This window comes from Diospyros lotus, chromosome 9 (assembly GCF_014633365.1).
Source record: "Diospyros lotus cultivar Yz01 chromosome 9, ASM1463336v1, whole genome shotgun sequence".
Taxonomy (NCBI): Eukaryota; Viridiplantae; Streptophyta; class Magnoliopsida; order Ericales; family Ebenaceae; genus Diospyros; species Diospyros lotus.
Window position 1 is genome coordinate 15,740,251 of NC_068346.1, and position 72,089 is coordinate 15,812,339.

The window sequence follows — 72,089 nt, forward strand, 5'->3', positions numbered from 1 at the left end:
AAAGTGTTTAAGTCGTTTTTGGACGTAAAACCAGAGGAAGATGTGAGCCACAATCAAAACTATTTGTACATACGCATAATTTTTGTTTGTGTTTATTTCTTGTCGAATTTTTGTAAACCTACTTTTGATCACCAAATCTCTTTTCAGGGCATACATAAAGAACAAATATAAATGGAAGGTCAGTTAGTTCGTCGAATCAATACCATATGCGTACTATGTGGCTCTCAACTAGGGAGCGACAGTAGTTACGCACTTGCAGCAAGCGAACTAGGCCTAAAATTGGGAGAAAGAAAAATTAATTTGATATACGGAGGGGGAAGTCGTGGATTGAATGGTTGTGTTTCACAAGCTACACATCTTGGAAAAACATATGTGGTAGGTGTAATGCCAATCCCTTTGGCTGAACCACGTATTTTCGGGATTACACGCGGTCAACTTATAGAAACGACTTCTATGTTCGAGCGCATGGCTTGTAAGATTTATCAATCAAATGCCTTCATCGCTTTACCATGAGGTTTTGGTACACTTGAAGAAATCTTTTGTATAATCTCTTGGGCTAAGAGCAATCTCCATACCAAACCCATTGGACTTTTAAATGTTAACCATTTTTTTGATGGGTTACTCTCTTTTCTTGATCAGGCTGTGGAACAAAAGTTCATTTCTCTTTCAGCAAGAAAGATTCTCATTTCTGCATCTACCATTGAGGAGCTGCTAGAAAAATTACACGCTTATGTTCCACAGCACGATCCTTATGAGTCTCGGATAGATTGGTCTAAGGTAATCAGAAACAAGCGCCAAAAAGGTTTGATTAATTTAGATTTATCTCTGTAAGGCAAGTCTATGATAAGATGGCTGAGTAAGGAATATTTTTTGTACTCTTGAGACGCATTTTGTCTATCTTATGACTTGCATGAAATTTTTATTTTGGTGTGAAAATATAAAAAATATATATATGGTATACTCATTTGTTTGTTTAAGTTTTAGCAGTTCATAGTAAATCTATGGACTTGTGAAGTTACAGGTATTCCTAACAACCCTATTTTATTACTGCAATTCAAGTTGGGGGGTGTAAGGTCTAATTATGAATTATTTTGTTCATGCTTAGCTGTGAGTTTGCTATTATTTGCCTGTAGTCTTGTGTGAATTGATTATCTTTATTTGCTCTTATTAAAAAAAAATTATTTGTGTTTTAAATAATGCTATTCCTAAAACTTTGGAGTTATGCACTGATAGCTGGTTAAGTCTGCAATACAAAACATGAATGGATTGATTTCTTATTTGAAAACGTATATGCATTGGAACAAGTAATTTGCATTCATCGGGTATTCAAAATTTAAAAAATTGGTTATTGGTCATAAAATCAAATGTGATAGTAATTAGCTGATTAGTACACTGTATGATCCCTCAACAGAAGTAGAGACTATTACTCAAGTGAGTGTTTGAGCCTAATAACCGTTAATTCTGAGTGAAATAACACTTATTCTAATTATGCTTTATTGTTTATCTCATCTTTTCAATGGCTTCAAAACATCAATTCGCCTTGAATGTCTAGTATGATAGCGGATGAATTTGACTAGTTTCAAATTCCGAATTAGATGACTGAGTAACATTGTTTTGTAGAAGCATGATAGGGGGATCAATTTATTTTATTTTGGGCCTATTAACCTTTTTATTTCTTTACATTAACCTCCCTTGCTAGCCCATGTGAGTCAATTGTAGTACAATTTCGTTCGTTACACTCGTTTAACACATAACCATATGAATTTTGTCCAACCTGGTGTGATTTTGGGAATTAGTATGTCTAGCTATTTTCATGTTTAAAAAAAAAAAAAATTCTCTTAGCTATTCAGCATAATTGTTTCAAAACAAATGTTGAAAAAAAAAAATCCCAGCACACCGTTTGCATACTCTATCCTTTTCTTTGACAACCTATATTAACCTCATAACCCCATTATAACCCGATCTGATCCATTTTAATGCTATAAATCATGTGATTTCAGAATTCGAGTTCGGAGTAGGAAATTATGTTTAAATTCAGAAGTTATTTATCTAGGGCATTATTCCAGTCAAGATGCTATGTCAATTTTCTCGTTCTTTCATGAAAATACGTTTCTTGTATTTGGGATGACACCGAATTTTGAACTTGTTTTACATTTACTCTTATAACGGTGCACCCCTTGTGTGTACACCTGAGGACTCATTTTATTGGAGGGAAAATCCACAGTAAGGTTTAAAGTCAAAACTTCGAGGGAGTAAGTCTGTGTATTGGTCATCCTGATTGCTATTCCTAAGATTATATGACCTTTAACCAGAAATCTAATTTTGAATGTTCGACTTATTTTAAATGTTCTATTTTGCGCATTTTGGTTTCGAATTTGAAATTTCTATATTCATGTAAGTATTGGGATTAAATCATGGCTGGTGTATAATCTGATTGCTAAGGGACTAGCAATATTCAAGTTTGGGGTGTGATGAGAGGTCAATATTTCCTAAATCTTAATGAATTATATCCCCATTTTGGCTTTATATTTATACTTAAAATAAATAATTATTTGTATTACATATTATTACAAGATGAAGTAAGGAAGTTGACTTCTACAATTAATTAGGGGCATAAATCGAAGATGTTGGATTACCCATTATTGTTGCTCAAATTTATGGGCAAACTATGGAGTCTAGAGGATGTTTCAAGTGCACTTGGCCCAACTATCAAATAGAATCCAACATAAGAAAGGCCCAAGACCAACCAAAGGCCCAAGACCAACAAAAGACCCAAGACCAATCAAAGGCCCAACAAAGCCCAATTTGTAGAAGACTTTTCTTTGTTTTGTATTTTTTTATAAGTGATTTACCACCTAAAGTCTTTTGTATTCTTATGAGTAGTCCACCACCTAAAGTCTTTGGTATTTTTTGTCTTTTACCTAATTTTCTTTCATTAGTTAGGTGAATATTTTGTTAGTGCCCATTAGATATAATTATGTTTAGTTAAATAATTGTGTGGTTTGTATTACATCTTGTGGGTTATAAATAGCTCACTTGGGTGCATTTGTGAGGAGGTTGTTATTTACTTGAATCAAAGTTTAGTTTTGTTCTTAGAGTTTCTCTTAGAGAATTGCTCTTATTCTCTCTCTTGTTTTCTCTTGTAATCTTACTTCCTTTCTTTCTTCTTTTAAATTCTTATGTCATTTATTGTTACTTTATTATCCGCCGTCTAAATGACCCGTTAATTTCTGCCTTTAAATTTCTGCAATTTTAATTCTTGACTTTTAATTATCCACAGCCTAAATGGCCGGTTAGTTTCTACTATTTAATTATTGTCATTTAAATTCTGTTATTTAAATTACGCCATTTAAATTCTTGTCAAATAACTTTTAAATGGAAATGAGTAGCTAAATCTAATCTTGGGTTAAGGCAAGGACAGTGTCCAACACCAATGATTCCCAAAGAAAGCTGTGCTTTAAATGAGTAACATTAATTTAAATTTCAGTATGAGTGAGTTTTAATTATTGAGAAATCACTAGGTTTGGATTGGAGTGTAAACCTAATTTAGAGCTTTCATGTCACGCATGGGAGTTACTAGAACTGGAAACGCTATCATACCCAAACTCGGATGATTAATTTAGTTGTTTTGTATATTAATTGTAATTGAATTTATGATAGTTGCTTAAATTAGAATCTCACATATCATGTATGGGGATTGCTTAAATTAGAACTATCATCATCTCTAATTGCATTTAGTAACAAACCCTCATATTTGAAATTAAATTAATGTTACTAACCTTGTGTGCTAAAATTTGAGAATCAACGAGTTGGTGCTGAAATTGTCTTAACTCAAGTACTATCCAATTTTATATCTTCACATTAAGCATTTATTTCAACTTTTACCTTGTTTTATTTTCTAGTATCTGTTATTAAAAAAAATCATAAAAAAATCTTGTTATCAATCCATCTAAATGCGTGTGTGTGTGTGTGTGACATTTGTTTTCTTTTGCCAGAAATAAATCTCTCAGTGGACGACCTGGACTCATCCAGAAAGTATAAATTTAAATTTGGACTACAACTGCACTCGTACACTGACGAGTATAAACCTCTCACCTAAATAAAGAAAAAAATATATAAAATTTTTATTGTGTTTTGTTTTGTATTTTAATTGCAGGGTGAGAGTGCAGTCAAATTTTGGCGACGTTGTCGGGGAGATTAAGGCAAAAAGAAAAAAAAATTATAAATTAAAAAAAAGTAAAAAAATGTATTTAGATAACTATTAATTACTAAACGGTGCAAGAGACTACGGCCAGGTATGATTATTGAAATATTAATTGATTCATTAGATCATTAACTGTCGTTGAATTGTCATTTTCATATTTTTCATGTCTCAATATTTTAGCATTGATGTGTCTTCTAATGCATTTAGCCATCCCGAGCCTAGTGAGGGGAGGTTTTCTTTTAACCAGAGTCAGGGGGAGAATTCTTATCTGTCGGATTACGACCTGGATCTTTACACTGATTACCCTAGTTCATATGACCATTGGAATTATGCTTGGAACGATGACTTTTTGTTCCAATCTCATGAACCTTTATGTCCAGTATCTCACCAATTCGAGTTAGAACAAGGGGTTAGATCTGATACTTATCAAGCTCAAGATGAAAATTTTTTAGAGGACACCCTTCAGGAGTTTATGCGAGGTCAAATGAGTTTTAATGCACAAGTGGTCGAATATCAAGAACAAACTACTAGGGCCATAGGTGACATTTTAGAACAATTGATTGAACTTACACAAACCTCGAGCATGAGTGAGCCTGGCGAGTTTCTGAACCAATCTAATCAAAATTTTGAAGAGGGGAAATTGTCATTCAATTGACCCATAGGTCAAGAATTGGTCTAATTTACATCCATCCCTAGGAATGATGAGCCAATTGAGAGACTTGATGAACCTATGATGGTACAAGCAATCATAGAAGAAAAATTGGACCAAAATGATGTGAGAAAAGAAGAAACCTGGGAGGAAGAAGATGATAAAATCCGAGAAACAAAAATGTGAAGATGTCATAAGTTTATTCACATTTAAGCCTAAATTTCTATCTTTTAGGCTAGTCGATATTATTGGGGATCAAATTAAACTAAACATGTGTGAGGTGTTTGTGCAAGTTAATGTGCCGTACTTTGATGTAATAAAACCAACACCTCTGGATGATATATTTTCAAAATATGTATGTGCATTCATGAGAAAAATCAAGTTACATAATTTTGAAAATAAGTTTAAAATTGGTGTAATGAATGGGAGTTATTGTAACACCCCCTTTCCTATAACTGCCCGAGAAGAGGTGTTACTGGGGATAATAAAATAAACCAACTGATAACTGAATTCTGATACCAATACTATATATATCAATTAACTGTAATAAGACTCTGAGTCAACAAAAACTAAAATCATAATTGCATCTAAGGGAAATTCCCTAAACTGGAAATTAAAATGAATCTAAACTGATCAAGCACTAACTAACAACTAATAACTCCCAGACATCTTTGGTCTTGAGCGGCTCCACGTACACACACTACTGGACACTGCTGCTAGGCCCCACGTCTGGTACTCCCCCACTAGGACCTGGAATGGTGAAGAGTACAAGGTGAGCTACAAAGCTCAGCAAGTAATAAACTGGAAAGAATAACTGAAGCTGAATCGAAGAATATCGATACTGATAAAAATACTTACTGAACTTGTACTGAGAGATATAATAATCACTGGATGGAATTTATAAGATGTAATGCACATAAGCTGTAAACTAAATGCAGGTATGCAACTTTGGCCCATAGGCCCACGTAACTGTAACACATACCTGACTGATCTGAGTCCTGCAAACATAAAAACTGTAAGCACATACTTTGGGCAATATGCCCCTAGCTCCCTGGTCGACATCAGGCGAGCAACTCATAACTGAGATATAATTGTACTGATACGAGTGGGATCCCCGCGGACAAGCCGCCTGGCGCGCATAATGCAATGCTCATATAAATGCTAGCACACGATATGTAGTGCTCCACATAAGTCATGCTCAATGCTCATACAATGTGTATGCACATAATCTCACAAAATAATGCTGACCATGTCATGATGAACTGCTAAACATGGTATATGATTTTTACTAGAAATATTGAGATTCAAATATTCTGAAATTTCTAAGTATAGGCATGGCATATTGGATTTTATGATATCTTGGCATAAAAATTCAATATTTGAATAATTGAATATTCATATTAAATTTAAAACTTGAATCAAGAATTTATTGGAAGCTATTTGGATGCCATTTGATACTATTTGGATGATTGAGAAAGTCTAAGGAAGCAATTTGAATGAAAAGGCAGCCATTTGAATGAAAGAAAAGGATTTCAGCAAGCTCATTCGAATGGCAGAAAACTCATTCGAATGACAGGGACTCATTCGAATGACAGAAGGCTCATTCGAATGATAGATGATATTCAAAGGCTATTCGGATCTGATCTGGGACTCATTCGAATGACTCTCAAATTCATTCGAATGAATTTTGAAAATTTCCAACTTTTGAACTGGCAAAAAGCGACTCATTCGAATGTAACAGTAACCTTATTCGAATCAATTTGAAGATCATTCGAATGACAAGAAGGCTCATTCGAATGCTAAGCTATACAAAGCAACAACTTACTCACATCTTCAAGGGCTCATTCGAATGACAACAAGGCTCATTCGAATGACAGTCTAAAAACCTCAAAAATTCATACGAATGATATGATATCTCAGGACTCATTCGAATGACAAGGCACTCATTCGAATGACTGATACATTATAAGGCAAAAACATTACGATAACACTGAAACTTATTCGGATACCACTAAACTCATTCGAATGACAAAGAGGCTCATTCGAATGACTGGAAACTTGTACCAAACGAAGCTTACGATAACAGAGACCAAATCTTGAATTCAAAACTTAGCATTACTACACCATTCCAAAGGAAATCTTGGGAGAACAATCCCAATTGATATATAAACAACTTGAGGGATGATTTACTGATCATAACTAATGAGAAACGTTGCAAGGAACATGCATGAACTGGCTGGTACTCACTGTACGCATGTAATTACATATATAAACATGCACTGAACTGATATAACTCACTGTAACGCACATATATGAATATACATGCACTGGAACTGATTCAATTATGGAAATCTGATATCCAACTCAATCAAGACTTGTAAGAAAGGATTACAGGGGAAGGATACTTGCCTTATGATCTTCTTGATCGACTTAATGATCTCACGAGAGCCTCCTATGCAAGACTTGAATTCACTGCTCGTGCCTATATATATATATGCACTAACTGTAACATAAATCTGAAACTTAAACGAAGAATTGCTGGAACTAATGATCGAATGCTAATATATGATCTTGTAAGAAAAGTTTACAAGGAGAATAACTTGCCTTACGACCTCCTTAATCGGCTCAATGATCTCCCGAGAGCCTTCTATGCAAATCCTTGAACTCACTGATTGCTTCTTGGCTCTCTGTTCTTGCGGCGTGAAGAACATATGGCTTATGGAAGTTTATATATGTATAAAGAGAAAACAACCCTAAAAAGCCTTCACAATCTCCTTATACAATTAGGAGTCTTCCAATCCGAATCCTCCTCACGTATGGATTCATTAATCCTTTAATTACACTAATTCTGTTTAACAATTAAACTCTAATATCAAATCCTTAAATGACCAACACGTCCTTGCATTTAATCTTCTCAATAATTAAATATAATTAAATGCTATTTTCTCAATTAAATCTCTAAATTGCCACATTAACAATTAATTGGCAAAAATTCTCCAAACAAAACTAATTAAGAAATTCAATAATTTCTAAATAAAAATCTAAACCCTCTAATGGGTCGTTACAGTTATTATATGAGTAGGTGTGCAACCACTCATTTGATCCTTAACTGGAAGAAAAGAAAAAAAAAATCTCTAAAAAAAATAAAATAAAAATATACAATAAAATAATTTTTTTAAAAAAATAAATAAATAAATATATATACAAAAAAAAGAAGTATATATATATATACATATAAGTTGTTCCTTTTCTGCATTACTTAAATAGTGTTTCTTTGTGTGCAGTCTAAATAAAATTTTTGCATATGACTTCATGCACTGAAGGCTGCCAGTTATGCCTATCTTCTATCATTTTATTGTCGATTGAGGACAATGCGCAATTTAAGTTGGGGAGTAAGGTGTACTTAAGAATTGATTTATTGGTGTTTGAAATTGATCCATTATGCAAATAATTTTGTTTGATTCGATAATATTGTCTTGTATGGTATATATATAATTTTATTAGGCCACTAAAAAAAAAACCTAAAAAAATAATTAAAAAAATAAATAATAATAATAAATTTAAAAAATATATAATAAAAAAACAAAAAAATTAAATTGAGAGAGATAGAATTGGCGCTGGTGGTAGCCATTTTTCTCGAGCAGTGCAATCACACTGTCCTATAAAGGAAGAGGCACACTGTCAAATGTTGAAAAATGAGACACCGAGCGTTGAAAAAAAAGACGAGCCTGACCCTACAATTATGGCGTGCCTCGAGTCGAGTGTAGAATAGTGATACACATTGCTCTATAAGAGACTCCATATCTGTATGAGGTAAGCCACACTTCTACAAGCAAGCTCAATCTCCTTTCATTTGTGTTGTTCTCCGATTAGGTACTCTCGTTCATTTTGCAAGATTCATAGTTTTTAGTTTTATTTTATTATAGTTGTGTTTTAATCCAAAAAAAAAAAAAATGGATCTTCAACTCTCAAAAATTCTCAAGTACTATCTATCTCTCCCAATGAATGATTTGAAAAAAAATTATGCCGCTAGGTGTGAAAGACTTAGAATGTTGATGTATAATAACATCCCTGAAGATATTCGCTGGTTGATCGAAGCAAAAGTTCGATTACTAGGCGAAACTTCACTTAGTTTTAAGCACTTTCCAGGTTTGGGGAAGAGTAGTTTTGCGAAGAAACGAAGAGCGAAAAGAGTGAATGGTTGTCACAAATGTGCTCGTTGGACCTGTAACACACGATGCGAATCTGTGGGGTTACGTCCCTAAATCGAGAAGACAAAATTAGTTTCATAAAGGATGGGCTGAGTAAAGAGTCTTTGGATGATATCCGATTGACTCTTGAGACACATCCGTGTGGAATAGTGCAAAAAGAACTTCTTGCTTTATGGACCCAGTTCATAACTGACCACCAACGCTATAGTCTTGGGAATCTGACTAAAAACGACCTTGTTTGCCAATCTTTAAGAAAATTGGATGGGAAGCTTATCTCCACTTCATAGAAGGTGTTTAAGCCATTTTTGGACGTAAAACCAGAGGAAGATGTGAGCCACAATCAAAACTATTTGTACATACGCATAATTTTTATTTGTGTTTATTTCTTGTCGAATTTTTGTATACCTACTTTTGATCACCAAATCTCTTTTCAGGGCATACATAAAGAACAAATATAAATGGAAGGTCAGTTAGTTCGTCGAATTAATACCATATGCGTACTATGTGGCTCTCAACTAGGGAGCGACAGTAGTTATGCACTTGCAGCAAGCGAACTAGGTCTAAAATTGAGAGAAAGAAAAATTAATTTGATATACGGAGGGAGAAGTCGTGGATTGAATGGTTGTGTTTCACAAGTTGCACATCTTGGAAAAGCATATGTGGTAGGTGTAATGCCAATCCCTTTGGCTGAACCACGTATTTTTGGGATTACACGCGGTCAACTTATAGAAACGACTTCTATGTCCGAGCGCATGGCTTGTAAGATTTATCAGTCAGACGCCTTCATCGCTTTACCAGGAGGTTTTGGTACACTTGAAAAAATCTTCTGTATAATCTCCTGGGCTAAGAGCAATCTCCATACCAAACCCATTGGACTTTTAAATGTTAACCATTTTTTTGATGGGTTACTCTCTTTTCTTGATCAGGTTGTGGAACAAAAGTTCATTTCTCTTTCAGTAAGAAAGATTCTCATTTCTGCATCTACCATTGAGGAGCTGCTAGAAAAATTACACGCTTATGTTCCACAGCACGATCCTTATGAGCCTCGGATAGATTGGTCTAAGGTAATCAGAAAGAAGCGCCAAAAAGGTTCGATTAATTTAGATTTATCTTTGTAAGGCAAGTCTATGATAAGATGGCTGAGTAAGGAATACTTTTTGTACTCTTGAGATGCATTTTGTTTATCTTATGACTTGCATGAAATTTTTATTTTGGTGTGAAAATATAAAAAATATATATATGGTATACTCATTTGTTTGTTTAAGTTTTAGCAGTTCATAGTAAATCTATGGACTTGTGAAGTTATAGGTATTCCTAACAACCCTATTTTATTACTGCAATTCAAGTTGGGGGGTGTAAGGTCTAATTATGAATTATTTTGTTCATGCTTAGCTGTGAGTTTTCTATTATTTGCCTGTAGTCTTGTGTGAATTGATTATCTTTATTTGCTCTTATTAAAAAAAAAATTATTTGTGTTTTAAATAACGCTATTCCTAAAGTTTTGGAGTTATGCACTGATAGCTGGTTAAGTCTGCAATACGAAACATGAATGGATTGATTTCTTATTTGAAAACGTATATGCATTGGAACAAGTAATTTGCATTCATCGGGTATTCAAAATTTAAAAAATTGGTTATTGGTCATAAAATCAAATGTGATAGTAATTAGCTGATTAGTACACTGTATGATCCCTCAACAGAAGTAGAGACTATTACCTAAGTGAGTGTTTGAGCCTAATAACCGTTAATTCTGAGTGAAATAACACTTATTCTAAATATGCTTTATTGTTTATCTCATCTTTTCAATGGCTTCAAAACATCAAATTCTCTTAGCTATTCAGCATAATTGTTTCAAAACAAATGTTGAAAAAAAAAAATCCCAGCACACCGTTTGCATACTCTATCCTTTTCTTTGACAACCTATATTAACCTCATAACCCCATTATAACTCGATCTGATCCATTTTAATGCTATAAATCATGTGATTTCAGAATTCGAGTTCGAAGTAGGAAATTATGTTTAAATTCAGAAGTTATTTATCTAGGGCATTATTCCAGTCAAGATGCTATGTTAATTTTCTCGTTCTTTCATGAAAATATGTTTCTTGTATTTGGGATGACACCGAATTTTGAACTTGTTTTACATTTACTCTTATAACGGTGCACCCCTTGTGTGTACACCTGAGGACTCGTTTTATTGGAGGGAAAATCCACAGTAAGGTTTAAAGTCAAAACTTCGAGGGAGTAAGTCTGTGTATTGGTCATCCTGATTGCTATTCCTAAGATTGTATGACCTTTAACCAGAAATCTAATTTTGAATGTTCGACTTATTTTGAATGTTCTATTTTGCGTATTTTGGTTTCGAATTTGAAATTTCTATATTCATCTAAGTATTGAGATTAGATCATGGCTGGTGTATAATCTGATTGCTAAGGGACTAGCAATATTCAAGTTTGGGGGTGTGATGAGAGGTCAATATTTCCTAAATCTTAATGAATTATATCCCCATTTTGGCTTTATATTTATACTTAAAATAAATAATTATTTGCATTACATATTATTACAGGATGAAGCAAGGAAGTTGACTTCTACAATTAATTAGGGGCATAAATCGAAGACGTTGGATTACCCATTATTGTTGCTCAAATTCATGGGCAAACTATGGAGTCTAGAGGATGTTTCAAGTGCACTTGGCCCAACTATCAAATAGAATCCAACATAAGAAAGGCCCAAGACCAATCAAAGGCCCAACAAAGCCCAATTTGTAGAAGACTTTTCTTTGTTTTGTATTTTTTATAAGTGATTTACCACCTAAAGTCTTTTATATTTTTATGAGTAGTCCACCACCTAAAGTCTTTGGTATTTTTTGTCTTTTACCTAATTTTCTTCCATTAGTTAGGTGAATATTTTGTGAGTACCCATTAGATATAATTATGTTTAGTTGAATAATTGTGTGGTTTGTTTTACATCTTGTGGGCTATAAATAGCTCACTTGGGTGCATTTGTGAGGAGGTTGTTATTTACTTGAATCAAAGTTTAGTTTTGTTCTTAGAGTTTCTCTTAGAGAATTGCTCTTATTCTCTCTCTTGTTTTCTCTTGTAATCTTACTTCCTTTTTTTCTTCTTTTAAATTCTTATGTCATTTATTTTTACTTTATTATCCACCGCCTAAATGGCCGGTTAATTTCTGCCTTTAAATTTTTATAATTTTAATTCTTGTCTTTTAATTATCCACCGCCTAAATGGCTGGTTAGTTTCTACTATTTAATTCTTGTCATTTAAATTCTGTTATTTAAATTACGCCATTTAAATTCTTGTCAATTAACTTTTAAATGAAAATGAGTAGCTAAATCTAATCTTGGGTTAAGACAAGGACAGTATCCAACGCCAATGATTCCCAAAGAAAGCTGCGCTTTAAATGAATAACATTAATTTAAATTTCATTATAAGTGAGTTTTAATTATTGGGAAATCACTAGGTTTGGATTGGAGCGTAAACCTAATTTAGAGCTTTCATGTCACGCATGGAAGTTACTAGAACTGGAAACGCTATCATACCTAAACCCGGATGATTAATTTAGTTCTTTTGTATATTAATTGTAATTGGATTTATGGTAGTTGCTTAAATTAGAATCCCACATATCATGTATGAGGATTGCTTAAACTTGAACTATCATCATCTCTAATTGCATTTAATAACAAACCCTCATATCTAAAATTAAATTAATGTTACTAACCTTGTCTGCTAAAATTTGGGAATCAACGGGTTGGTGCTGAAATTGTCTTAACTCAAGTACTATCCAATTTTATATCCTCACATTAAGCATTTATTTCAACTTTTATCTTGTTTTATTTTCTAGAATCTGTTATTAAAAAAAATCATAAAAAAATCTTGTTATCAATCCATCTAAATGCGTGTGCGTGTGTGTAACATTCTTTTTCTTTTACCATAAATAAATCTCTCAGTGGACGACCTAGACTCATCCAGAAAGTATAAATTTAAATTTGGACTACAACTGCACTCATACACTGACGAGTATAACCCTCACACCTAAATAAAGAAAAAAATATATAAATTTTTTATTGTGTTTTGTTTTGTATTTTAATTGTAGGGTGAGAGTGCAGTCACTTTGATCATGGGTTCACATTTTATCCCTTTTAGAAGTTCAGTTCCCATGTAAACAAGCTTTTCTAGATCATCTTCTTTAGCTAGATAACCTCTTAACTTTTTCACAAGTTGAGGCTTATGTATAGCCTATTTTGGTGATGGTTAACGTTTCTTCCTTCTTCCCCTTAGTAGAGGAAATGTAACAATTTCTTACCTTTTTCCAATCCCCTTGAGCTTGCTTTACTCCATATGGTGTGGGGAACTTTATCAGAAGATAACATGAAGAAATTATCGCCCTCATGTCATTCAAGAATGGTCGGCCTATTATGACTTTATGGGTGGTTAAAGAAGTCTTTACCACCATGAAGTTGGCATGGTGAGTCATACTTTGGGCATCTATCCCTAGAGTAATAGAAGTTGTATCGCTCTAGACATAATATTGCCTCCCCAGTGAAACTGTATAATGAAGAAACAACTCTCTTCAATCTTTTGTGGGAGATACTCATTTGTTGAAAGCATTTCTAGCATATAAGGTTGGTTGAATTGCCACTATCCATCAAAATTCTTCATATTGGATGTTTAGTGATTACTATCGAGACTATCATGGGGTCATCGTGAGGAATGATGACATCACCCCTATCTTATGAATATAGATGATAGGTTTTTCATTTTTCTAAACCTCCATCACCGAATTTACCTGATAAGCTTGCTAGGCATATACCTTATGGCTAGATGATGTTCCCCTACCAAAGTCTCACGACCAAAAATAACATAAATGGCCTGGTAGGTTGGCTCGTTATCCACAAAATGAGTCATTCTTTCTTCCCCCCTCATTTCATACTATCCTTAATTTGGCCCATCTTGTCTACAGAGTCTTTCATTTCTTTCCTATCCATCTTTCTCTTTTCTTCCTTCTATTCGTACGTACCTCCTCAATCTCTCTTCTTTGATATGCATCTCAATTTGGTTTTTTAATTCACGACACTAGTTTGTAGTGTGGTTGTATATCCCATGGTATTTGCAATATGCTTCCTTATTTTTACCCAAAGGCCGATCATATTTCTTTGGGAGGGTGATTAAGCCTAATAACCCATTAATGGCCCCTAGAATGGTGGATTGGGGTTCAGTGAGATAAGTATAGTGATTGAATTGTGACCTAGGGGGACCTTTAAGTTTTTTGGCCTTCTCATTTCTCTTACTAGTTCCTTTATCGACCTCACTTTCTGTCCTCTTCTTATCTCTTCTTATGTCATTGGTTTATGGCTAGTAACTCTTGCAAAGGGATTGACTAAGTTCCATGGAGCATGGCAGTGACAACCACCACAACTTGCTATATCGAATTTCCAAGGTGGTATTTTGAAATCTATCCACATGTTGTTAAGGGCTTCTTTACTGCTTTGTCGGATGCTAAGGGGGTAAGTGACATCATTTTTCCTTTAGCTATTGATAATAAAAGCCTTGATAAATTCATCCCTTAATTGCTTAAAAGAATAGATGGATCCCTGAGCTAAGTCGTTAATGTTAGAGGGAAGGCTCTGCACATAATTTCAACTTCCCAATCATTTAGCAACATTAGGGACTCATAGTTTTGGATGTGATCATGAGAATCTTTTTTATTCAAATATGTAGCAAGTTGTCCATTTCTTGTGTCCTCCTAGGCAGTCTTCTAAAGGGGGGCTAATTTCCCCAACAATTGTACTTTCCACAATCTTTGAAGATTTTTCCTTTTGAAGATTTTCTCTGTTAGTCTATAATTGGTTGTGCTTTTTTTCCCTCTCTTATTATCTTTGGGAGAGTCTTTCATGGAGAAGTAGGTTGTGGGAGAGTCTCTTGTTGTTCCTCCGAGTGAGTCACCTTTGAGAGAAGGTTATCCTCCCTTATTTTATAGAGAGTGATTGAAGCCAACAAAAGGTTCCACAAAGTCTATTGTAAGGAGGCGTAGGGAACAATACTCTATAGTAGTCTTACCATTTCCCGAAAGGCTTGCATGCTTTTCTTATCTTATTTGTGTAGGGCCTTCTAGTCAATGAGAGGCACAGTCAAAGGAGTTGCTCGGAGATCCTTGGGAAAGCAATTGTGAGGGTTTTTTGTGGCCTTTGAGAGGGTCTAAGAGATTATATCCCTAAGAGACCAATTGTGAGGGTCTCCCGGGGTCTTAGAGGACCAGTTGTCAGGGTTTCCCAGGGTCTTGGTTGGTTTACGGAAGATTGAAATTCTGGTCCTCCTTGACTCTATCGACTAATGATATCCCTTGTTCAAGCCATTAATTCTATTTTAACTTTTCGATATTTTTCCACAAACAATGCTGATTGTTGTTGCCTAAATACAATAATATATTTGTAATTGCGAAAAGTAATAGAAGTATAGTTTGATTAGAGTTCTGAGTATACCTCAATTAGAGGAATTACTCCCTATTTATAAAAGGTGAAATTGACAAGTGGAAGAGCACCCATATTTCTCGAAATCATCTATATTATGAATTTCTAAGCAAAGATATCAGAGATAAGTTTGATATATTCTTGTAGCTTCGTGACTTGGAGGGTCTTTCGGAGACCATGTCTAGAGAGTTTGAGAAGGCTCTCAAAAGGGTTTCTAGCTACCAAGGAAGGCTTTTGGGATTCAGTGACCTGAGAAAAGTTCTTGAAAATGTTGCCTAACGGTATCAAGAGAGAGTTCCAAGAAGGGTCACTTGGCCTTTTCAAGGAATTTCTTTGAGTTGAGTTAGATAAGACTTTCAGAAGAACTACTCATGGAGGCACCCAGAAAAGACCCCAAGAGTGTCACTCGGAGCCACCCAAGAGACCCACTCACCAGGAGAAGGGTCTCCTGGAGACCACCTTCTTAGAAAGGTCTCCTTATGACCTATGGGCTTCTTCCTTAGGGTTGGACCCATTTTATTGGATACAATAACTATAAAATTGAGAGAATTTGTTTGAGGAATTAATTCTAAAATAAGTCATTGTATGTTAACCCACAAACTAAATTGGCACTCTACTTCACAAATAACCAAATTGATATATAGTTTTTTTTGGTAAATTATATCATCTCGTATATATATATACACACACATACATGTAAACGAATATTATTTTAGGCTCCAATTTGTTTGTTCATTGAAAAATGTGTGTAAAAAACTTGTGATAATGCATGGCTGGGCATGAGAAAGAGACCCCGGGGGGGGGGGCGGCGGCGCTTGTGGGAAGCAGCTTTTGGAGGATTGATTCAGATGTCAATATTGTTATTGTTCCCTGGCCAACTATATAAGGCCATATATATTTGGCTCTTTCTCTGTCTTATTGCGAATTAGATGAGACTTGAGAGTCTACCATTTTATGATTCATAGGTATAGGACATCGAAAGCTACACCTTATATATATATATAGTAGCTGCATTGCTTTGGTGCGCCTTTTTCATATTCTCTGAGATCCAATAAAGCCCAGCATTCGCATCTTCTTGAGGCTGACCTTGTCGCCTCCTTTTCTAAGCTCCAAGGAAGATGTTTTGCAATTAGTTTGGATGAATAATCTCACATTAATATGATACAAAATAATTAGTAATTGTAGATAACTTATCAAGATAGTCTCTCATGGAATATTAGAGATAGGTATATAAGACTTAATCTCAATAGAGTTATTACTAATAAATAAATTTTCCTAATTCAGTTGCTAATAGGTTTGTCAGCTTAGAGCGAGTGCATGGCTCAATAATCAAAATTCTTGTAACGCCGGTGACCAATTAGAGTTGTGAGGATTTGGATAGTTATCAGTTTTGTCAAAGCAAAAAGTACTTTATATATATAGTGGGAGAGTTTTGTAGTTTATCCGCACAAAAGCACAAATTGAGTGGATTTATCATTTATGCAATTGTTGAATTCATACATATATGCATTGAGATCAAGTAACATTAAAGTTTTAAAATTTATTTTCTCTTAATTTTTGTGTCATATGCCTGATTCAATCATGACAACTGGGTGATCTGTAGCAATAAGTAAAGGGTTTTGACCCCTTCCTCACAAGAACCTCTTTTTCTTAAAAAAATTATATAGCCATATTCATCCATGTTAACCTAAAATAGATAATATCTCATGCGACAGTAAGAGCCAAAGCTTAACTATTTGTGGGCTTTTAAGTTATGTTAGGAAAATCGAACTATTTTTTTTAAATTCAATTTTATCGTGAATAGTACTTGTATAGATGAATAGTACCCGCATAAATTAATAGTACGTGAACAATTGTACCAAAAATTATATCAAGAAAAATTTCAAGAAAAATTAAAGGAGTCACAAGTAGTTCCACTTAAAACACAGACTCGTTAGATAGATTAACAATTTTTTCTTAAATATGTATTTAATAGCATAATATATCACTAATACTAGTTCAAATATACACGATAAAAATTATTGAATATAATAACAAATAAAACACTAAAATATAACGAGGTTTAGTCAAGTTTGTCTCCGTCTTCGGACGCCACTAAAATATTTTAATAACTTTTAAAATATATACAATTTGTAAAGTGATTTTACAAAGAGGAGGATTTCTTTTATAATAAAAGGAAACCTCCCATCCCACTCAAACAACGACGTGGGAATGGGAGTGCAGGCATCAAATTAACAGCTACATAAAAGAGCATGCAAGACCCACATGTACGCGCTTGGCCTTGCTTTGGAGATTCGAATCAAAACTATGACAAATTCACAACACAATGAATGGGTGGCTGCATGCATGGAGGTCCAATCTCCAATGTTGTGTCAAGAAGCCATTGGCATGCAAGCTGACATGATTGCACGTGACAATCTCATCAGTCATCAGGGTAACGTTGTCTTTGTACACGCACGTGTGGCTGCCAACCATGGACAATCCCTCTGGTTGAGTGGTTAAATCATTGTTCCCTTACCAACTGGCGTTCTGGCTCTTTACTTCTTCAAAGCCTTGTATTATTATGTGGACAGAATTGGATAGCCGTGCCCATTATCACGCCATGCACCATTCGGCTTATTAGTTGAGGGGTTTATATTCGTCTCCTAGTCTTGTCCATGTTCACCCACTGGCCAGCCAGCCGTATCTCTGTAGGGCTACCTGTGTTTCCTTTTCTTCTTCTTTTTTTTTTTTTTTTTTTCTCTACACAGTCACAATAATGCAGTACAATTGTTTCACTCATTTATATTTTTAGTGTGTTGAGCAGTTATCTCTGTTCTTAAGATTTTGTCGGTTGTCTCCGGACTGAAATTCATGATTCTTAATAATGTTTTTGAGAATAAAAAATTTTCAAGATTTATATAATTTTATATTTAATTAAATTTAAACATTCTCAAGAATGTTGGGTATTTTTTTAAAAAAATCTTAAGTAGTGTTCTCTTTGTGTTTCAGTTTTGTATTTTGAGTTTTGAATTCATTTTGAATTTTGTGTTTTGAGTGTTTGTTTTGAGATTTTTGAAAATGTATTTTTTTTTGTCTTTTTGAAAAATTATTTTTTAAAACAAAAAACTAAAAAACGTGTTTACTTTGAAATTTTGAGAAATTTTATTTTAGAATATTTTAGTTAATAAATTTGATTTAAAATAAATTATAAACAATTATTAATAAATTATAAATCATTAAAAAATTAATACAAAAAATCATATTACATATTTCAGTATTCAAATGAAACAAAACAAAACAAAAGAAAATCAAATCAAAAAAGAATTCAAAACATAACAGAAATTAGGAAGAGGAGGCCACGAGCAGTGGCTAGGGTTGTCCGTCAACGGTGGTGGGCGGTAGTTGGGGTTGTCGGTCGACAGCAGTCATCAGACCATCATCTCCTACTTGCTCTGCCATGGCCATCGTTTACTCGACATCATCAAGTTATCATCACTAGCTTCATGTAGTCGTCGATGATGGAGGATGAATGAGAAAATATGAGGAATCAGCGATAGTAGTGGTGGGCGAGGAGGAGTCGGTGACAGTGGTGGAGGATGAAGGAGAAGAGAGGAGAAATGAGAGAGAGGAAGGTTCTATGAGTGCTAGAATGGGTTCGGCAATCGAGAAGGGTGGGAAGGGTTGGTGTTTTCCGTGTTTTGTGATTGTTTTGTATTTTCAGTGAGTTTCACTGAAAACACCCAAAATAACATTTTGTTGTTTTGGATTTTCTTTACAAAATTTTCAGTTATTTTTTAAAATACATTTTTGAAAATAGTAAAAAGAATACGTTTTGTGTGTTTCGAAAAATTGAAAACAGAAAATGGCCCGAAAACAATAAAGAGAACATGCCCTTACATTCTTATATTTGGTTTAAATGTAATATTTTTTGAAATTCATTTTTTTTTTCAAAATTACCCTTATTTGATTTTTTTTCCTTAAAAATGATAATTAATTCTTTGTAGCATATAAAATATTGGAATCCACAACCTTTTAAGAAATTAAAAAATGTTATTTTTTTTACATATTATTATGTATATATGTGTATATATATAATATATATTTGTAAGAAATAAGTTATAACAAAAATAATCATGAAAGAACTACCGGGTTATAAGAGGATAATAGGTGTTTTAAACTTTTTATTTGTTAAATTTTTTTTCAAATACATGGGAATCCAAGATTCCCAATCCTTCATGAAATTTTTTTTGTGAAAAAATTGATTAATAATAAATCTTGAGAATGTTATTTTTTCCATATTCTTTTTTAAAAAGTTATTCCAAACATGAAAATATAGATTTTTAACTTAATATTTTTAAAAATTTAAAAACTTCTCATGTACCAAACACACTCCAATGGAAAAATGAGTTAACGATATTGTCATTCAAAAAGTAAAAGATATTGCCAATTTTATGGATATTACAAGTTTAATATATCGGTGTTGTAGTCTTTAAGTGTCATGAGTTGAAATCCCCCACGAGTAGTTTTTCTCTGTCCTTTCGGGTTGGTCGTCAGTCACCTTCATAAGATTATTTAGACTAGATTTAAGGATATAAAAAGACTGATGATGTTGTCATTTAGAAGTCCAATGATATTGTAAGTTTGGGAAACAACTTAATAGTGAAGTGGCCTCGTTGAGCTGCTTAATTGATTATATAGATTTATTTCTTTCATTAGAAAAAGAAAAAGAAAATAACTGAGCTTAATTGATCATCGATCTGATTCGGAATTGCCAATTTGAATGCATATTCTCAAGGGTTAATGAGAATGTAAGAGAGAATGCATTTTGTTGTGTCAGGGTTTTCATCTGTTTGATGATGTGTTCTTTAATCCTCTTAACTCCCACAAAAAGCATATACCTTCTCAGTCAACAGACAGCTTAATTTTATCAAGGGCCCAACATTAATTAATGATTCAGCAGCACTGGTTTTATTCTTTTCTTTGATTATATATCCCCATATATGATCATGTCCAGACGTTCCTTCTTCATGCCATGATCAAAACGACGACAACTTTTAGTCCAATATACATATATTAATTGCAGAGAACAATTAAGTCAAAGAGGATTAAGATTTTGCAAAGATATTTGATGTGTGGTTTGGATATCAAGAAATCTACTTCTCTAATTTCATAATAATAATAATAATAATGTACATACAATATTCTCACTCCGTACGTCAACAATAAATTAAATATTATATATATCTAATTTTTCTATATATAATCAATTATTTAGGAGCCGCCAGGTGACATCAATTATCAAGTGATGACCCTTTGTAATAAGTAATAGCCGACTAATTAATTAATCTAATAAAATGAACTATCTAGCTCTCCTAGCTATCCCTTTAATTTTAGATTCAAAATATAATTAGATGTGTGTAATACGCTCCATTTTTATGAGATCGAATTTGATGAATTATTAAACAAAGAGAACTAAAAGCCTCAAGAATTGAATTTGGACGTGGGTGGTGAGGGTGAGATGACACACACACACACACACACACACAAAAAGGCACTCTATAATGCATCAGCTGCCAAGGCCGGTGGGGGCGTGGTCCATTGCCATTCCTAATTTCAGCAACAAAATCCTAAATTGTGGAACTGAATCAACCTTCCGCAGATGCCATGTTTGGAGCCATCATGTCTGCTGGGGAAAGAAAAAAAAGAAGGAAGAATGGAAGAAAGTTCATTTTCCTTGTGATTGATTTTTATTCCAGTGTAACTTCAAACAAAATTCTTGTGTGTACACGCCTTTGTGTATTAGAATTTTATGTTATATTCGAGAAATTATTTATTACGAATAAATATTAATTCAAATCGACGTATAGATATAGAGGTTGTTTGGCTTATCCTTTTTTTCAGCAGTTTTTAAGCTGTTGAGTTTTTAAGTTATGTAAATCTTAAAAGTTGAGTAGTGTTTAAGCTGATAATGTATTTAAATAAATGTATTTTTAAATTATCAGTTAATAACTATGTGTTCGGTTTAAAAGAGCTAATAAACTATTAAAATTTGATAAAAAGATAAAAATAGACATGTTGTTGAATAATATAAATAAAATTTATAAAAATATCAATTTTAAATAAAATTATTAAATATATTAATTCAATATACATTAATATGTATATATATTTTAACATATATACATATATATATTTAATTATATATAATATATGTTATATATTTATACTAGCATATACCTGTGCCTAAAGGCACAGAATAAATAATATTAAAATTAAAATATAATTATAATTTATATGTATTATGTTAAAATTTGTGAAGAACTTGTAATAATTTTGATTGTATTAAACACTCTACAAAACTCAAATAAGAAAAAAACATATAAGATTTATAGTGTTCACTAATATTAAAAATCAAAATATAAAAACAAGTAAAAATAATTATAAACACTGAATAAAAAATAGAAATTCAAATTATTGTATATTTGTTAATATTTTATAATAAAAAGAAAAAAAGTACCAACCTATATTCTGCATACCAGTCTGTATTATAATAATTTTCAATATAATAAAGCAGCATGTATTCTATATACCTTTCCGTATTCTATAATTACAGCTTGTATTCAACAATAAAATACCAGCCCGTATTATACAATTCTAAACAAATCAAATATAAAAAAAATTAAATATAAAATTATGTACAACAATACTCTAAAATTTAAAAGAAATTAAAATTAAAATGCACATCAGTTAGTATTATTGACATCAAATTATAATTACATAAGAAAAAGAAACTTTTCAAAAAATATATGATTTACAAAAAATGTGTCAATAACATGTTTTCAAACATGTGTTTATCCAAACTTTCTTTTCATTACTTTTTAAAAAGTCTTTGTATCAACTTGTATGTATCCCCAATGAGAAACATGTACAACAATATGGTAATTTGTGAAAACAAACCCACATGGTTGCTGCCATGGCGGCTGCGACTATATATCAACGGGGGAACCCCGGTTCAGGATCGGAGAACCTTGGGTTCTTGATCGTGAGTGGTCGGGAACCCTTGTGTTCCCCAACCCCCATGAGTCGGGGAATCGACGTGGGGAATTCTTTGATTTTTATATTATTTTAATTAAAAATAATAATAAAAATAAACTAATTTTACATTTCTTTAAGTATCAAATATCCAACACCTAAAGATAAAAATATTAAATTTCGAATATCATTTCCTACTTTGATATCATTATTTGAATAAATATTTTACAGTAAAAACTTCATTTGATCATTATCAAAGAAAGATGTTTTTATATTTTTTGAAATTGAATCATCCATGATTTAAAAAAAATAATTCTAAATATCAAATTCTTAAATTATACATATTTAAAAAATTAAAACTTACACTGCTGGTGTTTTTTATTTAAAAAAGTTCAAATGTTGTAGTTGAATAAGTTTTTAAAAAAATTAAATTTTAAAAAATTAAAAATTTTAAAAAAAAATCAGAGCCCCAACCGATGCTGGTCGAAGGCTCCAAGGGTCCCCGACCATGCTTTCTCAAAGTTATAAATAATGTCTTTTTTTATTTCAAACCCCATTGATACCCAAATTATTAAGCGATTGATCTGACCAGCGATAGATTGTTTGACTACCAGTGTAGTTACACGCAAAACCCAAAGCACACACAACTATCCATAGTGAGTACGACATCATTTTCAAGAAAATAGGGATAATACGAAGCTCCGTGGTGGTTAAAAAGAAATATCACTAGTGGTCACATATTTAGTTTAAGCCCAAGCCCACCATCCACATACTCAAGAACAACTCACATATTATAAAATGATTACCATGCGTATTTATATAATTAATTTGTAGAACCAAATCATGATAAGGGAAAAATTAAAATATGTAAAGCAAAAGAGACTTGCATAGAGATTGAAAAACACGATAAGAGGGTTAGGAACTTGCTTTGAAATGACCAATTCTCGACTTGCACGCACTCCCGCTAGCTCGAAGCCTTCTTAGCTACCACCATGTGCCCAGCTTCCACCTCTGGCATGCTCCTTGAGTCCCAAATTAATTTTTAAATTTTTTTTTGATTTTTTTCTATTATATTTTGACTATTTTTCCCCCCTTTTTTTTTTTTTTTCCTTTTTTTAGATTTTTCTTTTTTTTATTTCTTTTCTTTATTTCTTTTTTCTTTTTTTATCTTTTTCTTTTTATTTTTTCTTCCTTCCTCTCATTCTTCACGCACACAACTTGTGCACAAAGTCGTTGCCGATTAGTGCCGCTTAGGCCTCTGTTGGCCACTACTGCAGCCACCCTCGCCAACATTGGCCGCCTCCGACTGCGACCCACCGTAGCTAGTCCCCTACGCCTTCAGCCATAGACCGCCACTAGTGCTTCAGCCATCACCGGCCACTGACGCTCCTGGTCGCTTCGCTGCAGCTGCTTTCCACTGCCGCTGAGACCCCGACCAACCTTCATAACTAGCCACCATTACTGCACGGCCACCCCTGCCACTGGCCTCTACTTTGCCGCACAGCCATGGCCAATCGGCGCCTGCCATTTTAGGTCAGCCAGTCAGTGTGTATAGATATATATGTGTTTACGTATATGTGTGTTTGTGTGTGTATATATGTATGTGTGTGTTTGTGGGCGGAAAAATTATTAATCTCAGTCATCCAAATGTATTAGAAATTCATCTTAGCCATTGAGATGTCCCTTTTATATATTTGAGACATTTTCAAAAATCCTTTTGCCTTATTATATAGATAGTGAACGGAATCGCAGATGGGGGCGACTGCGACAGCGAGAAGAGGTGAAGATGGAGGCAACGAAGGCGACAAACGACAGGCTGGGGCGACTGTCGAGATGATGGGATGGGGTGATGGCGACGAACGACGACGACAGTGGCGGCTGGAGATGGGTTTGGTGGCGATGGGATCAGATAAGATAGAAGGATGAAGAAGGATATAGGTTGGAAATGTATGTTTTGTTTGACGATAAATAAGTAATTTAGTTGATCAACACAAAAAACTCCTAGTATCGTTTTTAGAAAAGTTGAGAGGGGAGCTTTTGCCAAATGCTGGTGTATTAACTTTTAACCTTAAAAGCGTTTAAGCTGTTGAATGTTGTCAAATACTTCAAAAAATAAGTTATACAATTTATAAACTAAATCAATAACTTATAGGCGGTCAAACGGGTAACCCAAACACCCTTGTAGTCGGATGGTTGGCAGTTGAATTCATCTTTCTACTATTACTACCTGTTGTTGGCCTTCAAGCATATAGGAAGATTGCCTGGGGTATGTTCTGAAAAGGACCTCAAATGGTTTTGAGTCAAATTGGAGCTCTAATGGTTAATAGTACCTAAGTATACAATAGGAACAAAAAGACTTTATCTTAGACATCTAGTATTTTTTTGGCTGATGGGTTATTGCTAAAACAGGACAAAACTTCATTCTCATTACAAGTTTTTTGTACCATTGTTCCCATAGAATTTTGATGCCAAAATGTTGGGGACCAAGATAGTCCCCCTTTACATTTGGATTCATAGTGTACTACTAGAATAGTGATTATTCACACTCTAGAGTAGTCGTGTACGTACTTACTAAAAGATATTTAATTACCTCTTGATCTTATCTTAATTAATCGTCCTTACCTCATATTTTGTGATCACTCAACATGTCCTTAAGATTGATTTTTATATGTGACATTCAAAGATATTTTAACATAAGTGGTTTAAAAATATATTTTAATGAACATGCTGACACATTATTAAAACATATAATTATTGCTCATTTTTGTAGTTGCAGTTATTATTACAACAACTTAAAAGATGATTGATTGCATAATACAGTGGATCAATATCATCATATGATTTAGAAACTGCATTGATTTAATTAAGTGGCTGAACCAAATTAAACAACGATAGCATGAATATGAAGACTGCCCAGATGGATGGATATTCTTTATACCTACATCATCATCCATCTGCTTTCTGCCATGGGAATTGGATGGAGAATCTTGCTCATGAGTGCCCAACTTTAAGACTTGATTCATTGACACTGCCATACCAATGATCCCTACTGCCTTCAAAATTCTCTCAACAAAAAAGGTGGTCTTTAATTAAACAGCCAGCTATAGCCCCTAGTTTTTGACCCTAAAGCTATATTCTTTACATTACGTGCCCGTTTGTTATTATTGTAATTTTTTTATTATTATTCTAAAATTTTTTTTTGTAAGAATATTTTTATAAGAATTATTTGATTAGTGATTAAAAAAAATATTTTTTAACAACAAAATCACTTAATTATTTAGAAATTAAATGTAATTTGGGAAATGATCAACAATGATATATATATATATATATATGATTAAAGGTGGAGGTTCCAACTCAAAAAGTGGGTTATTGTGGTCAAGGTGAATGGGTTTATCTCGAACTGTTAGGTAATCAATTTGTGTTTTGGCTTTACGATTAATCTATCTTCCCAACAACTTTAATAAAGATGATATGATATTTCACCACAATAATCAAAAGATTGGTCAAGACCATATATGTATATATATATATAAACACTAACTAGCAGACAATTTCCATTTTAATTATCTTGTACATGTCTCGGATGATCCGAAAGCATAAGAAATGATTCATAATTTGTTGGAAACAGATATGATCATATGAAACGATCCAAAAACAAAGCAGCATGAAAAGAAGTTAATCTTGGAGTACTAAATGTCTGGTTTTGTGAATTTTAATGTCTAACATTTCGGCTGCAATAACAACAGTGAAAAGTGGATTAAGACCGCTAGATTTGCACTAATAAATCCAAGCACTTTACACACACAGCACAGGAATATCCTTGCTTGTCTTTCTCATCCTGATCAAAAGAGAGGATGATCAACTTTATTCACGGTAGTGAAGAACCAAAACTCAAAGCTAATGAATTTGGGGCCCACCCGTCCCACTCATTTGCAGCCACTCCATATGCTTTTGCACGCCAATCTTTGTGCTGGTGGGTCACTCGGACCGATAATACATTTTGCTTAATTATTTGTTATAGCAGCATATATCGTTAATTAGTCTATTTATCTTTGAACTTTTGAATCATTTTATGACAATTTTATTACGACGGACCATCAATCAAGTAATTCAAGCCTTTAAAGACAGAAAAAGATCAGTTTCTTATAGCACTTCAACTATACATATATCGTATCACTTGGACTTGTGATTAATTTAATTACTAGCTTGTAAGAGCTAATTAATTATAGTAGGACTAATAGTACCTTTGTTAGGTAATTAAAGATAATCTCATGAGCAATGACTATCAAAAATCCTAAAGATAAAAGAGAGACTATTCAACTAAAACACGAATCATTTCTTGAAACCTAATTCTTAAAGCATTTCTTCAAAAACTACCACAAAATTCAAAGTTCCCCTCATCATTTATAGCAGCGGCTTGAAGAGGCAACTAAGTGTCAATGCCGAGTGAGGAGAGAGATGGGATTTGCCAAAAATGGGGATTTATGAGGTGGGGGGGAGGGGGGGTCCATCGTTGGGGAAGATGAGCTGTGAGAGGGACTGCTGAATGGTTGTTTAGACAGTTGATTGGGGCTGGCCATGGCTGTGGCTGTGACTGTCCCCACGAGCTAATACTTACAAAAAGTTTATGCCCCAAAGAGTTACAAACCGCTTGGGACAGTGACAGTGATCTCACACAAGCATTGGCAATGGTGTTTTGCTCCAACTGCACCTAACAAACAATCTCTCCGTTCATAACTAAATCAACAACTCACCCCATTAAATAGAAGAATTTATAATAAGTTATAGTTGGTTTATAAGTTTTGTTTTTCCAAAAATATCATGAGTTTAAATAAATATATAACCGCAGTGAACAGTAAATCAAAGAAATATATAAATACAGTGGCATGCCCTAAATTGACTTTTACAATAAATATATCAAATCGCTGTTATCAAACTCAGAATCAACTTATACGAGTTTATGAGTTACAACTCATCAAACTAGTTAACACGTATAAAAAATTAAAAATTTATGGAATTGTAATAAAGTTGTGAGTCCATATGTAGAATCATTAAGCTCGGGTTAATTTCAACTCGTGAATTTAATGCTTTCTGGTCAATGGCGTTTTTGGGTTTCATTACTTCAAACAGGACTTCTCCATCAACACTTGTGCGGAAAATACGCCCTGCTCCTAATCTCCTAACCCTAACCCTAACCCTCTGCCGAAAAATACGAATATAACCCTGAATCAAACAAATATATAACTAGTAAATATATAGCTAATCAATCCTTCACTCAGCATGCATTGTTTTGCTGTTTTAAAATAAGATAAATTCAAAATAATTTACTAGCTAGCAGGGTGAAGCCGATTCTAGTTTTCTAGAAATTTGTATCGCCTTACCAGCCCGAGATTGTTAACATTTGCATGCATTGTTCTTTCTCTCTCTCTCTCTCTCTCTCTCTCAAGCTGTTGGTTTACTTTGGTGCGACACTTGTTAACTAGGAGAGCAATGCAAATTTATGAGGGGATTGGACAGTTTGAGTTGACAAAATTTAGATACCTGAAATTTCTGGACACCATCTGTTCACTACTAATTTAATGGTCCTACAACCTTCAATGCAAGTTTTTGGGTACATGGATTTTCTGTGGATAAGCATTTACTGACTTTATTTCTGTTCCTTTCCTTTCCCACTTCCCAGATATCTTATATCAAATTTTTACAAAAAATAATATGCAGAATCATCAATATTTTTTCTTAATTCTTCTCTTAATTTGTTGGACAAGAGAGAAAAAAAAGTAAAAGGAACCCACCAAGAAATAAACTAGACGAGAATAAAGCAGCCCCACATGTCGACTGGCCTTCTTGCTGGGCTGCACAGACCGGAGAAAGGGCCCTCTCTCGCCGGCAGTCCAATGGCCACACTGGAAGGGCATCTTTTATGACCCGATGTATTAATTATTAAATTGATTTTTGACATAGTATTCGAGAATATTTGATGTTACATGTAATATGAGGTCTAATCTTCAAATCTTATTAATTGGGCATGGGTTCGTAGCTAAGATTTGGGGTACAAATTTTTAACTTGATCAAGACGTTGGAAATTAAGGATTACGTTTATCATAACCTAATCTAACATCAACAACAAGGGTGAGCATTATTTTGTAAAATACAGAAGAGAGATATATTTTGGTTTAGTTTGATTTTAAATTTTCAAAAATTTTGATTTTTAGTTTCGATTAGAGTTTGGCTTTTAATTGAATAGATTCAATAACAGAAATTACGCTTAAAATGTGAGAATTTAGTATTAAAATATGAATTCTTAATCTAAGAAACAAGGTCAAAAATTAGAAGAAAAGAAATTTGTGACACGTGACCTTGCACACTTCTGGGTCCCCGGTGGCATTGATGGAGCCAACTCAGACAACTTGGCTTCATATTCCCTATCTCTCTCTCTCTCTCTCTCACACACACACACACACACACACACCCTGCTCCGCTCTCTTCCACTCATCACTCCAAGAATTGGCATCCGAACAGAAAATTTCCCATCTTTATTAAGTCTATTGAAAGTATTTGTATTTCGTACCCTCAAAATTCCATATCTTTTCACAGATATTCTTTCTTACATTTTTAATTTGTACCAAAAAGCCGACAATGAAATTGCAATGATAATGGGAATGGCGAAAAGCAAGAAAAGCTCAACCCAGTTTTTCACTTTCCTCTCCGTATGAACAAAACTTGGCAGTTTCGCTTCTTTTATCTCTAATCTTCCGGCGAATGGCTGCCAGTTTTTGATGGCTCCATCAGATAATATTAGGCTTCAGGTTGTCGTAATCTCAAATTCTCAATATATTCTGAGGTCAAGTTTTTTTTCCCTTCTTTTTTCTGTTCTTTTATCTTTCTCGGTTCCCTTATTTTTTTACTCTTTGCTTGATTGACCTACGTTGATTTGATCTTTTGTTCACATGTCCGGATCAAATGGGGTCTTGAATTTGACTGAGATGACATGCTTTGATCTTCTGGGCATCTGTCAAATTTTATATATTCCTTTCTTCTGGGATTTTCTCTTTCTCTCTCCTCCAAGAAAATTACGCTCGCCCTCCTCTCTCTCTCCCTCTCTCTTCCGATTGCTCAGCTTCCTCTTCCCCCTGTCGGGTGGATGTCTGTTTTGGGTTGATTTTCTTTCCCTCTGGATTGCTAAAAGTCAAGGAAATTAATACGGGAACTCGTTGTTCTTGATTGCGGTCCAGCTTGAACACCGTGTGTCTGATAAAAGTTATGGGTATGACCTTTCTGTGGCTTCTGGTCTCCTGAGAATTGGAGCTCTCCTCAGACATGAAGTTGGGTTTTTGTCTTGCTATTTTATGGTGAGCCATTTCTGGTTCTGTTAATCATAGAAAACTCAGGAGGCGAAAGAGAAAAAAGTTCAAAAATGAAGTTTATGAAACTTGGATCTCGACCAGACACTTTCTACACTGCTGAAGCTGTAAGGTGAGATTTTAACTGAAAATTCGGATTTTTCTTTTATTAATTGGATATAACATTAATATAGGAAAAGATATGATGGAAAACTGTAACAAAACTTCCTTTTGCAAATGCAGGTCAGTTTCCTCAGAAGTCTCCAGTGATCTCATAGTTCAGGTTAAGGGCAGTAGGTATTTGCTTCATAAGGTAAGATTTCTTTTTCTTTCCTAATGAACTTCAGCCTGTATGTGTAATTAATTTTTGGTGATGCATCTGCTGTTGTTTCAGTTTGACAAGTTTTTGAGTTTTGATGTGCAGTTTCCCCTGCTCTCCAAGTGTTTGCGCCTCCAGAGGCTGTGCTCTGAAAGCCCTGATTCCCAGCAGCACCAAATTGTCCAACTCCCCGATTTCCCGGGTGGGATCGAAATGTTCGAACTATGTGCAAAGTTCTGCTATGGAATCACAATCACAGTCAGTGCCTACAACATCGTGTCGGCCAGATGTGCAGCTGAATACCTTGAGATGACAGAGGATGTTGAGAAGGGGAACCTAATATACAAGCTTGAGGTCTTCCTGAATTCTTGCATACTGCAAGGGTGGAAGGACGCAATTGTGACACTGCAGAGCACCAAAACTTTCTCTTCCTGGTCGGAGGAGCTTGGCATCACTAGCCGGTGCATTGAAGCTATTGCTTCAAAAGTTCAAGCCCATCCTTTGAAGGTTAATCTGTCACACAGTTACTCGCGCAGGGGCAGGGACGATGTATCTTGTAATGGAGCAGAGAGCCAGAGGCATCTGCCTCTGAACAAGGGGTGGTGGGCTGAAGATTTAGCCGAACTGGGTATAGACCTTTACTGGAGAACCATGATAGCAATTAAGTCTGGTGGGAAGATACCCTCAAACCTCATAGGGCATGCACTGAGGACTTATGCATCTAGATGGCTGCCCAACATTTCAAAAGACTCAAATGCAAAAGAACGAGCAGAGCCAGAGCGTGATTCAGATTATGTTGGAGACGCAACTTCAAAGCACAGGCTGCTGCTGGAATCAATTATAAGCTTACTCCCATTGGAGAGAGGTGCTGTTTCTTGCAGTTTTCTGCTTAAAATCTTGAAAGCAGCCAACATACTTAATGCCTCATCTTCTTCAAAGATGGATTTGGCTAGGAGAATTGGTATTCAATTAGAGGAAGCAAGAGTCAGTGATTTATTGATATCCCCCTTCTCTCAGGGAAATGGTACAATCTATGATGTAGACATTGTCATGACCATATTGGAGCAGTTCATGGTACAGGGGCAGAGTCCCCCAACTAGTCCCCGAAGAACCAAGGATGGCTTCGAAAGGAGGAGGAGGTCTCGCTCTGCAGAGAACATCGATTTCGAGTTGCAGGAGAGTAGGAGGACTTCTTCTGCATCTCATAGCTCAAAGCTTAAGGTGGCAAAACTTGTGGATGGATATCTTAAAGAGATAGCAAGGGATGTGAATTTGCCACTGTCAAAGTTCATTGCACTTGCCGAGGCTATACCGGACTTTGCAAGGCTTGATCATGATGATCTATACAAGGCAATTGATATTTACCTCAAGGTAAAATACGGATACTTGGACCATATTTCTTTAATATCTTCTTCTTAATCTTTTTCATGACCCTGTTCTTGCTTTTCCGTTTTAACTTGGGTAGTTGCCATTGAAATTGAAAGCTAAAAATATCCTTAACTCACGATTTTCCATGGCAGAAATCAGAATGTGGGTCACCATCACTTTAGTGGATAACCAACTCCCTTGACCTTTGGGTCTTAATCATATTCAGTGTTTGGTACCAGTAGGATTAGACTGATCTTCCTTTTTTTCTTTTCTTTTTTTTTTTCTTTTTTTGGCACAATCAATTTCCCTAGTTTTAGCAGACAGCCATATTTTTATCCGATTACTTCATTTTAGGTAATTAATATATCAAGTGAACAAACCACATTTCAAACTTCTCATCGGTTCACATTTAGTTGGTTCAACACTTCATTAATCAGAAACATAACAATCAAATAACTTGTACGAGATTAGAACTAAAATTGATGTAGGAAGAGGCTAACGATATCATATGGTTTCTGTATTCCTCTCCCTCATAGCACTTTCTCTGTTGATTTGTAGAATTTAGAAGTAAAAACTTACACTGGTTCTTCTTAAACTGGCAGGCGCACCCGAATCTTACCAAAAGTGAAAGGAAACATTTGTGCCGAATTTTAGACTGCAAGAAATTATCAATGGAAGCCTGCATGCATGCTGCTCAAAATGAATTACTCCCTCTCAGGGTGGTGGTGCAAGTCCTCTTCTTCGAGCAGGCTCGAGCTGCCATGACCGGAGGCCAGGTGACTGAGCTTCCTAGCAACATCAAGGCCCTTCTCACTGCAAATGGTGACCCGAGAAGACCTACAACAGCATTAAGCAGCAATACAACTGTTCCAACAGAGGACCAGTGGAGTGTCTCAGGTCTCAAATCCCCGAGCACCAAGCTTTCAACTTTAAGGATGAAACTCGCTGAAGATGATGATTTGGAAGACAATTACGCTGATGGAATCGGAAAGCATTCCAAAGCTAATGGTGTCCGAACTCTTCCCACTCGGCCAAAAAGGATGTTCAGTAAGTTGTGGTCCATCAACAGAAGTGCAAGCGAAAAGAAATGACAGAATTTTGTTCATTTTCCTGCTGCTGCAGATGGTTGAAACTAATGGAGGGTAATCACACACTACTCTTACCTGTTCTTTATCCGCTGCTGCGAAGTTATTGTAATTTTAGGGAACCAAAAGATCATTATGAATTGTTGTTGTAGTCTACGTTAATAAGAAACAAAGTCTTTCCGGAGACAGGAGAAGAAAATTTCTCAATTAGGACATTCGGCTGTAATTCTCTTAAATTCCTAGGAAAATGGCCTTTCTAGGCACTTAATTTATTTCTGGGAAAAAGACACAGAAAACGACATCATGATTTTGGTGTTGGGCAATTTCAAGCTATTATAATCTATGCCAGTCGTTTTTGTTTAAACGACATGGTTGGTGTCTCATCTTCCTTCATTAATCCCGGGGGCAAAGATGAATCAAAGAACATAATTGATAGTTCCATTGCCCCTCATTGTTTAATTTGATTTGAATGCTTTTTACACAGTTGTTGGTTTGTCCTATCAAAGCCTTTCCAGTTGTAGAAAACATGCCCTCTAAATGATGCTTGTCATAGTACCTGCCTCCTGCCTGTCTGATAAGCACTTGCACAAATAATCCAATGCATTAATGGAAAATGCAAATTAAATAAACATTGATTCCATATGTCTTGAGTCAAGATGGAGTGTGAGTGTCTAAGAAGCAGGGAGAATCAATCTATCAATCTATACAAACTGGGTTGCTAATTTCATACTCAAATCATGCAATGCTTGCAAGTGGCTGCATTCAAACCACTGTTGCCATCCCATAATAATACGATATGTGTATTGCTCCGATTGATTTGAAATTTTGAGGGTATGTTTGAGACTCCTTGTTTTAGGATCTGAACGGTGGAGATTTGATTTGATGGCCAGGATCCTTAAGAATTGAGCCATTTTTGTTCTGGTTTGTGGTTTAGCTTGGATTTCTATTTTTGCTTGCGCAGCGATGATCGAACAGAAAATCGAACGGTCTATTCTGGTTTGATTGAGTTGAAATTTAGAGAGTACGTTATGAACTGGTGGTTCTAAGATATGGATGGTGGAGATTTGTTTGGAGGCCGGGATCCTTGGAAATCGAGCCGTCTTCGTACTACCTCATAGTTCTGTCTGGTCTTCATGGTATCTTTAGTTATTTTATTGATTTAAGATAAGTTGATTTTGTTTTGTCTCTTGCCTCTTGCGACAATTAAGAGGATTTTGTAATCTGGATTTGGTGATATTAATAAAACTTTTGAATAGATTTTAGTTTTGTAATTTTTACTCTTCGTATTGAGAGAGTTTTTTATATAATTTGATTGTCTATTTTATTTTTGTGATTACCCTTGATATTTGGTTAGTTATTTTATTTCCTCACAAGTTTTCACATGAAGAGATTTGATAAATTGATCCCAACGTGTATGAACCTCCGCACCTCTGTTTCTAAGTTCAAAATTACTCACCACGAGTGTGTATATACTGTGATCGAATATGAATGCTAGATTGATGTTAAATGGGTTAAGAAGTCCAATCAAGTATTATATAAACTGGCAATCTCTCAACATTTTCCAAAGCCATCCGTTATATGAACATGGGTTCTAAATATATCAAATCAACTGCGTAGCTTGACTTCAATTGATACCGGCGTACAAGTCTCTTAATAAATTATTTTTTTAAAAATAAATTATAATTTTACATTTGTCAAAAAATTTGAAACAATTCAAACAGTTGAGATATAATATAATTTAAAATGTATATTGTTTTAGTGTTTTGTTTCAATTTTGTCCATTATAATTTATAAATTATAAGTTTGAGATACTCAATGTATTATTTTAAATTTTGTACGTTCAAATTTGTAAATGATAAATTTTTATTTTTTATTTGTAATAAAGTAATACAAAAAGTATAAAAATAATATTATATATAGCAACTGGCCAGCCATGAGCCCGTCCCACATAGGCTAGCCCGTCTACAATTGGGTTTTTTTTTTTTGTTTTTTTTTTTCAACGTTGGTTTCATTTTTCAAATTAAGTAATTGCGAATTTTAATCGCCACCCAATTTATAATATAACAGTGCGCTTTTCAGGTTTTACTTAGTTTTGAACTTGTTCTAATAATATTTAGGTCTAAATATGTTTCCAACTAGCTATTCTTACAAAAAAGGAAGGCGGGGTCCTATCCTTTAACGAATCCTCTAATCTTCAAGTTAATTATTATACTAAAAATAATCTAGTAGTGGTACAAGAAATGGACACTTGAATATTTGGATTTAGGGTGCTTTCGAAATTACCAAAGATTCGCTCTTCAGTTGGCTCGCCAGATTTAGTTCGCAGTGTAGACCCATTTGATAACTGTCTATTTCAACTCATTTTTTTAGAGTCACGTTCTTCGTTATGTCTGACAATTTTTTAGAAACCATATTATTTCTCCCCATTGAACGATCATTTTTTTGCTTCTAGAGATTGGTTTTAGCTTTTGTTTTTAGATGTAGATTTCGTTATTCTGTTCGTTGATTTATATATCTTCAGTTTTTTTTCTTTAAAAAAAAAAAAAGAATATTTGGGTATCTTGTCTTTATTATATAGGTAATCTGTATAACAATCCTTGAGGAGGGTGAGCCTAATAGCGAGGTTATGAACCCCAGCTTAGGTGCTATGTTATCTTAGTGCACATTTGGGCTCTTTGCTGTAGGAGCTAGAGGTAGGGCTAGTTCCTTCTGCATCTCCTGTTTTGAAGTTCGATTTTCAAAATTAGACCATTTTTGTATTTTTATTTTTAATAGTGGCCATCATCATGTCTCAAAGAGTGATTAGCATCATTTGCTTTTAAACCATATATACCATGCAGATGCCATGAGAGGAGACATATTCCAAATGAAGTTCACTTTCAAAATATAGGAAGATTAATTATACGTATAAATACAACCCTTAATAATTATATGATTTCAATTTTTAGATAGTCTGGAGCATGGAAATTGTTGGGCCATATATATAATTGTACAAAATGACAGGAAGACGCCAATATATATATATATTCTAATTAATTTACAAATCTAGGTGGGATTTGGAAAACTCTTTAATCCTAACTAAGAAAATAATAATTAACACAATAAATTGGAGTTTATAAGGTATTGTTAGGATTTATGATTCAAAATGTATTTTTCATATAATTGATATATGTTGTTTGTATACATTTTGTTATATATTTGGGTTTCATCTTATGTTCATTTAACTAACATTTAAATATATATACATGATTGATTTGCTGATTATTTCGTGGGTCATTAGTCATTTGGGCCAAGATCAATTTTGTGAGGCAAGCCCATCTTTCATGTGGCCCATGCGCTTTGCCTAAGCCCAGCCGATTGCCTGCAGCTATATAAGGGTAGTTTCTTGCCCTAATTTGTCCAGATCTGCTATTACTCTCTCATTTGAAACCCTAAGATCGGCGCTCTTAAAGTGAGACTCTCTCTCACTTGTGAATCCTTCTCTCGTTCGATTGGCTTCAGTTTTGTTGGTAAGATCACACGGTAAGGTTGTATTGTTTTAATCTCTATTGTTGAATCGCCTGAGGCGTGAGAGATTTGGTGTAACTGATAGATCAGATTCTTGACACGATCTTGACATCAGTAGAATAGATTCTATACTTGTTCTTGTATTTTGTTTCTGATTTCAGTTGATGTATTTGCAATACGTTTTTATTCTTGTTGTGATCTTGTAATCCGGTTGTAATCAAAAGCTATTAGTGGATTGATTAGAGGCGAAGCCTCTACTGTGAGTAGGATCTATTAATCCGAACACGTGCATTCTTGTGTTCTTTACTTTTCTCGATTTTATGCTTGTTCTTGGTTGGTTTGGCCGATTGTACAGATTATAATACATTAACAGGTATAATCACCTATAAAAAATTAACAACTCCCCACTTCCCATATATAAATAATTCATTACTCCAAACATTCAGTAATAAATTATAAAAAAAAAAATTGAAGTAGAAATTTTCATTGGGAAATTGTAAAAAGGAAAGAGAAAAGCACTAAAACACAGCAATGAACCATGAGCATACATAGAGAGTAACCCATAACACAACAAATTATATATAATAAGTCCAGCATCACTAATATCAGTCACTGATGATATATACTAGCGTGCCCCAACATGGCTAGTTTCATTGGCATTGGAGTTGCAGCTGGGGTCGGGAAGAGAGTCCTTGGGCGTCGCCGATAAGTCGATGCTCTTGGCCCACTGGAGGGGCGGCGGAGTGCGGTGGAGGCGGCAGCGGAAGGAACCGGCATGGGTTGTTGGAGAGCAAAGGCAGTTGGTGTTCTTTGTAATACTTCCCTGCCTAGTGAGCCCCCCTCCTCCTGCTGCTGCCTGCGCAGGCAAAGTCATCATTTCAGACGCCTCATCAGATGGGATATTCTCCGCTTTGATGATGTTGATGTTGTTGTTAGCCACCTCTTCCTTATTCTCCATTACGCTGCTGCCTCTAGCTGTGTGGGTGTTCTTCCTCCTGCAAATTCCAGTTTTTCAGGCAACAACTCCGGCAAAAAGAAAAACATCAATATTACAATATATATATGCTGTACAAGAAAATCTATCTGCTTAGATAATTACCTCTGACAGATAAGGAAGAACGGCCAGCAAGTACGTGTGTGGGTGTCTGTATATATGTATATATATATATATATATACAGAGAGAGAGAGAGAGAGAGAGAGAGAGAAGGGATAAGTCTGTTTCTAAATGTGTGTATGTGTGTGAGCGTCACGGGTGTGATAGTCAAGGATCCATTAACGTCCCACCTGCATTTGATCACTTTTTTAGCAACGTTTCAACCACTCATAAGCAAGAGGGAACCCCAATTCAACTACAAAGAGTGTCTGGATATTGGCTTTTCTTTCTTTATGATAGATGGATCACATGAGATTGAGCATACCAGTTAATTGGTTCACTTTCTAAAAGCCGCCGCTCCTCATCGCCACCACCCATGGATTACATTGGATTGGCCTCTCTCTCTCTCTCTCTCTCTGAATCTAGCTAGCCATGCCATTGAGTCAGGAGTAAATGTGTTACAATCACAAAAAACTTGAAATTTTTCTCCACCACAAGTACAAAATAAAGTTGGTTTTTTGAAAAAGCTTGCCCCCAAGTACCCAACCAACATACAATATTAATTACATTTATTAAAAAATACGTATTAACTACATAACACTTTTATCAATACTTTTTTGGGTAATTTTATTATTATATATAGTGTTTTCAATTATTGACACTCGCATATATGATAAGTGTCTTTTACACACTTATTTAGGCCTATAAACTTATTTAGGCCTATATACTTAGCATTTATTCATTTAGCGGGCGGATTGTTACCTAATTTGGATTAATATTTGTTTATGCAGGTGCAAAGTTTATTTTAAATAAACTTGGAGTAGAAATGATGATTTTGGTGTCTGATTGGAGTTAAACCAGGTGGTGAAGGCATGGTTGGATACTTTTTGGAGATCAGTTTTAATGAATTCATAAAGTTTCGAGAGCAAAACGTGAAAATTGAAGAGTTGGGAGTCTGAGCGATAATAGCTCATGACCTACCGTAACATGCATACTACGATGGAAGAAGTTCACTAGAGCTTGCGGCCTACCATGATAGTCCCGTGATTGGATATCACTACTATGGCTCATGGTCCTACCGCGGTACGGTCGTGGTTGGAAGTCCCAATTGGAGTTCATAGTCCTGTCGCGGTAAGGCACAAAGCTTAGCTAGAGAATGCGTTTTGGGCCCATTTTCTTTCAAATTGAACGGGAATAAATGTCTTTCTGGTGCACGTCTCTGAAGACATGAAGAATATTATATAAAAACTCATTCTTCACAACTCAAAGGAAGCCACGGATTGAAGAGATTAAATCAAGTTGAAAAAGGAAATAAGACGTTTGTGGAAGAAACTAAAGAGTTTGGTTGTATTTCTATTTTCTTTCTCATATCCCAAATCATAAATTCCGACTCTATTATTCTTCCATCTATTAAATTCATGTTTGACTAGACTTTTTGTAACTAGGTTAATGATGAGACCTTATTTCTTGTTGGTTTAATTTGAAGTTACTAATTTTCGTTGTGTTCTTGTCTTCCGAGTTGATTGTTTATTATACTCTGATTCCGTTTTGATATTTGATCTCCATTATAATGAGTTTGTGATTTATATTGCTTTCGAGAGGCTTTATATAAATTAGCACATGGTAATAAAAAAACATAAGGTTCTATAATAAATAGAGATACTATTATGCCTTTTGAAATCATTATGAGATGATTAGTGACAGTGCAAATGTATACTCATATATACATAGGTTGATTAAATATAATTAATCTCACATACAAGTATAGAATCGAATGACCATTGAGAGAAGCTTTCAATTGACTTAGGATAATTGATTTTCAACCTAGGGCAAGAAATGACAAACTCGAGTAATGAATGATTAAGTCATAAATAACGATGGTGAATTCATGAATCCTAGTGCCATAGATTATTGAGTTTTGAAATTTGAAGAATTGTTGGTTAACCATCATTGAGCTTGAAAAGTCATGGAAAAATGGATTATAAATAGCGTTGAAAAGTCAAAATGTAATGTATACATATATATTATATATTATATTATATTAACATATTTATAAAAGGGATTATTGCATAATATGTATATATATAGATAAAGGGGTATATAAAAAAAAAAAAAAGAGAGAAGAAGGCTCTAAGGCATTGGCATTCTTTTTCCCCCTTCATTCTTTCTCATTTTCTCTTTTTCGCTCCTTATTTGTTGAAGCTTTAAAAAGGGAAGGGTGCACTTGTAGCAAGTCTACTTATTCATTCCAACATCCCTATGCTGTTGTAGTAGCTCTTCTCAAGCAAGAATCAAAAGGGAAGGATCTAAGACAAGTTCTTATACTTCTCTCTCTTTCTGATGCAAGTTCTTGGACCTCTTTTCCTTTTTGATGCAAGTTCTTAACCCATTTTCAGTTGAGATTCATTGGTTTCCTTCATCTTTGAGATTTTGTTATTGAAAATTTTTGTTTTTAGATAAATTGACCATGTTATACTCTTGGGAATATAAGTCTCTGTGTTTATATCCGATTTAAAAACTATTTTTTGTTACTAAAACTAGACATCATAATTAAGCTTCATTTTGGACATATTGCTTGAATTATTAGGCTATGTTTTGAGCTTGTAATAGCCTTGTGAGTCACTATCTAAATTTGAAATTTTACTGTTTCAGGATAAATTGACTTTGCTTCGATTTTTGGGGTATACCTTTTTGTTGTTATATCCAATTTTGAATCCATTTGTTGATTCAGAAACTAGAGATTATGAATTCAATTTAGCCATATTGTTTGTGGTATTTGACCCAGTTATGAGACTGAAACCGATCCTTGAAGTCACCGTTTATAATCTAGAATGTCTGGAATTTAATTTATTCAATCCCTTTTTGTATTGGTTTCACTTCCTATGTTTAATATTATGGTTCTTGCCTATGCTATCATGTATAATCTTGTTGTTCTTTCTTGAAGAGTCCTCATTCAAAGCCTAATTAAATAGGGTTCGATTCACCCTATATTTCTAAAAGGAATAACGCCTCTCTAAATTCGGGTTAAGCTCAATGCAAGTGTTTGTTGCATCTGCGTGTTTTTGGGCCATTGTGCATGTTGGTTGTTAATGTATATATTCATTGGTTTTACATTATAGTTGGGCATCATTGGGCTATTTGTTGTAAAAGTATATTCATGAGCATGATGATGAGTTTAATACATATACATGTGTTGAGCATATGTTTGGAAATATTTTAAGAGTATGGTCATGTATGCATACATGCGTAAATGTACTCTGAAAAATTTATGTGTGGCATGATGGTTAATGCGCTTGGCGGAAAGTGTTAGTGGGGTATACCCACAAGCTCGGTAGATGAAAGTTTGACATGATGGAGCTTTAACTCAATATGCTCGCTTGAGAAATTCAGTGCATGGGAGCTTTGACTCATTATGTTTGCTAGAGAAAAATCAATGCGTGGAAGGACTTCAGTCCACAAGTTGAGGGTTAGGCTTGTAGGTATTTATGTAGACATATATGTATGTATTCTTTCTTATATGATGTGGTGGAGCATAGCATGGATGCACTTAATGTATCATGTCATTCGATATTGTTTTGATTCTTATTACTTTACGTTCCTTTCAAATTATACTTGCTGAGCCTTATGGCTCATATTTATTTTTACATAATTCTAGGTAAGGAAAAAACTATAGAAGAGGGTGAGGCCAATGGAGGTTGATCCTTGTGGGGTAGTGATGTGTACAGAGCAATCCTGACTAAAAAATCTTTGGGGGATGTTTTTAGTATAGGGAAAAGACTATTTTATTTTTTTATGTTGAACTCAATTGTGTTTTTGAAATTTGTGGGTGGTTAAGTCTAAGGGATTTATTAACTTAGATGCCCTGCGCTGTAAGTATTATTTTAGCTTCTGATGATAAATGAATAAGGTCAAGAATAGGCTTTTTAATTGAGTTATATATGTATCAATCTTTTTGGAGATTGTCTCTCGAATTCCCTGGTAGCAGGATCACCGGGAATTGGGTCGCCATATATTGTTAATTGTTGATTTGTAACAATGAACGAATGATTACCATGGAGGCAAAAAATGAAACCAAAGGGTTATTCAAGCCCCACCATAGATTTCAAAATCTTTGAAGTGAATCTTGAAATTATATATTAATAATCAATTCTCCATCACAAAGAATTTAATTTTACTTCAGCTAAAATCAAGACATATAAATGGTCCTTGCAATTTATTTATGGATCATGATAAAATAAGAACACCTTACATTGGAGACACTCTTTACAAAATAGATAATGTTAGAAAAGGCAATAGTTTAGATGGTATTTTCTTTGTGTTTTAGTTTTCAATTTTAAGTTTTGTGTGTTTGAATGTCAGTTTTGAAATTTTTGAAAATGCGTTTTTTTTTTTTGTCATTTTAAAAAATTATTTTTCTTAAAACAGAAAACTAGAAAACACATTTACTTTGAAATTTTGAAAAAAAATATATTTTATGATATTTTATTTAATGAATTTGATTATTAAATAATAAAATTAACTCTTTTTAATATAATATTTTATATTAAATATTATTATACATAATAATATATGTAATACACTTAATAATATAATATATGTTTTCTTATATTTTTAATTATAATATAGATATACAATATTTTTAAAATTTTAAATAAATATATAATTTTTTTTAGAATTTAAGAATAATTTTTTCTTTTCTTTCTTTCTTTTATTTTTTTCTTTTATTTTTTTTTCTTCTATTCTCTTTGGTGCATGCATCTTCTTCATCGCCGGTGACCACCGTTAGTCGGAGATTCACATGATTAGAGCCTACCATTAGAAACACCAAGTCAAGGGGGTCACATACACAAAAAAGGGCCAGATTTAACCATTGAATTTTCATAGATCTGATTTTTAATTTTTGGCCAAAACTAAAAAATCCACTGTCAGTCGCCACTGGCCACTGTGGCCAGTGGTTTTTGGCGATCAGAGGCCTTTTTCACCTCGTCGGCCATGGCCTTATTGTAGGTGCCCCTAACTAGGGACTTACAAAAAGATGACATATATGTCAAAACCAACTAAAGCATTACACATCTCCCTTGTTATAACAACGGAAGTCACACTCATACATTCTTACTCATAGACATATACATTAGGGAACACATACCCACAAACGTAACTTAATATTGCACACCATATTAGGGTCCACAAACCCACCATATCCCCTTAGAGGTACAACCTAGAACATAAACAAGCGTAACTTAATATTACACAACACAAAACACCTCCCAAGGACCTTTTGGTTGAGACGGGTTTGTACACACTTCTACCCTAAGGTTCCAGCTCCACTTGACTCGCCCTCTTCTTTAGCCTTACCCTGACTTGGAATGATGTAAGCAAATATAAGCCACAAGGCCTAGCAAGCATAACTAGAAGAAAGCGAGCACAAGAGTCATAGGTATGAGAGGCAAAAAAGTCATGAATGCCATTTAAGGTACTTCCACATGATAATATGATGAAACATACATCCATGCTCATATGCAATCTTTTTAAAACCATAATCATGGGACCAAAGTCCAAAACCATGGGACCGAAGTTTGAAACCTTGGGACCAAAGTCCAACTCTAAGCCGAAGCTTTTTCTACAGATATATCCTGCGGACTCATCCGCTGCACACATCATGAGGCCTTTACATATTTTTAAAAAATATTTTCATGCCCATGCCTCATGCATCATCATAACATGCATATTTATAATAATTTCTCATATATAACTAACATGCGATTATCGAAGCAATATGCACAATAGGGCAACATTCATGCAAAACAACATCAACCCATTGCATGTCTACAATAAAACATCATTCCCAAAGAAAGATAAGGTGAATCAAAGCCCTATTTGAGATTAGGAGGCATAACTGAGAACCATAAAATAATTTACTAGAAATGAGAGTAACTTGCTAAAATAGAAGCTTAAACTTGCAATAACAAGAATAAGAGTATGGAACTTGCATAAAGAGGAATTGAACTTGCAATTTAGAAGATTAAGCAATAGGAACTTGCAATTTAAAACATAAACTTGAGACAAGAGGAATTGAACTTGTAAAATAGGAAAATAACTTGCAAGATAGGAATAAGAACTTGCTTATTAATAAAAAGACTGAGATCTTGCCTCTTAAGTGAAACAAAGAGGAATGAGAACTTGTCTTAAATATCTTCTTAATTCTTGCAGTGTACCGGGGTTGCTTATGCCACAACCCAAACTCACACGGGTAGAATTTCCCTTGATTTCTCTAAAATTCTCCCTAATTTCCCAAAAACCTTCCCTTAAAATCTCCCTATCTCACTCAATACCAAGGCCTATCTATAGGCCAAGGGAAAGGGACAATGTGGAAATAACATGGGGGGAGGGGCAAAGGGTATCAAAATCTGGTGGAAAAAAAAGCATGTTTGGACACTTGGCATGGGTTGGGCGCCACTTGGCAGTGGCTGGGCGCGGAGCAGGGCCCGGCGTGGCGCGCATGGGCACGTGGCAGCGCTCATGCCAACTGCGTGACTGTGGGCAGGCGTCTGGCCTCACGTCCCTACGGGCGCATGGGCCCCCACGAGGCCGTGCGTCTACTGGGTTTTAAAAAACCCAACTTTGATTGCTTTGCCGCGGGTTCGATCTTGCGACCTCTTCCTCCTCCTTGGCACTCCCAACCATCTCGCCTTCAACCCTCTTTGCTCCTTATCACAAGAAATATATTTTTAAGGCATTTTTAGGTTTCCAAAATTTCACTTTAACCCCAAATTAATAATTCCATAATTACTCCCACATAAAATAATTAATTACCTTGATTTCCCATTTTTATCCTGAAAACACCATAAATAATTATTTTAATCCCAAAAACATACCAAAATTAATATTTTCCATTAATCTCTGTAAAACCTCACATAACTCAATAAATTACCCTAAAACTCATAAATTAATTATTTTCCTTAAATCCTCAAATATTCAATAATCAATTCAAATGCCGAAATTAAAAATAGTTAATTATCTCAAATTTCAGGATATTACAATTATACATCGCCATAAATCATTTCTTTTCATCTTCTTCTATAGTCATAAAACATTTCTCTTCATCTTCATCCTCAAAGGCCATGAAACATATTTTTGCCTTTTTTTTTTTTTTTTTCAAATTGGAAAGATTCACTTGATTCGCTTCCATGTCATGCATTGAAAGCATGCATTTTTAAATATTTTGAATGCTTCTTCTTCTTTTTATATTTCTTTTCTTCCTCTTTCTTTGGACACTCATTTTTGTAATGCCCAACTTCTTGACAATTGTAACAAATAGGAAGCAATTTCTTGCTATAATTACCTTGCTTTTTCATTAAACTCTTTCCGGTCTTTTCTAGGATAATTACATCTTCATCATTTTCACTAAAATACTCTCTTTCACTTTTAGTTAAAAATTTAACTTTTAAAGCTATATTCTTCATATTCTTTATGGGTTCTTTCATTTGATTAAGAACTAATTCATGGGTTAAAAGATTCCCAATGACCTCTTTCATTTTCAAAATTCCAAGATCTTTGGCTTGAGTGATAGCGGTAACCATAGGTTGCCAATCTATGCTAAGTGATCTAAGTATTTTCTTTACTTGATCATTTTCGGGAATAACCTTGCCAAGCATCCTTAGAGAGTTGACCAATTTTTGAAACCTAGCACTCATATCATTAATGGTCTCTTTGGCTAACAATTTGAACCCTTCATATTTTTAATCACCAAAAATACTATAATTTGTATATTAAAAATTCTTTTTATGTTAATCATCAAAACTTAATTAATATGAGCAAGTTGTCTCAACATTCTCGCCCTTTTTGATGATGACAAAAACATGATTCATGAGATGATTAATTTGATAAAATGTTTTGGATATAGCTTAGATAAAAAAAAATTTAGGAGCAAACCTGATTGCCTTGATTGCACATGCTTGTCTTGAATGGCTAAATTTATTTCCTATCTCTCAAATATACAATTTTCTTATATACAAGATCTCTCAATCATAAAAATTTTTCATACATTTTTCTCCCACATACAAAAATAAAATTGTAACACACTCTCATACATACAATCTCTCATCTCACAACATCTCATTTTTCTCCCCCTTTTTGTCATAATCAAAAAGACATTGTTAGTGAAGAAAATACAGATTTAAACAATATAATCCATGAGAGACATTTACTAAACATAATCCACATAAACAATATGATAAAAATATGAAAGATCAGTTTAGCTAGAATGGCAAAGAAACAATAATTGAAGCTCATCTGTCAGAGAATTACGTGCTAACCATTCCAACCACAAATCCAATATTACACAACATCTAAGAAAGCAATCATAGAATATTCAAGGGGTACAATATTATTATAGAATCTACAAAGCAATAATCTAATTCAACCACGTTGATAGCTTTGGATTTCACCGATACTCAGTGCTGATGATGGTTACCGAACACGACGGATCCAAATTTATTAACATTGTAACAGCCTACCTTCTCAGGGCGTGTTATGCCTTAGAAAATTTGGTCTTATTTTTTTTTTCTTTCTTTCTAAATTATATTATTCCTGAAATTCCCTAAGACCTATCTAGTGCTTAATTTATACACTAGAGGTAAATACAATCTTATAAAGCGGAAGCTGAATCGAACCTGCTCATGGCATTACATACTGTTGTTGCCAAAATACAACAATTAGAATTTCTAGGAGTGGGATGCACGTGGATGTTGTCGGCCTAGGGACTCGATCGAAGATTTGGTTGCAAAACTAAGGGGGGCTTCCGAAGGGTTCCTTCCGAAGGGATGCTTCCGAAGCCTTCCTTCCGAAGGGTATTTGTGGGCTTCCGAAGGTCACTTCCGTAGGCAGCTTCCGAAGGTCTTCTCCAGCAGCTTCTGAAGATCTTCCCTGCAGCTTCCGAAGGGTTTTTTGTCCTTCCAAAGGGTATTTGGTTCTTCCGAAGGAACTGTAGTGGACAAACAAGGATTAGAAGGCTCGCGAGATTTTCCTCCCGCGAAGGCCCTCCGATGCTCAAGTCAGTAACGAAAGGAAAATAATCGCAATGAATGGAAAAGAATACTAAGTTTCGGAAGGAAAGTGGGAGAGAAATACTGATGTCCCGATCCCCCTCTGAGGGTTGAACTTGGCCTTTTATAGAGATCGAGTGGGGAGCACACGTGGCCCTTCCGAAGGATTCCTTCCGAAGGAACCTTCTCCAGCCGTTTTCGAATGTGGCTTCCGAAGCTCTCCTCAGCACCTTCCGAAGCTCCTCCTCAGCACCTTCCGAAGCTCCTTCTCAACAGCTTCCGAATGTGGCTTTCCCGCCATGCTTGGACTTTTTTGTTTTTGATTTTTTGGGGCACCACACATACATAACTAACTGAACATGACATTAATTACAAAGTTAATACATAAGCTTCTGAAAATAAATTAGAACATATATAATTCTTGAACTATTAATATTACAACATAAAATGGCACATTTACTCGTTTCTTGACGTCTCGCGTCACTACACATCTTCAATCTCTATATCATCACTACAAATCCCGACTGGAACGTCGAATGTTCCAGGGGCAAACCCAAGTTAGATGATGACCATCTAAGTAAGGGTACATAATGCTATGTCATGTGTGTATGCAATGACTTACCTCGTAGGTGTCAACTGCACCCCTCATGCTACCTACCATTTTTGCGGCCACCTCTTTCGAAGCCGGGGTGTATGAGTGCACCCTTGATAAAGCAGCGGTGCCAGTTCGTACTTCCTACGGCCTCAAATGCTTGTGATCAATAATATCGACGTGTATTTATGCATTTCATAGTCATTTCATGTATGCAGTTTACGTGATAGATACATATCAGGGCATGTCAATATGATGAAAACATTCCCGAGGATCGGGTTTCTTAAACATAAATCAGTTAAAACCAAACATTTTTCGTAAAACTAACTTTAATTGGGAAGTACCACTTACCTTCTCAATCTTATCGAGCTACCTCGATATCCATGACTTGCCTCGTGCATCATCTCAATTTGCGTGCCAACCTCAAAATTCGACAAGTCACTCTAACTTAATCCTCAAAGCATCATAATTACCATAATTATTTAAATAAACATTAAAACCTATTTTTTCATAATTTCTTGCATTTTCTTTAACTTTCTCTCTATTTCTTCCTATTTTTCCTCAATAAATCCAAACTAAATATTCCTAAAATATTTTATCAAATATTTCACTACAACAATTCATAAAATAATATTCTTGAATTTCTAAAATTTTTTAGAAAATTTTACTCACCTTAACTTAGCATCTCTGGTTTTCTCGATATCCATGCCATATCCTCAAAACGCGTGCCTGGGCCGTTTTCTCTCCCAAAATCTTCGGAATAATAATAAATCACCAAATCCTATTTTTTGGAATTTTTTCGCGACCTTTTCCTATTTTTTTCTTAATTTCACCGAAATAATTCTCTAATTACAATAATATACTCAAACACTGAATTAATTGGCATTACGATACCGAAAACACAAAATTAATAACTCAAAACTTAGTTAAAAAGGACGATTCATCCTAGTGTCCTCGTCGGGCTGTCGTTTCATTCTAAAACCACTGAAGGGTTGCTCATTATGCAAAACCAGAGCCCCCCTAAGGTTCCGTTGATTTTTTGGGAGCCTCCTACAACGATTCGGTTTTTCAGCCTAAATGGCAGCTGTAATTTAGCTATACCAAAAATTGTTCCCGATCCGATTTCTTTTGATACCATAAATCCTATCTCGGAACGCTCATCGAAATCATATCATTTTCCTTAGACAATTTCACTCCGAGGCATTCCCTGCAGTCAATTCTGTACTTATAACTGCTATTAAGCCAATTTTTCGGTATTCTAAACTTATCGAAATTACGTGGCAACCTCATACGAACATGGGGTATTACATTTTCTCCTCCTTACAAAAATTTCGTCATCAAAATTTGCCACATGTCCTAAAAACCTTAAAATTTCATCTTTAAAATTAATACCTAACTAATCAAATAACTAGTGAAGATCCTATTCAAAACTTGTGAATACTGATGCGCATATCAAAATCCAAACCCTTGGACTGACCATGCTCATAGACAAGTACACTTGTCAACCATGCATATCTTTCGAATTTCTCTTTCAAAGCCACTAACCACATAACTTGGTCTTTGGGCCACGAGTCTCTACTCGAGCTCCTATCTAAGTTAGTACTCACATCATCATAATGAGCCCGCGACTCAATTTCCAATTTTTCTTTTCACTAAATCATCCAATTGATATCCTTAATTACGATATTCTACGATGTCATTTATCTTAAACTAATCAATCATGCTTTGATAATCTTCCAACCTTAACACAAGAGTCCTGATCTTGATATATCTTGACTTTTATCAAATTGATCCTTCAAGAAATATTTTTATGTCATCAAATTATTTCACGTACCCTTGGATCCAAAAACATCACAAACATACGTCATCACATATCCTCGAAACTAGCTATACCCTACCTTAGGTCATCTCAAACTTAGTCATTGCTTAATCTTTACTTGTGCTAATCTATTCGAGATTTCTATTATTTCCTCATTCTTGTAGGTATTCATCTCCTGATATAATTTCAAGTTTCTGTCAATTGTCCACAATCATCTTTTAATCATGTAACTATTTTCTCAAGAAATCTTATTAATAGATTCTATCTGTTTCCAAAACTTCCTTTCGTAACTTAACCTTTATTGACCGAAATCTAACGTTGTCTTCCAAGTCTAGCAATACTAATATCTATTCATCCATACCCATACTCAAATAAGTCTTCACATTCTTCAAAGTGATCCTTAAATTACATTTTATATCATCAATTTAACCATTTGATCCTCTAATTTCTCGAATTAATTCTCGAGTGATAACATTTCATATCAACTTACTCTAAATATGCTCGATCCTTTTCGGAGCAACCGACCTTTGCTTGAACCAACCTCTACTCAAAACGTTTGGCTCGTCTCCTGGAACCTGTCTGGATATCTGACTTTTCGGAACTTCCGATCCTCATGGTGTTTATGACAATCGACCTTGATTTCATGTTCTCAACACGGAGCCTCACGCTCTCATCATTTCTTTTCATTTGATCCTAACTCTTTAACTAGGCCATGTCACATCAGATTAATCATCCATGATTCGATCATTCTTGATAACCATAGTTATCCTATCATATCTTTCATTGTAAATCGACAGTCTCTAAATCTCTCAAATCCATAATCATGGTTACCGAGTCATCCTTATACCCGAATCATATCATCGGTTCCTAACTTTAATAGCTCGATCATTGTACTAGCTTCTATCAGGCTTTTACTATTCATCGAGAATAGTAATCGTATACTGGAATAGTGTATGTTTGTGAATAGTACACCAGGTAAGTTCCCAAGAAAGAGAGGTGGGTCACAAATGGACACACTTAAATACCAAGTCTTTCCTTAGCTAGAACTTGCCTAGACATGCACTTCCATTACACAACACTTAAATCCAATAACCCCTAAGCCTTCAACCGACAATCCTCGAATCTCCAAGCAAGGATTTCGTCTTATGAACCATTAATTTCTTTCCCCTAAGCCTCCACTTAGGGTTCCTACTAACTGGTTCTATCAATGTCGAATCCTCTTAAGTCTCCAAATTGTTATTTCCTAATCTCCAAATAGGGTTTAACTCTGATATCAACTATATCCGAGTCACTTAGGGCTTCTGATAATCTTAAGCTCTGATACCAACTTTAATAGCCCACCTTCTCAGGGTGTGTTATGTCTTAGGAAATTTGATCTTATTTTTTTTTCTTTCTTTCTAAATTACATTATTCCCGAAATTCCCTAAGATCTATCTAGTGCTTAATTTATACACTAGAGGTAAATACAATCTTATAAAGCGGAAGCTGAATCGAACCTGCTCATGGCATTATATACATAACTAACTGAACATGGCATTAATTACAAAGTTAATACATAAGCTTCTGAAAATAAATTAGAACGTACATAATTCTTGAACTATTAATATTACAACATAACATGGCACATTTACTCGTTTCTTGACGTCTCGCGTCACTACACATCTTCAACCTCTGTACCATCACTACAAATCTCGACTGGAACGTCGAATGTTCCGGGGGCGAACCCAAGTTAGATGATGAACCATCTAAGTAAGGGTATATAAAGCTATGTCATGTGTGTATGCAATGTCTTACCTCGTAGGTGTCAACTGCACCCCTTATGCTACCTACCATTTTTGCGGCCACCTCTTTCGAAGCCGGGGTGTATGGGTACACCCTTGGTAAAGCAGCGGTGCTAGTTCGTACTTCCTACGACCTCAAATGCGTGTGATCAATGATATCGACGTGTATTTATGCATTTCATAGTCATGTCATGTATGTAGTCAACGCGATAAATACATATTAGGGCATGTCAATATGATGAAAACATTCCCGAGGATCGGGTTTCTTAAACATAAATCACTTACAACCAAACATTTTCCGTAAAACTAACTTTAATTGGGAAGTACCACTTACCTTCTCAAGCTTATCGAGCTACCTCGATATCCGTGACTTGCCTCGTGCATCGCCTCGTTTTGCGTGCCAACCTCAAAATTCGACAAATCACTTCAACTTAATCCTCAAAGCATCCTAATCACCATAATTATTTAAATAAACATTAAAACCTATTTTTTCATAATTTCTTGCATTTTCTTTAATTTTCTCTCTATTTCTTCCTATTTTTCCTCAATAAATCCAAACTAAATATTTCTAAAATATTTTCTCAAATATTTCACTACAACAATTCATAAAATAATATTCTCGAATTTCTAAAATTTTCTAGAAAATTTTACTCACCTTAACTTAGCATCTCTGATTTTCTTGATATGCGTGCCATATCTTCGAAACGCGTGCCCGGGCCGTTTTCTCTCCCAAAATCTTTAGAATAATAATAAATCACCAAATCCTATTTTTTGGAATGCCAATGCTCACACACAAAGCATGTCCCTCTCAATGAATGCAACCCAAACCCCATGCATCACACAATATCATGATATGCACAAAGTCAATGTGGGAATCTGATAGTACTAGCTTTTCTGGACCGTCTCTCGCTTATCAATATAGCTAATGACTGGCACCTATACATCCAACCATCGGCTGCCACTACCCACGGTCAACAGTTTGTAGCTTTGTAGCCCATACCCTTTAATACTTATGGCCAACATTTACTTACATTTTCTTTTAGACTTAGCATTTCATAAGCTTCCCCATGACTCTTCATGCACTTTTCCTTTTGAGACACTTAACATAACCATCCTTTTTGCAAGGAGGCATAATTCCTTGTGTACTCTGATCCTAATAATAAAGCATCATTCTTGAAGAATTTGAGGATGAATCAAAACCCTCGTTTAGAGTATGGACATAACTCCACCAGAACTTATGTTAAAGGCCAAATAAATAAACCGAACTAAACTGTTCATAACGAAGAGAATAATATGAGGAAGACTCACAAAGGTAACTTACATGTAGTCAAAAGAGAGAATAACTTTAGACCAGGTTAAAAGTTTTCATAAAAGAAATAGAGGAGTGGGAGCTTGCATAAAGGAAACAAAGGAGTAGAAGCTTGCCTGATTAATGACGAATATGACGATTTTTTGCAGAAAATACCCATTTCTGCAACCCAAACATAAATATTTTTATATATTATTAATATACATGATTTATTGTGGTTTTTTGTGAAATTTAAGGAAAAAAGGAGCTGGGATGCGCCCTCACGTGCCCCAAGAAGACTGGTCACGCACTACCCTTACTTTTCGGCCAACCTTGCGCAGTTTTCGTGTTTCGACCATATCTTCTTTGTTTTAACTCCGATTCAACCCCCATTTTTTCCTACATGCTTCTCTTTCATCTCTATATATGAATATATATATATATATATAAAGGGACTTACCTTGCTTTTTTTAGAGATATGGGCCCACTTTTTGGCAACGCGTAGTTTCTTCGATAAGGCTCGTATCTCCTTTGTTCCTTCACCGATTTCTCTTGTTTTTCTTGCAAAATCTCCCCCTCCCTCTCAAGAACACACTCTTCACCTTCACACCTCTCAATATGACATAAATTTGGCTTTGAATGATTTGAAATTCCCCAAAACTCAACCCAAAGGTCCTATTTATAAACGTTTTTGGCTAATCGTGTTTCAGCACATGTCTTGCCACCCAAGCACCCTCATCATAACTCATAATTACATTCCAATTTGTGGTTAATCACTTTGTGCCACTTTTCCCCTCATCATGACTCATAATTACCTTCCGGCTAATCATTTTGTGCTAGTGTCCCATATAATCACTTCTATCCATGTGTTTTCATTCAAATGGTGTCATGTGCACTACAAAAAATTCGTTATTTAGCGGCGGTTTTTTTTGTATTTAGCGGCGGTTTTTAAAACCGCCACTATATCAGCCGTTACGAAGCATTTAGCGGCGGTTTTCAGCAACCGCTGGAGTAACCGCCACTAAGTCATATTTCTTGCGGTGGTTTTCAAACCGTCGCTAAATAAGTGATTTAGCGGCGGTTTTAAAACCGCCGCAAAAATTCAAAAAAATTTGAAATTTCAAAATTCAATAAAATTTCAAATTTGACTTTCTATCATATTTTTGTTTATATATATATATATACTTAAGTCACATGCAGTTCCAATTGCCATCCAATTGGACCCCTATATTATATTATTATATACACACACATTCACGCCTCTGCCACCCTGTAATGATATATATATAAATATTATAATTCAATATATAATATAAAATAATATATATAATATTTAATATATTATTAAATATAATAACTTTAATTATATTATAATATTAATTATTTAAAATATTTATTTATTTGTTTATTTATTATAATATTAATTTTAAAATTAACTTTATAATATACATTTTTTTTCTTTTTATGCTTAAATTTTCAAATTAATTTTTTTATTGGGTTTCTATAAAAAAATATTAAAATAATATAAAATCTATATAAATATATATTTATATAAAAAAATTAAGATAAAAATTAAAAAAATATATATATATAAATAATTAAGCTCAAGTGACATCCCTGTGAAGCAAAAATTTAAAAATTTAATTGACAATGTTTTGGTTGTGGCCATTTAGGAATGGATCGGCTCAAGGAAACTGTTTAAAATTACATTTAACTCCTCTGGATTTGAATATATCATAGGAGAATACATGTTCATTTTTAGTTAAAATCACAGGAAATTGCTTCCAACCCAGAAAATATTGAGAAAGAACACTCCACCATGGAAACCCATATCAGAAAAGAAAGCATTGACAAGAGAAGAACATTCAACCTGCCCACAACGCTAGAAAATAATTTACTTGCCATTAATTTCTGTGTGCCAAATAGAAAATCCTCTGGTTTTTGGTCATTGCGGGGGGGATGAGGTAAAAGCATGAACAACTTTCCTTGGATCCAGCTGCCCACTGCAATAGCTTGAAGACACAGCAGAAATCTCTTGGCAGCCTCTCCATTCCTCCATGGGCTTCAGCACAATTGGGTTCTCCACTGCAGCAGAGCATATATACAACATTGTCTTGTAATCCTGGTCCCCTAGATCTGGCAGTGCCTTTGCCATTTTCTCCCATGGATTCCAAACAACTGCATCCAATGTTGTCAATAATCCACAAATGAGTATGCAATAGCCGACAAAAAGTGTAAGCTGACGATGACTCGGTTTTGGCTATTCTAGCTGGTAATAGCCAGGGTATTTATTTCAGACACGCATTTTGTCACTTTGATGATTGAAATAGCCATACAGTTACAGACCTGCATCTGGGAGACCCTCTTTCCTCAGCACAAAAGTCCTCTTCTTTTCGTGGTCTATGACAGCAATATTAGAAGGTGTGCTTAGATAAACCCTGTCAATCTGCCAAACCAAGGATTCAATTTCACTTATTCAGACAATTACAACGAACAACAAATATAATAGCACATAGTTAATAAGATTTACTTTGCGGGAATGGGGAATGGGATGTCAAACGAAGATGGTTATAAGAGTTTTAGCTAATTAAGTTCATCCCAAACCCGACCGACCCACCATCCATACGAGATCTTTTATCAAGACAAAGGGCACGATGTGAATAAAATTTCATCTAGACAGAAAAAGAGACCTCGCCATCGAAGGTAATTGCATCTGCTTGCTCGGTTGATCGCTTTCTCTGCAACAAATTGTCCATGTAATCAAGCGTTTCCAGACCTTCAACACGCACTTCGCTGGGAATTGTAAATGGAAATGGGCATTAACAAAAGAGCAGCCGTGGAAGGTGAGCATGCATAAACTTGTAAACAGAAGCAGGTTTTGTGGCTTGGCAAACCTGATATCCGATACTGACAAGTAATTGCACAGAGCAAATGTGAAGGCAAAAGCCTTGTTATCGATGTTCTTCACTCGGGGGATCCAAGTTAGCTTGCCGGGGCTCAGAGATACATGGAGTCTCAATTCAAAGCTGCAAAAAGTCGATCAATGGTCAGTATCGGAACGAGAATATCCATTGGGGTTGCCTTAGTAGTCAGCAGGGAGTGATAGGAGTGATAGACGGTCTGAGTTTCTAGATTTAAATCCACTCCCTACACAATAATTGTGGATTAAATTTAAATTTATCTTTTTTACCAAAAATTGTAAGATTAAGCGGCGAAAACCCCCACAAGGATTAGCATCCTAAGATCGGGACGAGAATAAGATATTTGTCATGATTCAATCAGTTCCATGTCAATAAATCTATTAAGGAGATCTTAGGTACGTTACGTATGGAGATGTCAATGAAGAATTCCTAAAGTACTTTGCCAGAGAGAGCGAGTTTGAGGGGCAGTATTAATATTTGTTCAGGGATTGATTGAGGGGTGGGTGAGCCAAGGTAAAGGTAAAGAGAGATCCCCAACCCATTCTGACTCAAATATATTTAAATTAATAAATTTATCATTTATTATTTATAATTCAAAACGAAACATATAATGATTAATGAATCAATGAAATTAAAATTAAGGTAAAAGATTGTTAAATATTTTTTAAATAAATTTTTAATATATGACATATATAGGGTACGAGCGCCCGAGGTAGACCCCACAACCTTTGTTCCCCACGTCGCCCCAACCCGTGCAACCACCCATGTGGTCCGATGCGGTCAACTAATCAGTGCTGCAAGTATCAATTAAGTAGGTATCTTTATCCAGACGAAAATGGAAATGGAGAGTGGAGACAGAAGGAGGGGTTTAAATTACTCGATGTCAATGTCATGAACTTTAAAAGTAAGTTACCTTCAATTATTACTATAGGCGAAGTATCCGTAACAGTCTCAAAACCAACTCACAGGTAAGGGGGATGCAGAGAGTTAAAAGGACAGTAATAATACCTATGCGGCCACATTTTCATATCTTCTTTTGTAGGCCTGAAGATGAGATCTACCGATGATTGTTCACTAGATGTAGTTGAAGGCAGAGTTGAATAATAATTTTCTAAGGACCATATTCTGCTCCTGAGCGATCGATGGAAGGAGGATTCCAAACTCCCAAACTTCAGAAATAACCAGTGAATCAATAATAAATCTTCCATCTGAAATGAAAGCCAACTTTCCCAAGAAAATTCTGTGGATCCTAACCTGTGGAAAGCAAATGGATACTCCTCCCCTAATTGCTTTAGCCGATTTCCAAGCCGCCTGCTAAAATCGACGTCAAGGACTACTCAAATGGGATCAACTCGATCTTTGCTTATTATGCAAGAAATCCTTACCTTGCTGCTCGCGAAAAGCAGTTCTTCTCCGTGCTCGTTCTTCCACGATACCGTTTGCCCGCCATGAAGAAGAACCTGCCGCATTCAATTCAATTTATTTAGGTTGCAGAAGATGTGAAAACAACAATTTAACGATTTTCTACAATGAAAGCCAATATTATATATATATATATATAGAGAGAGAGAGAGAGAGAGACCTGAGCGGAGGAACCCCCGGGGTCGGACAAGGAAAGGCGGGGCAAGGCGTCGGAAGAGCGGTGGATGTGGAGGGACATCTGTCTCAGCCACCGCCACCTCGCCGCCGTGCTGCTGCTGCTGCTATTCACTTTCAGCTTCTCTTTGCTCTCTCTCGTCCGCTCCTCCAGCTACGCAAACATAAACGAAAAACAGATAAGTGCATATTATTCTATAAATTATATCTACTACATCTGTCAGATTCAGGTGATTCCTAGAGAACTTCCACAAACCCACAAAACAAATAGCCGACCAGAAAGAAAAAGAAAAGAGTAGAGAAGAAAAAAAAAAAAGTGCCTTTCGGCTTTTTTTTTACGGCAGTCGATTTCGAGCCTGACTTGGAACTTCCCCACTTGGAGCTTCCCACGGAGGCTCGGACACGGGACATCTATGTATATATATACAGAGAGAGAGAGAGAGAGAGAGAGAGAGAGAGAGAGTAAAGGATTAGTTAACAGAAAAGAGAAGGAAGGAAGACCCAAATGGTCTGTTTCTGAATTCTTATTGGATGTTGTCTTCTCCATTGCGTCTCTTTCTGCAGACGATGGGAATATCTTTGTGACTCCTCCCTCCGCTTCCTATTTCAAAAGCTAAGTTAAAAAAAAGGAATTTCATAATAAAATATACACCGTTAATTTTAGTTTTAGTTTAAAATTAAGGGTGTATATCAAGAAGAAGAAGAAGAGGAGAACCAAACAATACTCTATTCCAACTTCATCTCCATCTTCATCTTCATCCCCAAATGGGGAAAGGAATCCCAACGAACTCAATTCCGCTGCAATCTTTTATTTTATTTTTACATCAATTTTGTCACGTCACCCCTGATTTTGGTGCAAGAAAAGATAATAATTGAAATTAATAGAAATTGAATAAATAAGAGTATAATTTAATAGAAGGAGAGAATAAAAATGGTATTTCGCTATTTTTTTTTTATAAAGAAAGAATAAGAAAAGCCCAAATGCTGCAACAATTTTTAATTTTAATGCAAGTCTTAGCCCTTGGGAGAGCAGTAGGCAGTAGGCAGTAGGCAGAAAGTCCATGTTAGAGGCTATGAACACGTAGAGTGAGGTGGTGGGTCGGTTGCCTTTCGGTCACTTTCGTCCCCTTTGTGGGCCATTCCAACTTGCCCTTCTTTCTAGTCATTTGCATGTCTGAGAGTTTGAGTCCGGTACGTACGTATTACAAGATTAGAGAGATATTAAGTCTGAATATTTTAAATGATTCTTCGTCATATTTAGTTAAATAAAGTTTAAAAAAAAAAAAATTGATAATTCCATCAATCCCTCATTAGCCATAAAAATGATTCTTAAATACCGAATAAGCAACGGAATACCAAATTGGTCCTAATAAGGTTGGGTTTTCTAATAAGATATTCATATTTAGTGTTATTTTCTCAATAAAAAAAAAAAAAAGTAAATTAAGCCACCGAGCATTTGTCACCCCACGAAAGTAATGTTTGCTGTCGATTTATACTTTCCCTCCAGTGTAATAATTATATTTGTTTTGGGCAAAAGTTATCAAATTTGGACTCTTTCTCTTAGTATTTATTGAAAATTGACATAATAACCGCCTAAAATAAAGTTGGCAAGGCCGATTGATTTGGCCAACTTAGTTAAGTGACATTGCAATTTGCAAAGGTTAATCTTTCAATTACCATATATATGTCGTAAGAAAAGGTAGGGGTAGACAGTAAACAATTAAAAAATCTTGAGGTGTGGTGGACGTCGCCAGGGTTAAGGATGAATAGAAGAACCCAGCAAACAGTAGCAGTAAAAACGAGTTGGTATAACTGAATGTTTCATATTTCACAAGTGCAAGGAAAGGTTGTATTTATAGACAAAGGATGATAACGTTGAAGAAGAAATTAGTAAAAGGAAGATAGAGAAAAAGACTAATTCAAATGGAATGATAAAGAATATGATAAGATAAGACTAGATACCAGTTCTTTTTTCAAGATCAAAGACTAATTCAAAACTAGTCCTCTTATGTAAGACAACGATAAGATAAATTTTGTAAACAAAATGCAAAAAGTTGCAATGTGTGTAATAGTTTGCGCAGGAAGGGAATTCTTGATTTTTCCTTGTGTTGGCCCAACCTCATGCGCGTGAGCCCAAGTTCGTTTATAACTTTCATAAACCATAAAGACATAATGAATATAAAAACAAGTGAAAAGGTTTGTAATATACCAATGTGGGATTGAAAGCATCAAATAACCATTTGAAATATCACTTAGTTTACAATAATCACCCACATATTTTAAATGAATTGAACTTAGAGGAATGACTGTTGCTAGGTTAAACACTATTAAGTGTAATATTTCAAACTAGGATCTTTTGGACTATGAACTATGTAATTAGAAACTATGAGATATAATTCACAAAGTTATTGGTGAAACTTGTAGGTTTTCTAAACCAAAAAACATTCCTATAAATTATGATTCTCACCAATCATATTACACCCTCACAATTCTTGCTACTAATTGCGATTTTGCACTAATAGGCCATAGGCTTAGTTGGTTATTTCATGAGTGCTCTAGAAATTCTTCCATAATTCTCATAGGAGTGAACTTACGCCACACTCATATAAGTGATTACATCAGGTATATACTACATAGAAATGGACTTACTCCACACTAATATAGGTGCCACACTTATATGGAAATATATTCTGCCATAATTCTCATAGGAGCGGACTTACTCCATACTCATATAGGTGATTACATCAAGTATATATTGCAATCTATTACATCACCCATATATAAGGGATATGTAATTCATTAAGAGCTATGCTTATCCTTATTATATACACAGTTTAAGTACTACTTACACATCATAGGTGGGATTTAAATTTCATATAATACTATATAGTATTGATAAATGACTTGTTGTTACCCATATAAACCTAATTCATGGAATCTCCAATCACATAAGTTGGGTTCCTATCATTGTCAACATTTCAAGTTACCTTTAATTCCATTCCCCTCAATGTTTCTGATATTAATTTCCTACCAAGAGGTTTAGTCAGAGGATAGGCCAAATTCACTTCTGACTTTACATAATCTATGGAAATAATTTCATCTTTAAGTAGCTACTTTATCACATCATGTCTCAATCGAATATGTCGACTTTTATCATTGAAAGTTTTGTTCTTTGCAATGTATTTCTAATGACTCGTGATCAGGGTTGGGGTTTTAGTGTCATTGAAGTGGTGTAGTTGATGTTTTGTGGTGTGCAGGAGGCAACAATTATCGACAAGAGGAGGAGCAATTTTCAAGAGGCAAGAAGGCAACAATTGTCGACAAGAGAAAGAGTAGTTGTCAACCTTTGATAGTTAATGGCATTGTCAGTCGACAAATGCTTGGGGATTTGTCGACCAATGGTTGAAGCTGTCGACCGATACGAGTCTATCGACTGGTAAAGACGGGAATGGCTGATCCATTAAGGTAATGGAGAGTTTTCAGAAGCAAAGGGGCACGTGAGGGGCCTTTTACATCCTTCTAATGCCTCTTATATGCATGAATATGAATTGAGGGGGAGAGATTTCTCACGAAATAAAGAGAGAAATTAGGAGAAGGAAGGAAAGAGGAAAGAAATGAAGAAGAAGAAAGCTGTGACCGGAGCTATTGATCGACCTCCAGAGCTTTAAGGCAAGTTCTCTTCTTTCTCTTATTCTTGTAAGTGACTGGTTTTCTTCATCTTAATGTTGGTTTGGCAATTTCTCTCATTCCTTTTACTTCCAAGTGCAAGTCCTTACTCAATCTCTTTTCCATGACAAGTTCTCTTTTTGGATCCTTGTTGATATAAGCCTTGATTCTCGTTTTCCTTTGTGGATCCTGAGTCATCTATTTGCGGGTAAAGATTTCATAAAACCCTTCGTCGGAAAGGGTTTTGTATAAACCTGGTTGGTTGCAGCTCGTGTCATTTTTCTTGTGTTTTTGCTAAATCATGCTTATCATCCGAATGGGGACTTGATTCACCCCATATTTTTAAAAGGAATGGCGTGTTTGTTACTAGGGTGTAGTAGCATACAAGAGTTTGGCATTGCTTGTATGCATTTATGACCTTTTGTAGGATGATTTCCAAGTTGGAGAGGCTGTCTGATTGAGGGTTATGAAAGGCAACCGATCGACAGATAGGGGTGCATCTGTCGACAATTTGGCTCTATGTTTGCTTGAGTCTTTAGTTGTGCTTCCAATATGCTCCCAAATTTCCATATAATCTTCTAGTAAGCCCCTCCCTCAATCTCAATCTCAACCTCATTTATCATCTTTGGAGGATGGGGAAAATGGTTGATAATTTATATGTGCATTTACGCAAATATTCTATGAAAGGGGGCATTGGGTGCTATTGTTGTGGAAAAGCATGAAAGGGGGTAACATCTCCATAAAACATCCCTTAAGGAGATAAGGGGAATAAAATTCATAAGTATGCATGGTGATGCTTGTTGTAAATGGGTAGGTGTGCGTGTACACCCATAGCTTATAAGGCGGTGGGTTCGCATATCTCATAAGGCGATGTGTCCGCGCATCTCTTATAAGGCGGTGTGTCTGCACATCTTTTATAAGGTGGTGTGTCCGTGTATCTTATAAGGCAGTGTGTCCACGCATCTCTATGGTTGTGTGTCCGCATAACCTGTAAGGGTGATGTGTCCGTGTATCTTATATAATGGTGAGTCCGTGTATCTTAAATGGCGGTGTGTCCATGAGAATCTAAATAATATCTTATCGAGCCGGTGAGGCTTATGCTTGACCATGGAAGTTCGACTCTTAATGCCGCCTAGTATGAACTAGGTGGAGGTTGGATGCAAGTCCATAGCTGTATAAGACATATGTTTGTTTATCAACTGGCATGCAGCGTGGCTTGAGGCATAATCCTTGATATTATTATTTTTGGTAGGAAAATCCTTGGTTTGATCTTATTTATTTTATGTTGTTCCTCATCAGTGAGATGGTCTTATGTATTCATGGTTGTTGTATAATGCTCATTTTATTGTGATCCATGGTTGTTTTATAGACTTGCTGAGCCTTGTGGCTCATATTGCTTCATTGCGCCATTCCAAGTAAAGATAAAGGGAAAGCTAAGGAAGGTGATGAGTTTAGCTTCAGTTGAGTCTTGTGTAAGATACGTGTACAGATGTCTTCCCAACCTAAAGATCCTCAGAGGTCGTTTTGAGGGCAGGGAGATGAGGTTTATTTTGTAATTTTCCATAGCCCTTTTAATACTTTGTAATGTATGGGCTGATAAGCCTGATGTGTACACTATAATGACATGATGATGTAAATATATACTCAGGGTATGTTAATTAGAGTGTTGTTTGGGTGGAAGGATTTTCTGGGATTGTGTTTTTGTACCTCATCTTCGACAACTCCCTCACGGATCTCCTATGCTAGCAGGAGCTTCGGGAGGCAAGCCATCACAACATTAACACTGAAGGTGTCAGTTTTATTCTTAATGAAATATCTACTAAGAATTTTTTCAACCACTTAGCCTCATTACCAACCAACTCCAGAGCTATAAGCTCTGATTCCATGGTGGATCTAGCAATAATAGTTTACTTAGCTAATTTCCAAGATACTGCACCCCCACCAAAGGTAAGCAGATAACCACTAGTGGATTTTGTCTCATCTGGATCTAAGATCCAGTTAGCATGACTATATCTTTCTAAAACAGTAGGAATTCCACTAAACAAAATACCATAATTTATAGTACCTTTCAAATATCTCATAATTTGGATTAGTGGAGTCCAACGATCTCAATTGAGATTTTGTGCATACTTGCTTAGTCTACACATAACATAAGCTATATTAGGTCGAGAAAAATTCATTAAATGCATCATACTCCCAATAATCTGTGCATACTCAAATTGGGAAATTGGATCACCTCAATTTTTCTTTAGATGAGTGTTAGCATCATAAGGAATACTCACTAATGCCACATAAAAAATTTCAAACTTCTTAAGAAGTTTCTCAATATAGTGTTCTTATGGAAACATAATACCATCATTACTCATTTTGATCTTAACACCAAAAATGACACTAGCTTCTCTCATGTCTTTCATATCAAATTTAGAAGCTAAAAAGTTTTTAGTACTATTCACTATCTCATGACAAGTATAAAAAATAAGCATATCATCCACATACAAACTTATAATTGCATAGTCATTATCAATGATGTTTGTATACACACATTTATCTACTTTAACAGAAGAAAAACCATCACTTGCCAAAATTTGATCAAATTTTTCATGTCATTGCCTAGGTACTTGCTTTAGTCCATATAAGGATTTAAGTAGTTTACAAACTTTATTTTCTTGACTAGGGATAACACAACCTTCAGATTGTACCATGTAAATCACTTCTTCTAAATCTACATTCAAAAATGTAGTTTTGACATTCATTTGGTGAATATAAAGTTTGTAAATTGAAGTTAAGGCAATTAGAACACGTATAGATGAAATTCTAGTCACTGGAGCAAATGTATCAAAATAATCAATATTTTATTTTTGAGAAAAACTTTTGACTAGTAATTTACCTTTATACTTGTCAATAGAACCATCAGGATTAAATTCCCTTTTAAAAATCCATTTACAACCAATAGGTTTAGCTCCAGTAGGTAAATCAACTAATTCCTAATTTTTGTTTTGTAAAATGGAATCAATTTCATATTTTATGGCTTTATCCCAAAACAGTTTATCATGAGAGGATTTAGCCTCAAAATAAGAAAATGATCATTTTCAATGAGATAAGTGTAAAAACCATTTTCAAAGAAAGTTTCCTTTCTTAATCTCTTACTTGTACTACAAAAAAATTGGCATTTAGCGGCAGTTTTGAAAACCACCGCAGATACAGCCGTTGGGCAACATTTAGCGGTTATTTTTAGCAACCACTGGTATAACCGTCGCTAAGTGATATTTTTAGTAGCAATTTTTAAAATTTAGCAGCAGTTTTAAAACTGCCGCTAAAATTAATTGAATTTAATATTAAATTATTTAATTTAATATTAAATTTAATTATAAAAAATAATTTAACGGCGGTTTTGATAATTTTTTGCGACAGTTTTGAAACCACCGTTGTTTCTCGCACGCGGGCAAAAATAGCGCGCTCCCGCGCACTTGTCCACCCGCCCATTACGCCTGTTGGAATTTATTCCAGCAAATGCCTTCCCCAAGTTTCGATCCCATGACCTGCCATATGCTCACGCGTGCGCGAAGCCACTTGATCTGCGAAGCCACCTTATAATATACTCACGCATATTAATTATAAAATAATCGAACCACTATTTTTTAGAATTCCCCATGCACCCACAAACTCAAGTTTTTGAAATTACACTTGACCCCAAATTAAATAAATTAATTAAACTCTCAAAACACCTAAAAAGAGTTAACATATTAAATTAATTAATTGAACAAAAATGTTTTAAACTAATTAATTATAAATTAATTAATTGATAAATTTAAAATAAATTTATTATTTAATTTAATTGAATTAAATTAAATAAATTAATTGATTAAAAAATAAAAAAATTAGATTATTTTGAAAATTTAATTTAATTTTATTTTTAAATTCTTAAATTTTTTTGAAATTTAATTTTTTATTTTTTTATTGCTGAATTTTGGGGCTATTGATTAAAACTGCTGCAAAATTTATTTTTGAATTTTTTATTAATGAATTTTGCGACGATTTTGACAAAATCGCCGCTAAATTTAATTTTTTTGAATTTTTTTATTAATGAATTTGGCGACGGTTTTAACAAAACCTTCGCTAAATTTAATTTAATTTTTTTTAGTTTTGAATTTTGTGATGGTTGTTTAAAACTATCCCTAAATTTAATTTTATAATTTTAAATTAATTAATTTTGCGATGGTTTTTCAAAACCGCCGCAAAATGTTAGATAAACCGCCGTAAAAAATATATTTTGCGACGATTGAAAAACAGCCACAAAATACCATGTTTTGTAACCGCCGCAAAAAAATCGCCGCAAAAAACCCATTTTTTTGTAGTGTTGTGAAATCCTCATTTATGTTTTCAAAGACATTCTTAAGGGAAGGTGTATGAGAGGATCTTTCGAATTTTAAAGGAAAAACATTTTCGACGAGTTCAACATTCTTTGTTTCAACAATAGTATTGCAATTAACATATCACTTTTCAATACAAGAAACCTATATATAGCATGATGTTTAGCATAACCAATAAAGATGTAATCAAATATTTTTTACCTTATTTTTCTTTTCTTACGACTAGAAAACTGATGATGCGGTGGTCGATCACCTTCTTTTGTCTCAAACCAAATACCTGCAAAAAGGGTGGGGACTTGCTCCCTGTGATCGACGCTTAAGTCAATTCACAAGGTTATAAATTGGAGATAATAATAGACAAAAATAGAAAAGTCCCTTAGGGGTCAGATCCCCATACTTGTAGAGGTTGTCCTCTATTTATAGATGTCCCTTGGCCTTTCCCTTAGGGGATAAGATTTCTTTAAAAAATAGAGGCTAATCCCCTTTCCATGGGAAGAAAAGATAACCTTCCCCAATGGAGATAATTCTTGGAATGTTGGAAATATTCTTGCGGTGTTGGAGATATTCTTGGTTAACTGAATCTTTCTTTCTATATTTTTTCAGTTCAAAATCATAATAGAGATTATAAAGACACGTGAAGCTCCTAGGACTTGACACATGGCGATCGCATATTAGCCTTTACTGGCACACATGGCTCCAAGTTAATGGTAACCTCCTAGGGGTAGTACAGTAAAATTGCCCCTTGTAAATATTCCCTCATCACTTGCCCCCCACTCCTTGAGCTGATCGAGCGAGGAGTTTTGGCAGCTGAAGGAGTAGTCGTCATTGCTCTTCTGAGTCTCTGTAAAAAATTTCTACTAAAACTTGGGTTAGCAGTCTTGGATGCTAAATTCGCTTTTCAAGTCTCCCAGTGCCCTTTCACTCTTCCCATGTAAAGGGTGATTAGGTCACTTGAGGTGATAGAGACATTCGGGGATTTTCCAATGGTAAAGAGGGGCCAGCTCTTAAATTAGTATATATATATATATATTGTTATTTTTTGCCTAGGGCCGGGGCCATGTTGGCCAAGGCTGCGTGCCTCGGCTTCGGAGGCCTAGGGCCGAGGCTATGCTGCTTGAGGCCACGCGCTTCATCTTCGGGGGCCACTAGCCGAGGCTGGGGTAGTACAGTAACCTCCCAGGGATAGTACAGTAAAATTGCCCCTTGTAAATATTCCCTCATCAAAAGCATAACTTTTGCAAGACACCCCACACTTTCAAATATTTCAAGTTAGGAATATAATCTTTTCATAATCAAGGTGTCTTACTAGTTTTCTTATAAGGAATCATATTTTGTTGATGACAAGTAGACAAAATTGCTTCACCCCAAAGAATATCAGGTGCATTAGAACTAATCATCATTTATTTTCAATTGTTATTTTTTCTTTCTGCTATGCTATTTGATTTAGGAGAATAAGAAGGAGTAATCTCATGAATTATTCCATCTTTCTCACAGAAGTCATTGAATAAAACATATTCACCTACTCTATCTGACCTAACTCTTTTTATCCTTTTATTCAATTGATTCTCTACTTTTGCTTTGTATAGAAGAAACATGCTAAAGGCCTAATCTTTATTTCTCATTAAATATACTTTTGAATATCTAGAATAATCATCTATAAATGTAACATAATATTTCTTACCATTTTAAATCCCCTAGATTAGTATGAATTAAGCCTAAGAGTTCAAATTCTCTTTTAATAGAAGCACAAGTTTTTTTTAGGTAATTTAGCTTCCGCACATGTTTCATATTTATTCAAACAAGAATTATTTATTTTAGTTATGAGTCCAAGAGGTTGCATTTTCTTAATATATGAAATAGCTAAATGTCTTAATCTAGCATGCCACATATCAATAGAATTAAGCATGTAAATAGAAAAAGTTGCATTCTCATTAATATTTTCATAAACATTAAGCACAAAAAGACCCTAATTACAATAGTTTTTGCCCACAAAAGTATTATTTTTGGCCATTACAATCTCGTTAAATTCAAATAACACCTTAACCTCAATCTTGCTTAACAAAGATACAAAGACCAGATTAGCTCTAATATTTGGAACATGAAGTATATCAATTAGAGCCAAAAGTTTTTCAAAAGTTAGTTTGAGAAAAAAATTTCCTTTTCCAAGAACAGTGTAGTTTTTAAATCACCAAAATAAATTGTTGCTTTTCTTTCTCCTATTGGAATGTAAGAGGAAAAAATACTTTTATTTGCACATATGTGCTTGGTAACCCTAGAGTCTACCACCCAATCTTTCACATTGGCCATAACACTTGCTTCAGAAATGACCATGGCAATAATATTATCTACTTCACCCAAATTTGCTTTTAGATGAGTATGATTGTCATTTCTCACTCTCTTTCTACATTGAGGTGCATGATTCCTTTGTTTTCCACAAACAAAGCAAGAACCTTTCTTTTTTAAAAATTAGGGTTATTTGTTTTAGTCGTATAATCAAATTTAGTTTTGTGTTCATACCTTTTGTTGGGATTTTGAGATTTACCTTGTACTAAGTTAGCCTTGGATGCCATCTTCTTTGCCCTTGTAGATTGTAGCTCTTTACAATTTGTTTCTTCAATTATTATATGTACAACTAGATCTTCAAGTGACAGTTGTTTGTGATTGTGCTTGAGTTGGTTCTTGTAGTCATTCCCTGATTCAAGCAATTTTTTAAAGAGCACACTGACTACAAATTCTTCTTGCAGCTCAATGTTTTTAGCTTTCAAGTCTTCCAAAAGCTTGTGGTACTCGTTGATTTGTACCTTGATTTCCTTGTCATCCATCATTTCACATCGATAGAACTTTCTAGTCACAAACTTTTGTTTCCCAACATCTTTAACTATGTGCGTAGCATTCATGGAATCCCAAATTTTCTTTGTTTCCTTATAAGGGTTGAAAAGCCCGTTATTGGGTCTATGTCATTAATAATATTTTATTTTATTTTATTTTGGTGCATTATATATCTTGGCATTATTTAAAAATTAAAGGATGGAAATAATTTATGTGGCCCATGAGTCAAAGGTAATGAAAGGAATATTATGTTTAAAAGTCTAGGTGATGAAAAATTAATTTAGGTGTAATTCCTAAAGTAAATTTATGAGATATTGTGCATGGAATATTTAAAGTATATGTGTGTGTAAATTAGAGTTGAAAGGTTGAAGTCTCTAATGTGTAGAAATGAAAATAAATGGGTTGGACCAAGTGTTGAAAGGCCCAATAAAAGTAGAGGTTGAAAATTAAATAAAATGGACTAGGGTAACTTGAAAAGTAAATCTACTAGGCCTAAATAGTATCGGTTAGATTATTGAGTGGGCTTGAGCCCATGTGCAAATATTGTTTTAAATTTAATAAAAAAGAAAAGAAAAGGGAATGGGGAAATGTCCAAAAGAGGTATGTTTTAAAATGGGGTGTGTGTTGTGTAGAGGGGCAATATGGTAAATGCCAAAGGAGTGGTTGGCAGCCCACTCCTCCCTTTTCTCCTCCTTACCTCCTTGTTTCTTCTTCTTTCTTCCATTCTCTTCTCTCTTCCATTGCTCTCTCGATTGCTCATATTTTTCTTCTTTGTTTTTCTTCTTTCTCCATTTTCTTCTTGGATTGAAGCTCAAGTTGTGGGTAGCAAATTTAAAAGGGGTGCTTCTGCTTCTCTTTGGCTCCAAGTTGCAACTTATTTGGCTCTACTCAAGTCAATTTCTTCTTGCATCTCCTTTTGTTATGCAAGTTCTTCTTGATTATTTCTTTTCATTTTGAGCACACTTTGCTCTCTTCCATTACTATAATATCATTTCTTTTGATAAATAGGTCTTTCTTTTTGGTTGTAAACATTTTATAAAATTTCTTGAATATTAATGGGTCTTGTTGAGGTGTTCATGTGGGGCTTGATTCACTCCAAAAAATCCTTCAATAAATGGCATTTTTATTGGTTAGATTAGAAAGATGCAAATATTGTTGATTTGCATTGCATTCTTTTGTCCGTTTTCTTTTTTAGATCTCAGGAGTCGACTCTGTATGTCAAGCTCTTAGCTGGGTTGACTAAGTTGATGTAGAAGTCGACTTTTTCTTCCAAAAGTAGACTTTCCAATTTCAAAAGTCAACTTTCCATTTCTAACTGTGCATGTTGTACTATTTTGGGTATAACTTTTTGTGGATATATTCGATTCAAGATCTTCTTTTTGCGTTGTAAACTAGACTCGATAAGATTCATTTTTGTATAGAAATTGGATTATTTAGACAAGTATTGAGCCTATAAATTCCCTATGAAATATCCATTTGAAATATAGGATTTTTGTTTCAATCCAACAATGCTCTAGTTTTTGGAACATAACTTCTTGTGCTGTTATCCAAATTGAGATTTTCTTTTTATGCCATAATCTAGACCTTATAAGCTTTGTCTTGGAAAATTCCTAGAATTAATTGGTTACATTTTGAACCCATAACAGTTCAATAAACCTTGCTTAAATATGGAATTTGTGAGATAATATGCATTTGAGTCAAGTAAGTATGCATGATAATCATGTTGGGAATTTTTGTCATGATACGTACATGGTTGGCATGATCATGGGATTTCATGTATGATGCATAATATGATCATTATCCTTGCGCACCTATTATTTTGCGCAGTGGCTGTGTCCACAGGTGAGAAAAAGTCTATAATATGAGCGCCTGATGAGAGTTGAGGTGGCCATAAGCCCGGTAGGCGAAGCACAAATTTCAGTTGCTTGTTGATTTATTTTCATGATTTATGTATACATGCATAGATATGGTGGCCTTAGGAGCCATGTGGAGCATGTAGAATTCATTACTATTAATGCATGTGGATGAGGATGGAAATGAATACATGGCATGTATGATGATCACAACATGGAAATGGTTATAAATGGAAACTTATGAGTTGTCCTACTTATACATTTTCATAGAGTCATTATTTACTCTATCTTGGTTATCCATGCCCTAGATCCTATCTCTCTATGCTTTATAATATATACTTACTGAGTCTCGTGGCTCACCTTGTTTACTTTTATGTCAATTCAGGTAAAGGGAAAGTAATTGTTGAGGGCGAGTATAGTAGGGCTAAAACCCAGGTCTAGAGTTGTACAGAGATTGTAATAGTCGGTATTACATGGTGTTGGAAAATAAGTAATTTTTAGTTATTTTGAAAGGGCCTCGAGTGGTTTGGGAAGCCCGGAAGTCGATTTCGAGAAATTAATTAATAAAATTATCGAATTGAAGGCAGGAAATGTCCTAGGACTTGGATGTTCAGGAAATAGGGTATGAGATTGGAGAGCACCTTGAGGCGAGGCTAATGACGCTGAAAGCAATCAGATCGGGAATAGTTTTTTATATAAGCCCGAATTATTGTCGGTACCAAATGGTCGTAAGGGACCTTTGAGATGTCGAGGGGACCCTAGGGGTAATCTGATTTTGTGAGTGAAGTAACCCTGAAGCATTTTTGGGTGGAATAAAAGTCCCATGCAAGTGCACAGACGAAATCGGCTTTATTGAGTAAATGTCGGTTATTAATTTTTAAGAAATCAAGGTTTTGTGGGGTTTGATAATAATTAATTAAAGCATTGGAGGGTCCAAGTGTAGTTAACAAATCCTCAAGTGAAATCATCAAAATTTCCATGGGGAATTAATGAGAAATTGAGGGCTAAAATGTGTAATATATATATATATATATACATAGTGGCTTGGGGGCTAAGTCAGCAACAGTGCTCCTTATCTCTGAAAATTAAATCAGCGAGAGAGAGAGGGGCAGAGCCTGAGCTTGGGAGAGAAGAAAGAAGTTAAGAGTTGCGAGAAAGAGAGAGAGAGACCGACGGGGATGGCCGGTAGTGGCTGATTGGCGATTCAAGTAGCGGGAGGCAATGGCGTCGGCCTGAGGATGTTGCATCAACGACGATGGAGGCAGCAACGGGCAGAGCTGCAACCGAGGAAAGCGGTCGGTGGTGGTCATAGTGAGGCAACTGGTGGCTTGCGGTGGGGCGGCCAAGGACATTAGCGACTGAAGGCAGAGGCAGCGACTAGAGTCGGCCATGTTGGAGCTGTAGCGAGCAGGAGAGGTGCTGTGGTGGCTCGTGGCAGTGGTGGTGCTAGGAGTAGCGGAGGTCGGTGGAGCCAGGCGGTGGCTGCATGCGTTGAAGAAGGAGAAAGAAGAAGGTAGAGAAGAAAAAGAAAAAAAAAAAGAAGAAAAAGAAAAAAAAAAAGAAGAAAAAGAAAAAAAAAAGAAAAGAAAATAAGAAAAAAATCAAAAAAATAGGAGAAAATGCTAGAAAATTCCAAAAAAAATTAAAAAAAATTCTAAAAATTATTTTGGGTCTCGAGGAGCATACCAGAGGCTCAAAATGGGAATTTGGGTACAATATGACAGTTAAGGAGGCAATGCCAGTGTCGGCGTTTGGCCAATTTTCTTTTCCAGATTGATTGAGATAAGTTAATTTAATATTCTCAAGTTATTTGCATTATGAGAGATAATGTAGAATGGGCATTGGTTAGTTTAAACCTTAGGTCAGGGTTGTTTGGGAAAAACATAGGCCTTGGTGAAATTTCTGAAAGTTTGGGTTTTGGTGTGATTACAACTAGGTTCCACCGGGGAGGCAGTGATCCTAGAAAAACTCAGAGTTTAGGCCGGCGTTTTCGCTTGTGGCAGAGATAAGGCTTCAAGCCAAGTAAGGGATGACCTCAAGGGTGGCAGTCTTGCGAATGTTTGGTAAATTTGAAAAATATATGTTGTGTGTGTGTTATGCATGTTCTATAGGTGGTCTAGTAGAGTCCTATGGCCATGGGAGAGAATAGATGCATGCTAGGGTTAATATGGGAGGTTAGTGCCTCGAACAGGTGGGTTCAGAAGGCAGTGATGCCTCGCCATTCATGCATATTTACTTGTTATTACATCTCACATATTATCTTGTTTACATTCATTTGCACCCTTACTGGGTTTTTATGAGTCATGAGGTTTTACCCCTGTTGTAGATATTGCAAGTCTTGATGGAAGCAGGAATGATGTCGGAAGGATGAAATGACGACTAGCGATATTGCCTGAGCTTTGTATGTTGCATATGTTCATGTGTATATATTCTTGTGTGTTGAATGTATATGTTGTTGGTGTCTATTTGGTTGTAATCAACATAGTGTAGTTGTGCTTATGCCAATTTCTTTTTGTATGTGGTGTTTGTGTGGTTTGAAATGGAATTTCCCGTAAATCCCTAGTACTTAGCAGATTTGTAATATGTTATATTTTGTGACTGGGTCACCTTTGACTTGTTGTGAGATGAGCTAAAGAAAGGTGAAGCTCACTCTGGTTTTGGGTCCCATCCGTTGTGTTTCTTTTATTTATTTTGGGACCGATTCCTCAAGTGGAGCGAAGAGAAGGACGAAGTCTAGTCCCCACCTAAGGCGTTTCTCGTTGAAACATAGTCCGTCTCTTTATTAATTGTTTGTGGTGTGAGTAATCTGGTTGATTATTCATTGGTGGCGCCCGTAGGTGGGAGCAGGTCATCACAGTTGGTATTAAAGCATGACTAGCAATATGAGTAGGGAAAGCTAGCGCATTGGTAGTGTTATGAATGGACGGTTAAGTGATTGTTGTGAGTGAAATTGCCAGAGTTATGAGTTGAGATTGTCTGGCATAATTTTGGAAGTAAGTCTGAATGTCTTAGCTACTGAGTTGGGGTCGAGAATGGTTATTTATAATCTCAATG

General features: G+C 35.0%; 2 protein-coding genes across 3 annotated transcripts; one reads left to right on the forward strand and one right to left on the reverse strand.

The window, feature by feature from the left end:
- The first annotated feature begins 29,025 nt into the window (after positions 1 to 29,025).
- On the forward strand, positions 29,026 to 33,039 carry LOC127810660 (BTB/POZ domain-containing protein At1g67900-like). The gene is made up of 4 exons (XM_052350242.1): positions 29,026 to 30,036; positions 30,147 to 30,216; positions 30,328 to 31,593; positions 32,193 to 33,039. Exons 1-4 carry the CDS (start codon positions 29,978 to 29,980, stop codon positions 32,679 to 32,681), a joined length of 1,884 nt encoding a protein of 627 aa, XP_052206202.1. The 5' UTR covers positions 29,026 to 29,977; the 3' UTR covers positions 32,682 to 33,039.
- A 20,419-nt stretch (positions 33,040 to 53,458) lies between these two features.
- On the reverse strand, positions 53,459 to 56,788 carry LOC127810114 (putative glucose-6-phosphate 1-epimerase). 2 transcript variants are annotated; one of them, XM_052349383.1, is made up of 9 exons: positions 56,638 to 56,788; positions 56,304 to 56,471; positions 56,107 to 56,181; positions 55,976 to 56,032; positions 55,730 to 55,890; positions 54,695 to 54,826; positions 54,491 to 54,593; positions 54,147 to 54,246; positions 53,459 to 53,978 (listed from the first exon to the last, which is right to left on the reverse strand). In XM_052349383.1, the coding sequence occupies exons 2-9, from the start codon at positions 56,379 to 56,381 to the stop codon at positions 53,746 to 53,748; spliced, it is 939 nt and encodes a 312-aa protein (XP_052205343.1). In that variant the 5' UTR covers positions 56,382 to 56,471; positions 56,638 to 56,788; the 3' UTR covers positions 53,459 to 53,745. The 2 variants fall into 2 exon arrangements, with proteins under 2 accessions (XP_052205343.1, XP_052205342.1); XM_052349382.1 differs by having other exon boundaries at positions 55,976 to 56,035.
- Positions 56,789 to 72,089: the final 15,301 nt, after the last annotated feature.

Bases quoted from the DNA above. Each gene is read 5' to 3' on its own strand.
- LOC127810660 (XM_052350242.1), top strand. From the start codon at position 29,978: ATGAAGTTTATGAAACTTGGATCTCGACCAGACACTTTCTACACTGCT. The intron at 30,037-30,146 runs GTGAGATTTTAA...TTGCAAATGCAG, and splicing joins TACACTGCTGAAGCTGTAAG to GTCAGTTTCCTCAGAAGTCT. The intron at 30,217-30,327 runs GTAAGATTTCTT...TTTGATGTGCAG, and splicing joins GTAGGTATTTGCTTCATAAG to TTTCCCCTGCTCTCCAAGTG.
- LOC127810114 (XM_052349382.1), bottom strand. From the start codon at position 56,381: ATGTCCCTCCACATCCACCGCTCTTCCGACGCCTTGCCCCGCCTTTCC. The intron at 56,182-56,303 runs GTCTCTCTCTCT...TGAATGCGGCAG, and splicing joins CCGGGGGTTCCTCCGCTCAG to GTTCTTCTTCATGGCGGGCA. The intron at 53,979-54,146 runs GTCTGTAACTGT...CATTGGATGCAG, and splicing joins AGAGGGTCTCCCAGATGCAG to TTGTTTGGAATCCATGGGAG.